Source organism: Pimephales promelas, chromosome 2, assembly GCF_988280905.1.
Source record: "Pimephales promelas chromosome 2, fPimPro1.hap1.1, whole genome shotgun sequence".
NCBI classification, from domain to species: Eukaryota; Metazoa; Chordata; class Actinopteri; order Cypriniformes; family Leuciscidae; genus Pimephales; species Pimephales promelas.
The window spans coordinates 15,120,671-15,181,618 of NC_142770.1; the positions used below are offsets into that span (position 1 = coordinate 15,120,671).

At 37.5% G+C, this 60,948-nt stretch overlaps 1 protein-coding gene and 2 long non-coding RNA genes across 3 annotated transcripts; all 3 read left to right on the forward strand.

Moving 5' to 3' along the window:
• Positions 1–25,642: 25,642 nt before the first annotated feature.
• On the forward strand, positions 25,643–27,257 carry LOC148995818 (uncharacterized). Its single transcript, XR_016145463.1, has 4 exons — positions 25,643–26,041; positions 26,616–26,690; positions 26,826–26,899; positions 26,981–27,257. It is a non-coding gene; the product is annotated as an uncharacterized LOC148995818 (long non-coding RNA).
• A 1,013-nt stretch (positions 27,258–28,270) lies between these two features.
• LOC120477196 (uncharacterized) lies at positions 28,271–29,924 on the forward strand. Its single transcript, XR_016145462.1, has 4 exons — positions 28,271–28,664; positions 29,239–29,313; positions 29,449–29,522; positions 29,604–29,924. It is a non-coding gene; the product is annotated as an uncharacterized LOC120477196 (long non-coding RNA).
• Positions 29,925–51,060: 21,136 nt separating this feature from the next.
• Positions 51,061–58,837, forward strand: b3galt2 (beta-1,3-galactosyltransferase 2). Its single transcript, XM_039668701.2, has 2 exons — positions 51,061–51,696; positions 56,612–58,837. Exon 2 carries the CDS (start codon positions 56,872–56,874, stop codon positions 58,183–58,185), a length of 1,314 nt encoding a protein of 437 aa, XP_039524635.2. The 5' UTR covers positions 51,061–51,696; positions 56,612–56,871; the 3' UTR covers positions 58,186–58,837.
• The last annotated feature ends 2,111 nt before the right edge of the window (positions 58,838–60,948 follow it).

Sequence of the window (60,948 nt, forward strand, 5' to 3'; positions counted from 1 at the left end):
TTGTCGTGTAAATGACACTCAACACTGTTGTCTTGTAAATGACACTCAACACTGTTGTCGTGTAAATGACACTCAACACTGTTGCCGTGTAAATGACACTCACCACTGTTGTCTTGTAAATGACGCTAAACAATGTTGTCGTGTAAATGACACTCAAGAATGTTGTCGTGTAAATGACACTCAACACTGTTGTCGTGTAAATGACACTCAACACTGTTGTCATGTAAATGACACTCAACACTGTTGTCGTGTAAATGACACTCAACACTGTTGTCTTGTAAATGACACTCAACACTGTTGTCTTGTAAATGACACTAAACAATGTTGTCGTGTAAATGACACTCACCACTGTTGTCTTGTAAATGACACTCAACAATGTTGTCATGTAAATGACACTCAAGAATGTTGTCGTGTAAATGACACTCAACACTGTTGTCGTGTAAATTACACTCAACACTGTTGTCTTGTAAATCAGTGTTTCCCAACCCTGTTCCTGGCGGCACACCAACACTGCGTGTTTTCTTTGTCTCCCTAATCAAACACACCCGATTCAACTCATCAGCTCATTAACCCACCTGATTATGAGCTGATGGGTTGAGTCAGGTGTGTTTGATAAGGGTTACAAAGAATACACGCAGTGTTGGTGTGCCGCCAGGAACAGGGTTGGGAAACACTGTTGTAAATGACACTCAACACTGTTGTCTTGTAAATTACACTCAACACTGTTATCTTGTAAATGACACTCAACACTGTTGTCGTGTAAATGACACTCAACAATGTTGTCGTGTAAATGACACTCAACACTGTTGTCTCAAAAATTATTTGTGTTTATCTGAAGAGAAAAAGGCATGTACATTGAGGATGACATGAGGGCGAGGAAATGTTTAGAGAAATGAAATATTTTGGGAAACTATCCCTTTAAATTCTTGGGTAAAAAAGTAGACATATTCAATGCCACTGAATATTTCAGAAATTATTTTATATTTGGCTAAAGCTATGATACACAACACCCTCTCATTACAATTCATAACTTTATTAACATTTTTGGGGGAATTTGTGGCAAATTTAAATGAATTTGTACGATTTTTTTGATGGATTGGGGGAGAAAGCGATGAAAAATCATGTTTGAAAGCACATACAAAATCACCAGCTTGGAAAATAATTACATTTAGTCCTGAGATTATAATGTGACATATATATTTGCAACTGTGCCAACCAACAATAATGCAGGAATGGTTGGCATAGGTTTTGAGGTTGGTTGGCACAATATTAAAAGGCTTTGGTTGCAAGAGAAAAGCAATAAACACAAAAATGTTTTTCATAATCGTATATGCTTTTTTTTAATCCCATCACTTCTTTTTTTTTTCTGCTTCAGTTGCCTTTTAAATCTCTTTATATAGGCTTTTGAGTTTCATGTTAATATGTCCATGCCGTAAATTATGTCAGATTTATCACTGTCCGTGAAATATTACTGGTTTGTGCAAAGTTTTGTAATTAAATCAATAGGATTATTTCTTTTAATTGAACCATTTAATGCAAATGAAAAATTATACATAAATTGACTGTTTAAAACATGAAAATGTTGAGAATCAGCTGCTTGTATTTCTCTTTAGATGGTTGATTTGTATTGCATTGGAACTGCATTTGATGAGAAGCCCTGCAGCATTAAATGATCCGAGCTGACCGAGGGGATCAGATAAATCCTCATGTTCAATAAACGCACGGAAAGCGTCTTTCCCCGAAACGCAATCATCTTAACGGGCACATAAGCGCTGATCCTAATCCGGAATGTTTGCTGTGCCCGCCCCTGAAACGGCCCGGCTGCCAGCTTAATCTGCTATGAAAATCATTGTGACGCCTGACTTCGTGTCTCTTTGCCTGGACCAGGGTCACAGCTCTCCTGCGTGTTTATCTTTTTTTATTGAACACGCTGTTCACTGTCATCCATCTGACAGGCAGTTTGATTCCACCTGTGATCCTAGAATCACACTGTTAGCTAACAATCATTTACTGAATATAAAAAATGACAGTTTTATGTGCATCCTAACATGACAGTAACTCAAATCATGAAAAAAAGAAAAAGAGTTTTTTTCTGTGCACACAATGAAAGTCTATGAGGTCCTAAGTTGCTTTTTTGGACCCCATTGACTTTCATTGTATGGGCAAAAAATGTTTTCAATATTTTATGTTCTGCAGGTTTTGGTGAATTACTCTCAACAAGAACATTTAATGTCCAAATTTTTAATTCAGGTACATAATGATATAAAAAGCCTTAGTGTTTAATTTATGGCACAATAATGACATTTGTGTCTCATGATTTTGACTTGTTCCAATTTTGACTATAGACAAAATTATGATACAAAGTCATGTCAAAATTATGACATGACATAAAAAAAGTCATTATGAGACAAGTTGACAAATTTTTGACTTGTCATAATGCTTTTTTCTCAGTTTCGATTTATGATGCTAAAATTTCGACTTTTTATTTACAAAAGCATTTTTAATATAATGTGGCTGAAATGGGCTTGCATACAGTAGATCTGACATGACCAGTCATGGATGAAATAATGCTCATAAAAAAATCATAATCATACATTTTCTTTCTAAAGATTCATCTCCAGTTCCCATCATGTAATAGGCCTAGCCTAATTGTGAGGAAATTTCTTTTCATCAGAGGCGTACTGTACTGTTTTTGACAGTTAACCCATGTCATCTGAGGATATTTCTGGTCTTTGCAAAATTGCACATGTCAGTTGTCATATTTTTGGAGTTTTGCATATGGAATATGCTCCAGGGCGCTGGTGAGACATTAGTTCACTGGTGAGGTCAAGGAAATCATGATGCATTCCTGTGCTTTTAAATGCATTTCAGAACTGACTACACATACAGGAGCTATTCTTCAACTACAGGCACCCACTTATATGTCCTAGGGATTGAATTGAATTGAACAGATTGAACAGAACAGTCTTTTTGTTATAAAGGTCATTTCAAAAACATTATTTCTCATGCCATTTTTGTTAAAAAAAAAAAAATCATATTTATTTTCTATAAATACATACCTTTATGCTCACCAAGGCTGTAGTTGTTTGATAAAAAAAATATATAGTAAAAACAGTGATATTGTGAAATATTATTACAGTTTGAAAACAACTGTATATGTTGTTGTTATAATAACAACAACATAATAATTACCTTAAACTTGTCACTATTGATTAATTTATCAAAGTATTAATTTCTTTAAAAATATATATTGTTTTAGAATTCATTTTATACATTGTTTTATTCTTGTCCCAATGTAAAAATCATAAAATTATGATTTTTTTTTTTTCCAGGTAAGACATTATGATCATCTAAAAAAAAAAAAAAAAAGTGAATTACTCAAAGTTCAATATTCATTATGTGAAAACTGGTTATATAATTTTCCCTTCAAATTATGAATCTTTCTGTCATGACAAACCAATTATAATGACCTCTTCTTTTATTATTATTATTTAGTGAACTTGGTTAACAGTTTCAGAATCATTAGACGTTTTTAAGATGAAATATGAGACCTGATATGTGAATAAAATAAATAAAATAAAATAAATATTTGAATTGAAAATATATATATGGCTATAGTCGAAGAAACAAATGCTAATCCAAGGATTACTTTCAGTTCTTCAACATGATAAGCGGCTGAAATCAAATCTGCTGTACACAATGTTGATGTGGTATTTGGAACAAACTCTCGCATTTCAAAGGCTCTTGGCTTTGGTGTAACATGAATCAGGGGCCAAATCCCGAGTGGCTGCAGTAAAGGACCTCTAAAATATAAAACTAAGCCATAGCCGGTGAAAAGTGTCCTCATATTTCATCAATTTTAGATTTGTAAAGTCGAAAATTGACGTCCCCCCCAGCACCCGGCAGTCTCAGAACAAGTCTGTGGGCTGTGTGGAGTTTCATCATCCTGACAGAACCTGACACCTCGGCTGTGCACTCGACCACTAGTCTCTTTGCTTCCTCCCTGGGTGAGCAATTACATATGAATACTAGCCCTGGTGTCATTTCTTATGGCTTTCATATCCTTCCCCTCATCACAAGGAATGGCTAGAGTGAGTCAGACCTTCTTCAGTCTAATTAACAAGCTCATTCCTGTCACTCAGGACATTTTCAGGTCATCATATATGTATTAAAAAAAAAAAAAAAAACAGTTGACCCAAAATGGAAAATACTGTCATTTACTCACCCTCATGTTGTTTTAAATCTTCTTTATATAAACATAGAGGTGAATTTTAAATATTTAATATTTATAATATAGCCATATCTATCTGATCATATAAAATCTTAAAAGATGGCTATAATCAAAATGTATTTCTGAATCTGAGATACCATTTTATTGACATCCTCTTAAATTACAGCACTGTCATATTCATGTTTTGAATGTACAGTGACAGAGTTCAGAAGGTTCTTCTTAACAGGAATGACCCAAGATCAGAAAGCCTGGTATCTCTGGCCTCTTCTCTTGCAGCTCTTCATCTTCATTGACTCGACAGAGTGAGTTGAGGGTGACTTTTTTTTTTATCTGCTCAGTGTTTTGTGATTGAACTGAGAAATTGGACTTTGGGTATTTTTGGCACTTTGAGATAACATCAGATAATGTGAAATGGGTTGGTGGGATTCTTATCATGGGAGATTATCCGTTGAAAAGTGCCAAATTCGCTGATGATGCAGACAGTATTCGCTGTAGCCATGAGGACCTCTAAATGCACCCGCGGTCAAACACACACTATATCAAACGTAAGTATAATTATATAAAAATATAATATAATTATATTATATTATTATAATTTAAAAAAATACAAGTAACTGACTTCAAGACCAGAATTAATCATAATTAATTAAAAACTGATTAACTGCCCCATGTCATATTATTTATTAACTTTAGCCATTTTATTATATTTATTATATTATAGTATTGATATAGGCTTTAGAATCCCTTGACTAGGGTTGGGTATCGAGAATCGAGTATCGATTGGAATCGGGACTAACTTTTAGTTTTTCCCGGAATCGTTCAAAAGTTAAAATTTCGATTCCTAGTTTCAATATTCACAGTCCGCCGAGCGGAAGAAGAAACAACACCAACGAAGAAGCGTCTACCGGAAGTGTTGGCATAAACGCGCGAGTCGAACATGAGTACCTTACGTCGGCGGTCCAAAGTGTGGCTTCACTTTTCTAAAAATAACGAAATCTCGGCAAAATGCAAAATTTGTGACAAAAGGAGTATTTGTGACAGAAGGAGTATTTCCTTCCGAAAGGCCGTTGGTTAGCAAGGTTAGCTAAACTTTTTTGACCCTGCCTCTTAGAAGAATCGGAATCGAGAATCGTTAGGAACCGGAATCGAAACAAGGAATCGGAATCGGAATCATTCAAATTCAAACGATACCCAACCCTACCCTTGACCTCACATAGGACAAGTGGTTTGGAGAATGTATTGCATTGCATTACATTATTGCATTATTATCTAAAAAAACAATATGGAAAAAAAAAACATACTTTCCAATGCATGTTTAAATTTCGAAAGTGAATATAATATAATTAGGGCTGTCAAGCGATTAATCGCGATTAATCGTGTTTAATCGCATCCAAAATAAAAGTTTGTGCTTACATAATATATGTGGGTGTACTGTGTATAATTATTTTATATATAAATTAGGGCTGTGCAAAAATTAATTGCGATTAATCGCATCCAAAATAAAAGTCTGTGTTTACATAATATAATTGTGTGTGCTGTATATAATTATTTTGTTTATATAAATACCTATGCATGCATGTATATATTTAAGAATTATTTGCGCTTAAATTCTGTGTATATATATATATATATATAAATAATACATAATCTAAATATTTTATATATGAATAACACATTTTCTTAAATATATACATGCATGTGTGTGTATTTATATATACAAAATAATTATATACAGCACACACAAATATATTATGTAAACAGACTTTTATTTTGGATGCGATTAATCGCGATTAATTTTTGCACAGCCCTAATATAAATATACACACATACTTATATATTTAAGAAATATGTTCATGTATAAATTGTATATAGATTTATAAATAATTTATATGATATGTAAATATAAATATTTTATATAAAATAATATTTTACATGCATGTGTGTGTATTTATATATATAAAACACAGTGCACCCACATATATTATGTAAACACAAACTTTTATCTTTTAACTTTAATTAATAATAATTTTAAAAGTGACTTTCTTGAAGTCTAGAATATAATTAACAGTAATTAATTAAAAACGTATTAACTGCCCCATGTCATATTATTTATTAAACCTATTTATTTATATATTATAATAAATAATGATATGGAAATACTTTCCAAGGCATGTTCACATTCCGAAAGGGAAATTTATTTTAAATGCCATGGTATATGCTTTGGGCAGAAAACCGCATTTCTGCCCAGAGCTAGCTGTAATTTCAGCACATTTTCATTTACTATACTCTGTGAGAGCAAAGTCAGAAACATGGCCTTTGAGCATAAATCCAAGAAACCAAGAGCTAAGCCACAACCTCATTTAAAACCCTCAGATTTTGCATTTGGCGAGCCCTAAATGTCACCCCCTTCTTTATCTCCTGCATCTTATTTTGTGTGTGGGCAGCAACTCGCTCGCTGAGACAGCTGAAATCCATAAACCCCGGAAAATTCAGATTGCTCTCACTGTTTTGTTCCTCCTAGCCAAGCACACTATAGATTGGAAACTTTAAAAGCATCCTTTGGTGGTAAGATGTGACCAAAACCAAATATAATGGCCATTAATATGCCATGCTGGGCCGCGGATGGAAATGTTAGCCGATTTATCCTCATGCTTAAGTGCACTCTGGACTGTTTCAAAAAAAACCTCAATCTATTCCAGGGCTCTTTAAGCCTCGGCCACTCAATTGATTGGTCAGGAGAGAAAGCTGATTGACTTGTCTGAAACATGTTTACTAGATGTGCTCTCAGAGGGGGGTTTTAAATGGACTGAAAAGATGATGAAAAAAATGCTCGGGGTTCAGAGTTTATTTTGGGTAAAATGTGTTTCATTATGTTTGGAACATAAATGAAAGAAGTTTCTCCAGCAGTGACGGTGTGTTCTAATACAGAAGAACCATTGTGATTAGGTTGTGTAGACACAACATTTGCAAACGTAAATGCACATAAAAATGTTTGCCGTGACGCACTGTAGATAAAAAGCCTAACCGTTTTGAAGCTCACAAATGATTGAGACTTAGTCATTCACAAGCCATTCCGACTGACGTTCTGCCTCTTGAAATTGGAAAGTTATCTGCAGAACAATCACACAAAAAAAGCTGGAAGAAAGCCAGTAATATTTAAAGTCACGTTTCATTCACTCCTGTCTCGCGTGCAAGTAAACCTGCGTTGCTCCATCGCCTTAAGGACCTTATCAATCACGCTCGCTGATTTTAGTTCAGATATTATACATTAGCCCCACCGTCATTTCTTTATCATTAGCATATCATGGCCTTAGGTGCAGCAGACTAATTACGGACTAGTAATTGCAACTCAAGTTGTCGTGTCACATTAACTTTACGTTGTTTCAGAAGATCAGTGAATCAGACGCCATAACTTTTGTTTCTCTTGACAAAGTCGTTGGTGTTGATAACTTTTTTTCTTTTTTTCTTTTTTTTTTCGAAGGTTGGGTGGGGCATGTTGTCAACCACAGGCTTGTATCTGGAGAGGAAGTGGATTTCACACATCTTGTATGCGAGTGGCAGCACAGTGCTGCAAATAATCTATGTTGAGGTTAGTGGTGGATGATGTTGGTACAACACAATAGTTGTAAAAAGTAAAGTGTATAAATAACATATTTTATACATTTTAGTTTCGAAGACATTTTTGATGTGCATATCAATGTGAAGCTTATTGATGATCCAAAATGAGCAAAAACATTAACTGAAAACTACCCAAGAGAGGGTTACAACAATAATATAAGATGCATGACAAACATGCAGTGCTTAAATAAACACATGGACTAATCACTAAATAAGACAAATCTGTGAACATGATTTGACATACTGGTACTCTATATACGCTGTAATGAGATCTTATCTTATATGTAATGAATGCTATTGCTTACATTGCATTTCTTTAAACATACAGATTGTTTATCACAACTTGGATATACTGTGGGGCCAACAAGTATTTAGTCAGCCACTGATTGCGCAAGTTCTCCTACTTAGAATAATGAGAGAGGTATGTAATTTTCATCATAGGTACACTTCAACTATGAGAGACAAAATGAGAAAGAAAAATCTAGAAAATCACATTGTAGGATTTTTAAAGAATTTATTTTTGATTGTTTATTTTTATTTATTTATTATTATTATTATTTTTAGAATTTCAGGATTTGAGTCCCTCTCGGTGTAGTGTGTTACTTATGGTAGCCTATGTTACTTTGGTCCCAGGAAAAAATCAAAAAAAAAAAAAAAATCCAGGAAATCACATTGTAGGATTTTTAAAGAATTTATTTTTGATTGTTTATTTTTATTTATTTATTTATTATTATTATTAATTATTTTTTTTTAGAATTTCAGGATTTGAGTCCCTCTCGGTGTAGTGTGTTACTTATGGTAGCCTATGTTACTTTGGTCCTAGGAAAAAAATCCCAAAAAATCCAGGAAATCACATTGTAGGATTTTTAAAGAATTTATTTTTGATTGTTTATTTTTATTTATTTATTATTATCATTTTTTTTTTTTTTAGAATTCCAGGATTTGAGTCCCTCTCGGTGTAGTGTGTTACTTATGGTAGCCTATGTTACTTTGGTCCCAGGAAAAAATCCAAAAAAATCCAGGAAATCACATTGTAGGATTTTTAAAGAATTTATTTGTAAATTATCGTGGAAAATAAGGATTTGGTCACCCACAAACCAGCAAGTTTTCTGGCTCTCACAGACCTGTAACTTCTTCTTTAAGAAGCTCTTCTGTCCTTCACTCGTTACCTGTATTATTGGCACCTGTTTGAACCCGTTATCTGTATAAAAGACACTCAAGCAGTTACACTCCAAACTCAACCATGGCCAGGACCAAAGAGCTGTCGAAGGACACCAGGAAGAAAATTGTAGACTTGCACCAGGTTGGGAAGAGTGAATCTACAATAGGCAAGCAGCTTGGTGTGAAAAAATCAACTGGGAGCAATTGTAAGAAAATGGAAGACATACAAGACCACTGATAATCTCCCTCGATCTGGGGCTCCATGCAAGATCTCATCCTGTGGGGTCAAAATGATCATGAGAATGGTGAGCAAAAATCCCAGAACTACAGGAAAGGACCTGATGAATGACCTGCAGAGAGCTGGGACCAAAGTAACATAGGCTACCATAAGTAACACACTACACCGAGAGGGACTCAAATCCTGAAATAATAAAAATAAATAATCAAAAATAAATTCTTTAAAAATCCTACAATGTGATTTCCTGGATTTTTTTTCGTTTTGTCTCTCATAGTTGAAGTGTACCTACGATTAAAATTACAGACCTCTCTCATCATTCTAAGTAGGAGAACTTGCGCAATCAGTGGCTGACTAAATACTTTTTGGCCCCACTGTAATCTTAAATAAATGTGTACTTTATGCATTTTACTATATAAAATCTATATTTTTATTCATAAATATGTCCTCAATGGTGTACAAATACCTCTGCCAATTATCGGACTTATCCTCGTAAACGAAGAATTTATTATCTTTATATACACGGGAAGGGTAAGTCCACAGAGGCGTCCATGTAGTTCCGCAATCTTGAAAAACTATAATAGCAGAGAGGGGCAAGAAGTACTAGACCAACGCGTTTCCAAGTTTAAAAGGCTGCATTGCAAATCCTCATCGCCAAAAAAGTCCAAAATAAATCGTGAAAGAAAACGTGACCGGAGATTACAAAAAAAGGATAGCTTTTTCCAGGTGGATAGAACTAATGCCGGAGAAATATTTCAGATGAGACCCTGAAGTCCTGCTTTCTTCTCGACAGGTGAGTTAATGTCTTAATTTTCAAGCTTTTTTCATTGTTTGGTTGTGTACTTTATTTATAGACAGATGAACATTTATAGTTAAAAGTTAATGATGATATCTAACAATGCACGTACTTCAGAAAATATAACGAATAAAGGCAGTATACGAAGTGCTATTAGAAGACATCGTATCATAGCTTTTTGGTACATAATGGCTACCGTATGCAACGCGCATTTGAAAAAAGCGAGGCGCTGGAGAGCACAATTCGTTTGAAAGCAAAATAAATTTAACCACTAGATGGGAGAATTTCCTACACATTGTCCCTTTAATAATGTGTGCATAGCCGACAGTAATATACATTCACAAGCTATTTCAAGACATCACATCTGCGCCCCACGACTTGGTAAAACAAAATAACGTGATTGTTGCTATAACTGTATCTACAGTTGACATGCAACAACTTCATAACCATATGTGCTAAATTAATGCTTTACAGTAATTGAAAATGACACCAGGGAGATAAATGGCGTACAGTACATATTACACATCGGGCTTTGTTGCTGGACTATTTATGGGCGAAGCTTCTGACACTGGTAGGTTATGACAGCGAGAGCACAGTAACCAAGGAAACAAGGAAACAGGCCTTCCTTAGCTCAGGTTGCACAAGTGAGGATCGATAAATCACCGTGGCCGGGACAGAGGCTTAAGTCAGGAGAAAGGAGAATAAAGTGCTTTTGTTGGCTTTTCCAGTTTGGTGACCTCGAGATAATCTCCAATTCTTGTGAATTTTCACTTTAAGAGTAGGACAGGATTTATCTGGGCCACCGCCGTCTGCAAACAGTCATATTCTTTCTTTTATTTTTGGAGATTGAGCCAGCTAGCCACTGTCGGAATCAATTTGTATTCAATCCATGCTGTGAGCGCATGGTGTGCAATGATATGCAAAATGTAAAAAAAAGATTACAATAGGCAAATTCAATCCAGGCTATTGTGACGATTCTGGAATGCGGAAGTCCCTCTCAGTATTCTGAGGATGTCGTGGGGAAGTTAGAGCTCCTGCAGTGTGCAGTTGCTTTTATCGCTGTCTTTGGGGATTTTGGCCCCAGTAAGAACCAAAGGCTGAGACCTGCCAAAATGAGCCTGAACTATCCAACGTCAATGCCATTCAGATTAACAACATGTGCTCAGCTAGACTGTTCCTTTAAATTATTGATTACCTATCTGTCCTTCTGTCTATCCACCTGTCTATCCACCTGTCTATCTATCTATCTATCTATCTATCTATCTATCTATCTATCTATCTATCTATCTATCTATCTATCTATCTATCTATCTATCTATCTATCTATCTATCTATCAGTGTTGTAGTACTCGAGACTCGGACTCGGTCTCGAGACCATATTTTAATGGTCTTGGTCTTGTAATGGACTCGTGTGCATTTGGACTCGGAATTGACTCGTACTCGAACATTTTTTTTTTTTAGGTCTCGGACTTATTCCCGAGTCCACTCTAGTTCAATTCAAAATATTTTTCATGATTATTAATGTATGTTAATAAAATATTTCTTTAAATTGATTGACACGCCCAGTGATTGGTGATTTTCTAGTGTGCAACTGCGCATGACAAATTGTAATAAAATTACTTTTAACACCACCTACTATGTGGCCTTTTTACCCTAAACTGATCATATTTTTCAAACTCTAAGTAAATTCAGTAAAAAAAGAAAGGATTTCTTTAAGTAAATAAAAGTAAATTAGATAATCAACCCTCACTGGTCTCGGTCTCGACTCGGACTCAACCGTCTCTGGTCTCGGACTTGACTCGGACTCGACTCTCTATGGACTCGGTCTTGACTCGGACTCGACTCGACTATTATATGCTGCTATAATACCTTAGCCATTTACATAACACCCTCTTTTCAAAAAATATAAAGCGGTGTAAATGTCAGCATCATCTATTAGAGGATTGAGGTCTGTCAGGAAAAACATGAAATACTGAAAGCCATGTAACTGTTATTCCTTTGCTTAATTTTACTTACTGGACTGACCAGGGAAAACACTCTCTTGATGTTTTTAAGAGATGTGTGTAAATGATAAGTTATATATAAGTTATAAGTTATAGTTATAAGTTTATATGACAGCTTGAAATTGTATCACATTGACATTATTATTATGTAATTGCACTGAACTGCCTTGTTAAATTCACATTCTATGTTTTATGTTTGAATTCACGCAGATCACTCATCCTTTTTTTGAGTGCACTTAAAAAACACTCCACGGCACAATTAATTAATGATAAGTTCTAGAATGCCCCTCTATCGTCAGGTAGACTGCAGTTTCTGTGCCTTCAGGGAAATTCATGCATCATTCAGATCACTCTGCCCATCTTTACGCCCAACTGTCCTGGTGTCCTTTGTATCGTGGACCTCCCACCATAACGCACATTCATAGCACACAGTCAATGGGGCATGGAAAACTCATCATTTTGAGACTTTTCTCAGTTCGGCGGTCAGACCGGGGAGGAAGAAGCAGTACCCTGTCAACTACCACCTGTTACGGCCCACATTTCAGATGTTTCCTGAGCCACACAGCACAGAAGGTAGGTGTCATCGGGTTGTGAAAACACCTCACATGCCAGCATCAGAAACGCCACATCAGACTCGGAGAAACGGGTGTGATATAATGAGCAGTCCATATTAATGACCTGGCTCAGTCCTGTTTAATCACAGCCTTGTAGAGGTGCAATCTGTGGAGTTTACAGTGAGCAATAAAGTTCCAAGGGCTCCCGGGACCCCCCAATGGATTTACATTCATGGAGAACTGTACGTGTGAAACTTGCTCTCTCGTTTCCTATTTCTTAATTATTAAATGACCTTGAGCTTTATTTATTAGGCCCAAGGTATACTGTAATTTTCGTCATCCGGAGGGTCCGTTGATGGTGTGTATACAGCGCATGTGTGAGGTGCAGTATATGGGCCAGAAAAATGTGGGAGATGTGGGCCACAACTGGGCCAGATGTCATTTGTTATCTGGGCATCCGCTACTTTTCATCTTCTATCCTTCTAAGCGTATGTCCTGTAAATTACATGACTCGTAATTTCGCTCATATTAAATTTAAGAAGCATGTGTAGACTGATATTTTTCTAATGTCTGGACTAGAGTGCCAGCATTCTATGTAAACAAATACTTCAACCGGAAGTAGAAAACCGTTTAGTCAGTTGAACCCGCTATGAATCATGGGAAATGGAACATAGGAAATAGTTTGTACAAATTCACCACTAATTCGCTAAAACATAAAATAGTTGCGAGATGCCATGAGAGTGTGTTGGACAGATACATTTACATCAAATACCATAGAGTTCACCACCACACACCACCAGAATGGTTGATAATTTTTCATTGTTGCGCTCGACCAGATTCTATCTTGTCTACAAACCACGTTTTGTCACAAAAAAATCACGCGATAAAAGAACCGGAAATGACGCGAAATTGTTGGCTCTTTCATACTAACAGATTGGCTAGCATTCATCGCCCGCTTATCCCCTGCGATTTGCACGCGATAACACCCTGACCTGTCGGCGAGCTCAACAATTTGCAAATCATGGATTTTTGAAAATGACTGTTCATCTAGTGTGGAATATAGCTCTAGGGAAATGAAAACATCCTGCAAAAATTTATATCTGAAAGTGCACCGTATATAAAGTTATTGTCTTTCAAAAGTGAGAGTCGACTCTCTGAGTCTATGAAATGAATTGTTTTTGAAATGAGTCATTAGCTGTTATGATGGTACAGCTGCCATCATGACGTAGAGAGGTCATTGGCCGCTCCCAACAACTGCGCGAGCAGACTTGAAGTGACGTCTAGAACACATTCAAAAACTTCAGCTGAATCGCATCATGTCGAGAAGACGCTGTGTTCTACATTGCAAAGACAGTTCAGCCACTTGTTTCCATTGTCCAGGGACGAGCATGTGAAGAATCAGTGGTCAGAGTTCATATTTGATACCACAACAGTATAGCCCGAACCTTGTGTTCTCATCATTTTAATGACGAATCATTCGCAAGCCGGTTGTTCCTGAAGGAGGGCTCAGTATCCAGTGTTTATGGATCAGGTTCATCCTACTCCGAATCACAATCTGTAAGTAATATTAATAATGTTTGCTGTTATGTTTTCTGTAGCATGCACAATGTAGTTGTGTTGTGTACACTCCGCACAGCTTCTAAGCGGGGTAAACTTAGTTTTGTTTTTGATATTCACCAGACATTCATTGAAAAATGGCAATTACCTCCTAAATGACTTAGTCAAATATGACTTCGCTCTATATAATAAGCACTGCCCCTCAAAAGAGTTTCGCCGGGAAAGCTCGCTCTTGACGGAGACGCGAGTAAGGGACCGTGTGGAAAGTGCACTTTTTCTGACACGTTTGTTCAAACACTATATACAATTTTTAACACTTGACAAGCTATAATCCTGGTTATGGGCCTTCCGTTGCCGACAGTCTCTGCCAACGGTTTACCAATTACAACTGACTGGGTCATTTGACCAATCGCCGCAGATTCGCGTCACTCAAAGGAGGTGTTTGGGAAAATGAATCGTCGAACGAATCATTTGGGAGTCGTTGAGCAAATCAGTTAAAAATAAATGCATATTACTGTATAAGACAAATAAAGTGTTTTTTATCCTTGCATGTACGTTAAACTGTTTTTGGGAACTCCTAAAACAAAAATAGGAACATTTCAAATGCTATGATAGGGGCTCTTTAAATCATGTAGTATGAAATAGGCTTTACTTGTCAGTTAGAAAGACTCTTCCTGTCTACAGTAAGTGTGTGGTGCTTGATGAGAATAAGCTGAAACAAGCTATGTCTGGCCCATAGTCAACCAAAAAGCAACCATCAAGAATGAGCACTAACATTTTCGTCAGCAAATCTAAAAGTCTGGTTATTATTTTTATTTTTATAGAGCACAAACATCTCTCCATGGTGAGGCAAGACACTTTTCCGTCTGCTCCAAAGCTCAGTTTCTCGATCGAACTATAAGATAAATATAAAGGAGTTCATTTCAGTCACTGAAAGCAAGGGTGATGAAATCTGAACGATGAATGGCCGCTTTAACAGAATTATCCTGAGCTGATGTCAGCAATCAACAAAACAGAACCATTACATCACTTTTATGAGTCAGCAGTCACAGAAATCCCTTTCCTCAATTTGATTAATAATGCTTTGGCTAAATTTCCTCAGGGAGCAATTGAACGGAGGAAATTTAGAGGAAAATTAACAACACAAGTCCGTTGCTCTCTGAAAGATGAGAAGCACTGCGCATTTCTTAAGAGGAAAAGGTGCACTGATAAAATGATTTAGGGATGAAATAGCATTATGGAATTTGTTTTCAATTTGTTTGATATTGAATTAATATCTATAGATATTATAAAAGCACCCAAATATGGAAATACAACGAAATCACATTATTGTAGGAGCAGATAAGTTCAGAACAATTACTGTAAAACAATACATGGAAATTCTGGGACATTTGGCATTTTATCCGACATTGCATTAACAGCACTGCATGGCTTTAATCTTGTTCCGTCTGCAGAAATATAATAAGAATGTCTGAATCTTTAGAGTTTCAGCAGCGAAGGAAGTCTTGTATGCCTGTAGAAAGCCATCTGTTAGCATCAAATACTTGTAAAAACCTAATGTTAGCTTTAAAAATGTTTATTATATTCAGAGTAAGCTAACGTTAGCAATAGCATCAAGGAGGTCTAATACCTGGAGAAAGTTATCCATTATCAAGTTATATTATTCCTGAAGAAAGCTACAGTAATTAGTCATCATTGCAAGCTAATGTTAGCATCAATGCATATCTACCTGAAAAAAAGTTGTCTGTTAGTATCAAATGTCTGTAGAAAGACATTGTTAGCATTAAATATGTCTATAATACTCATAGAAAGCTAAAGTTAGCATCAAGCGGATCTATAATACCTAAGAGCAGTTTGTCTTTTATCATCAATGATGACTAAAAAATCTATAAGCAGCTAACATTAGCATCAAGGAGGTCTAGGTGCTGTTAACGTCAATAATGTGAATATTACCTGAAGACAGCTATCCGTTAGCATCGAGGAGGTCTGCAATGCCTTTAATTAGCATTCTCATTCACCTCAATATCAGCTGCTCACATATTTGTTTTGTTTTGGCCTCTACCTGGTAAGTGGACTATGCTAACCAGCCAAACTCTTTCTGCTCTTTCAAATGAATTTGAGTAATTTTCCAGTGATTGTAGAATGAATAGGCTATGCATTCAATTCTCAAACTATAACAGCTCCCATGCGACGGGCAGCAGTCAGGCAGTTCATCCCTGTTCAATTATATATTTATTTGATTATGTGCAATGAAGCACATCTGCAGGGGATTACGTGTCGGAAGCCGCTAAATGAAGGGAGATATTTGCCTCTTAAATTACTCCCGTTGTCTGAGGTCTTATTTTCACATTTAGTGAATCAGAGAACTGAGGACCCATGGCCTTGAGGTTAAGCTTCAGTTTCTTTCTTTCTATCTAAATTTAGTTTGTTTTTTTTGGTGGTGCCACGATGGTGTCTACATTTCTTTTCTACTGACACACACTGATACTTGCAATGACAGAAATATATTGGCACAGTTAGAATAGCAAAATATGTGGGAGAGAATATTGTATTGCAATAGGTAGCATTTTGATGTTAATACTAGTGGTGTCGCAATTAATTGCAATTAATATTTTTTGCGGTTTTACTCAAGATAACTCAAAAGGAGCGGGCAAAGATTAGCATAACCAATGTCCCTCACATGTGCAGATTGATATTTAAACGTTTTAATTTTTTCTTCTTCACAGTAACGTTTAGAGATTTAAATTGAGAAAAACACCAATAACAAAGTGAACTAGGTAGGTTAGCTGATTACCTTAAAAATCCATAGATAATGTAATCAGTTCTTACGGCCGTTAACACTTTCTCTGACAAGCGGATGCGATGAGACCCGTTTTCCGGTTTGGTCATGTGACGCTCGGCATAAAGCCTATTTATTTCTCTATTTATACAAATGAGATCACTTGTAAAAATGATAATATAATGCTTATAATATATGCAGAAGACATGGCACTGGTTGCATTTATAGTCACAGGGCATTTATTTTCAATTTTGTTAATTTTCTCACAACCTGGATAGAAGAGGGTTCTTTACAGCTTAATATTAACAAAACCAAAGAAATGTGTTGTGCTAATAATTCATGCACACTTTCTAAGCCTTTGTTACTTAATGGAGAGGAAGTTGAGCTGGTGGGAACTTTTAATCTTTTAAATCCCTGGTAACAGAGATTGACTCCAAGTTTACATTTGATAAGCATTCAGACAGGGTTTTTAAAAAGGATTACCAACATCTAGGCTTATTGAGGAAATTGAGGGGTTTTAATATTGAAAATGACATTCATATAGTTGTTTATAAATCACTCATTAAATCTCTGCTCACTTTTAATATTGTATCCTGGTTAAATACTCTTTCTGTGGAATGCAGACACAGACTATGGATTATTAACATGGCTGGTGAAATCATTAGTGAGAAGCAAGTACCTCTGTCTAATCTTTACCATGTGGCAGTACAAATGAAAGCCTCTGTCATTGTGACATTCTTCCCATTCTTTCCTGTATAGTTCATTTCAGGACTTCCATTGGGTAAACGGTATAAAGTACCTTTGGTGAAAAAAGCCAATTATAAGAAAACCTATATTCCAACTGCCATTTGGGATTTTACATATAGGATCTTAAGATTCATTTTATAGTTTATATATAGTGGTGCGGGTTTAATATGATTTTTATCTTAAAGGGGTCCTTTAATGCCCTTTTCACAAGATGTAAAATTAGTCTCTGAGTCTATAGTGTGTATGTGAAATTTTAGCTTAAAATACCCCACAGATATTTTTTTAAATGTTAAAATTGTCACTTTTTGAGTGAGAGCAAAAACACTCTATTTTTTTGAGTGTCCCTTTAAATGCAAATGAGCTGCTTCCCTTGGCACAGAGGGCAGAACTTCAAGAGCAAGGCCGTGTGTCCACCAAAGCGGTTTTCCACGCGCCCTAGCGTATGTTATCAATTGTTTTCAATAGGAGCGCAATGAGCGCAACGAAGCGCTGAGTGTTTTTTTTTTCACGCTGAAGCACCAAGCGCCCAGCGTTTTTTATTGGTCGCCGAGAGTTGAAAAATGTTCAACTTTGGATAAAACGCAGCGCTCATCACTGTCACTTTTTACCTGTCCAATCACAGTGGAGGAGGGGCGGGACTAAACCAGACTGACCAACTGTCACAACATTCTTCCTGAACAATGACATCAACCAACAGAGCTAACCGAACAAAATGGATGGAAAATATTTTTTTTAGCATGAAACAAATTATCTGCGAAATCAGATACAAGTAAACTGTGCTGCGGATATTCTGTATCATAGCAACGAAACGTCTCAATGGAAAAAAACAAATGCTCTCAAGCGCGTTTGTAATGTCATTGTTGATATCAAGAATTCCTGGAAATTATTAAAAGTTAAAACGGCGTGCCATAAACGGGGTCCAACTAGTGGCGAGGTGTGGAACAAAGCGCAAAAACTGTGCCAACCGACACTCAACAACCTTCAGCTTAGTGTGTCAGGGTCTTTAAGAATCACAAATGGCTTTTCTGGTAAGGAAAGGAGAACAGGAAAGTAAAAGTCGCTTAAAAGTGATGTCGCTTGTTATATACAGTGGGCACAAATTTAGAAGTCTACCATTTGTAATTCCATCACAAGAGACTTGGATGTAACTATCAGGTGTAAACAGAGTCATGGACCGCATTCAGGTGACTCAAGTTCAAGTCTGGCTCGTGTTCCTTCCTGATGCTGTTCCCTGCTGAATGAATGGCCAGAAATACGATTTCTTTTTTTTTAAGGAAGACATTGAGAAAGTGAGAAGGAGGATGTTCACACCTCCTGCTGAGAGCCTTGTTGTGTGCCAATACTATGAAGGAAGCACACTGAGATCTCTCAGCGGGGACTTCGCACACACACTTTCTGTTTGCCTTGTAACTCTGCACATTAGAGAAATAGGCCCATACTTTTACCGAGACAGTATCCAGCTTAAGGTACTTATTACTCAGATGAATCACTGCAAAGAAGACTTTCCAGGAAGCTAATATCTAGTCATTAACATACGTCTGCAAATGAAAAAGATTTTAAAGCCGACTGCAGTGTCTCCATCCTTGACGGTGGATGTGGCTTCATATTGCAGAGGGGCCAGTGAAGCATGAATTAGCTGAAATGAGGGACCTTGCTAAGGCACATTAGCTACTACCCCATTGCAATGAGGAGCATTTTGTTATCTTTGGTAGGCCCATTTTCCAGCAAGCACTCAAGCAAACACATTTCCTATTTGTTCATGACTACTTGACAATCCATTTATCAGACTTTTTTTCATTGGGGTCATTCAGTCGGTTAATGTCACATTCATTGAAATGTTAGAAATAATGTTTTACTGTAGAGATGCACAATATATCGGTACCATATTGGTTATCTGCTCTGATTGTTTATTTATAAGTATATCAGTTGATATTGAATATTTATTTTTGCATGCACTTTTCCATATTTTTACAAATTTTTACATATTTTTTTTTCATACTGTACATTATAAAGTACATTTACTAGTAGAATTTAAATGCTTTACTTTTTAGATGTTTTATGTTTCATTTTAGACAAATACTTAGAAAATATACTATCTCATCATTTAACATTTAATTTTATAGTATATTAATATAGAAGATAGATAGACAGACAGACAGACAGATGATAGATAGATAGATAGATAGATAGATAGATAGATAGATAGATAGATAGATAGATAGATAGATAGATAGATAGATAGATAGATAGATAGATAGATAGATAGATAGATAGATAGATAGATAGATAGACAGACAGTCTGAATTGATTATAATGAACAAAACAATATATGTAAATTCACCGTTAGATATTGCTAAAAGTTGTAAATGATGATTATCAATTGTTGACTGTTTACGACTGCCAGATTATAAAGCATATTTAGTACATTAATGTAGGATTTCTATAATGTAGTCATAGGTGTGGATTTACAGTCACAAATGTGACTCAAACAATCTGCTTTTAGACCTGCAATAATATGTTTTATAAACGTTGTTGCGTTGTACACAATAGTGATTTAAATGGGTTCTCTAAAGCGGATGCTGTCGCATGAGACCAAGTGAGATTATAGTGCAATAAACAAAATGAAGATGGAAAAAAATTCACAACAGACTGCCAGACTCACACTGTGACATGGCAGCAGTCGCCTGCAGCTAAATGGAAGAACTTCATTTGCCCTTAACACTGTGGGGAGGAATTAAGACAGAAAGAAAATCAATCTCGACTCTTGTCCTCTGGTAAGGACCCGAATACTCTTAACGGATATCTTGATTGTGTGACTGAATTGTGCGAGAATTACACAGAAATGGCGAGGGTTTGTTTCAAAGCAGATTTGATTATGACAGTTTGTGGATCATTTAATCTTAGCAGTGAACACAGGTTTTGAGGTTTGCTCAAATACAATGAAATATAACCTCATAAGGGACATTTTAAGTTAAATTAACCCATTGGTGTTGAGACTACATGAATACTCTTGGTTGCATTGACAAAAACGTTTTAGTAAAGGGCCTTTGAATGTTTAACATTCATATCATTTAATACAGTTTATTTTTATGGTTACCATGGTTATTGTTATGTTGGGTTTTTTTGTGGTTACCATTAGGCTACCATTAGGAGTAGGCTACTTGTTTTTAAGCTAGATGCTCTCAATATCTAGATATCACATGTAAAAACCTGGATGGAAAAGCCAACATGGGCATAAATCCTAAAAAAAAGTACAAATACACTATGATGGATACACATTTCCTGAAAAAAAATCCCTTGATGTCTAAAAAAAACTCACCTGACTTTGCCTCAATAGTGGATATGATTGGATAACAGTTGTAGTAATTTTATTTATATTGATAACAATGGAGGACAGCTTCGGTTTCAGTAGCAAAGCGTCATATACAATGTTCTAAAATCGGCTCAAAATATCAAACATGTTTTAAACATGTACTGGATGGAAGTTATAGTCGTAAGCAAAAAAAATAAAAATCCATCTGTTCCCATCATACACTACGGGATTTTCTTTTAAATTTGTCAACTCCGACTGACCAAAATCAGTACTTTGGCATTAGCATGTTGCTAAGCTAATGCAGCACTGCAGTTGAATGTCTAAAAATACCAATATTGGACTTTATAAAAAAGTCCATTCTGAATTTTAAGCATATTTGTAGACATTTTGCCCGCATTCTCCACCATCATGATGCTGTAACGGACTGCCTTCTCCTCAAACAAGCTGTGTCATAAAAGAAGGTAGCTTATAGGGCAACACAATTATTTTTGCCACAGACCCCTGTGATGCATTGCAATGCTTCCCATGTAGGTTTAGGAAATGGGATCAGGAAATATCATGAGCTTGTATAACCCCAAAAATGCATCAAGGCTCAGTGATTATGATGTTCTTTGACTTTCCAAAGCCACATTTCACTCAAATACTTTCATGTAAATAAATGTGCTATAGCTGAATACTGCAGCCATCACCAAACACTCAGGCAATTAGAGTCAAAGTATACATTTTGATGCTTTAAATATGGATTAAATGTCAGAGTGCTGCACACAAGACAACTTCACAGGAAGCCTTTTAAGATTACAGCCTTTCAGTGATAAGAGACTCATTACTGGAAAAGGAGAGGAGTTATTCTATCTTTCAAAAGTGAGAATGCGCATGCTGTTATTTAAGTCCCGTTTATGATCAAATATTTTGCCGCATTAATTGAAATGTATGTTTTTACTTCCCTGTAGCAAGAGCTATGTAATATGAAATATATAGTTCTGCATCCGGATTGTTTTTAGATCTGAATTCTTCAATACCTTAAAAGGAAAATGTTCACTGTTTCATTGTCCTTTTTTTGTTTTCTCAGTCTGACTCAATTTTGTTACAGCCACCATCCTCCTACAAGAAGCTTGTACAGTCTCTCTGAACAGTAACAGCACAGAGGATTAGCAAATTATGTAGAACGTTGCTTCCAGCCAGGACATTTGTCAGCCATCTGCTCTGCTTCTGAGCTGCTGTCTACATTTTACTGTCCATCCAAAAACAAGATCCAAAAACATACTGTAAATCAGTGTGAACATTTAAAATCTTGTTTTTATTAACATGCCGTATACATGTGTCTGCATTTGCCCTCCGTCACTGTCAGCCGGTGTGGTTCAATGCTTGATATAACAACCTGACAAGCGAGCGTGTCACCATGCAATGTATTTGTTCATTTTGTTGTGCTACATTACACATTACAAAATCGATGTTTGTTTTTTTCTTTCCATTTGCACTACTTATAGTCCATTGTTTTTCTATGTAAACATGTGCTTGATGGATGTGTTTGACTGTTGAGCCTGTGTCTTGCTCTACTTTCTACCCCGAGTTCCGGGGGATAAGATAGCATTTGAAGGTTTGGGGTGCGTCTTAAAGATGAACTGAACTGAAAAATATCGACGTTGAAAACGTGTTGTTTATGACAATTAAAAGTAAATTACACTAAACATTTTTTAAAAATATATTTTAATAAAGCTTTTTTAAGCAACGCAAAATTGCGCTTGTTAGCGCTGGCAGTTCCGATGACGTCACTGGCATGGTAGGACCCGCGGAACGCCATAGACAACAGCTGTAGGTCCTGTATACACAGACGAAAATGAGTACTTTTAACGGCATGGATTACGCATTTGAGCCCGTGAGGGACAGGCCGGTAGTGTCTGACTACCACCACATGGAGGACGATCAGTTTCAGGCTTCACTTGCAGTACAGGATCGTTTGGGGGAAAGTGACTGTGGGCGCGAGCGCTGTGGAGCATAGACACTGCACGGAGACGATCTGTTGCAGAGAGGTCAACATGGACATTTATTGATCGGCGAAAAATGCATCACCATGCACCGTTCATTTCGGATGCTGTTCGGTGAGAGAAACGTGTTGAAGGAGGCTATGCTGTCTCTAATGGATGTCCGAGCTGAGACGCGAGCGCCCCATAAGTAACTTAGCAGGGTATTTTACGAATAGGTGACGGCTGGGCTAACTTGTTAGACTTTTCTCTGATTGTTTAGATTAACAGCGTACTGGCAGTTCACTCTATGGGCGAGGGTGCATTTAGGAAGGAGAATCCCATCCTTTACAGTGAACTATACATCAGGGATCTTTTCCCCCTCACCCGAATATCAAGGATTCGAGTAACGTTAACGTGATGCATTGAACTTGTAACTTGTGTAAATAAAACATTTCGTGCATTGTCAGACGTTTCATGTACTCATTGACGAAAGTACACATCTCTAAATAGTGTGTCGCTAAAAAATCTGTTTCCTCAGCCATGTCAGCGAGCCTCGGACTGTTTACAAGCTACGGCTATTCTGCTGGTGCGGGTAGAGAACGGAGTGGCTTACCATGCCAGTGACGTAGTCGAACGTTGAAATCCAACATGGCGGCGCCCGTGTAACAAAAACAACACTTTCAATGTACCATTTTATCCCTTTTAACAAATTCTGCCATTTTAAAAATTGTACCAATGAGAATAAATAAAATACATCTGTTATATCACCTTTTCTCAAATTTCAGTTCAGTTCATCTTTAAGGTAAAAATTGTGTCCGGGGGATGTGGGTCATCCTAATGACAAAAAAAAATCGTGTTCTGGGATGTAACATAGACAGTATAAGAAGTGGACAGAGCCATCTCATTGGAACTCACTTGAGACAAGTGAAGCCCATTTTTAGCGATTTTTTTTTTAGGACTTCCGTTCCTGACACGCAGACTCAAACCGACTCAAACAGAGTTTGACGACGTAGAAGTGACGTCAGCAACCCGTCTGTCTTCTAGTGGCTGTGGCATGAGAAATCTGAATTATTCCCTTCCGAAACTCACAGAGAGGTGGAGAGTGTGAGTAGGAGCTGTCCATGCCCTAGGAGCAGGATAAACTTTTGCTAGGTATTCTGATTAATTATTTCGTCATTTTGCCTCCACGTTTCCCCGATTGCTCGCGAGCTTCTTCTCCTGTCCATACGGTAATCTCTCTACTGTGCGACAGACAGTCACGTGGTTATGACGCAATCGTTAGCCAACTTTTACAAAAAAAACTGCTTCTACGGGGCCATAACATAAGCTACAAGGTAATTTGGCATTTTAAAATAAATGCCAAATGCCAATAAAATGCATTTAATAGGCATTTTATACATTGTCATGTTTCTTTAGAAATAAATAAAGGACAAATGGAGTCTTCAAATGCCTCAGATCTAAAGTTATTTGCTGTCAAAATGAATGGGAGTCAATGGAAAAGCTAACTCAAGTGAAGTTCTGCTAAGATGGCAGCACCCGGCCAGCTTCAACTTCCGGTCGATGGATTACCCCCTTGGGATGTAAAACTTCCTTCCTGAGTGGTAATAAAACACGTTTTTCTTCTTGTGGGTTGAAGAAAAAGCGTTCCAGGGATGTGGGGTGTCCTAATGTAATAATTCGTATTCTGGGGTGGTGTGGCATCCTGAGGTGAAAATCGTGTTCCAGGGTATAAAAGTCGATTCCTGTAGGGTTAAAAAAAAAACGCGTTCCAGGGTGTAAATGTCGATTCCTGTGGGGTAAAAAAAAAAATCACATTCCAGGGTACTCTATTGGTACCTCGTACTCCATTCAAGCAACCTGCAGCAATAGTGTAAAACTAGCCCAATTCCGTGTACTTGGCAACACTGATGGCAGTATAATTATATATTGCAACGATAGTGCCACTTCCTTAAAGATTTTGATTTGTCATCTGATTCATTTGATTTTTTTTTTATCTCTTTAGTGTTGTGCTTATCTTAAAACTTTCTTCACTTGTCACTTCATGTAACTGTTAATTCACAGCATTTCTCATTAGCATGTCTTATCTCTCTGTTCTATATTGTAAGGCACCCATTTTGTTACATTTTGTACTGGCATCACATCTGTAGCATTTCTTCCGGAATGGTAGTCGTTTTCAGCTCGTCTTAATGGATAGGTTACCATGGAACTTATTAGGAAACCCTCTGTTGTTCCCATTAAGGTTGGTGAAATGGAATTAAATCCCCGTTAATGCACATCCGAGGATTTAAAGAGCCCCTCTCTCGCTCCTTTTCCATGCATCATGTAGTAGAAGCCACTCAAAGGCAAAACTGTGTCGTGCTTATGATCTGTTCATCTTCAGATCCTCAAGGGGGTCCTGCGGTGAACAGCCCGTGCACTTAAACAAATGCGGTTTGTTAATTCACAGCTGTCAGTTAGTATGCTGGGCTCTGGCACATTTTCTTCATTCCATATATAATTTCAGAGATTTGCCCAAAGATAAATGAGCAATACATGTTGTTCTTTGGCAAGCTTGATGTACAGGCGATTGTAATGGCATGTTACTGTAAGCTTTGCTTGACAGCAGTTTTTGACATCGTGTTTATTTAAAGGGTGTAGGAGGACGTCAACCCATATGGCCCACAAAGACTTTCAGAAACTGAAGTCACTGGCTGCGTCCGAAACCGCATACTTCCCTACTATATAGTATGGAAAAAGCAGTAGGCGAGCGAATAAGTATGTCCAAATCCTTAGTATCCATAAAAGAGTAGGCGAGAATTACCAGAGTGACGTACTAATTATCGCGAGATTCGGGCATACGTATACTTATAGTACGTCCGAATATTCCTACTTTCGTACTATATAGTAGGGGGAAACAGTATTTGAAAGGAGTAGTATGTCCGAAACCTCAGTACTCATAAAAGAGTAGGCGAGAAGTTCCCGGATGATCTCCTGCTTTCGCCCCGATTTTTGAGTGTTCATCCGATGGATACTCTTCTATCCCAGGAGGCCACGGGAGAGCATACGTCATTATCAACATCGGAGATCAGCAGGGGTTTTCAAATGTGAGTAAACACGGTTTCTTGTGTTTAAATCGTATGTGTTAAACTACTATAGAGTAAACGTTTTAACTGTTGAAGGTCTAAAGGACTTAGACAGTATAGTATAGTTGTGATTTTGCTGTAAACACATGTTTTATTAGTTAGTTAAACAGGGGAGCTCCAGTAAGTAGGCTACACGTAAGTTTCTAAAATCGATTTACATAACCATATAACGTTACATCTTAAATACGCTTATTTAAAATGTCTATTTACATCTGAAATGAAAATATTGTTTAAGTATTGCAGATGAGCACATCCCAACATGAAAAATACATCTGAGTGATGTAACGTTATGTGTGCTATTAATATGAAGGATAATTCACTGTTGTCAACAACACTACTTACATTAGACAAATGTACTGTAAATAAGGTAAATAAACAAATCTATAAAGTAACTAAATATGTTATATTTAATTTGTCCCTTAGTGTTGATATATTGAGGAACATTTAAGTTGGATTAAAAGTGAGTTAACACATCAACCTCAGCATGTAAATTCAGTGTTGAACTCGTAATGTGAATCTTGTCTGTATGTTACAGGGACAGAAGAACACGCGTGTGTTTATCTGCTGGAGAGAGGCTCATGATGCTGAATGCTGTCATGAAAGGCTCTGAGTGAGTATACTACAGAAATGGATAACAAAATCTATTCAATCTTAAATTGTAGTTTATTTGAATTATTGTACAAATTTCAAGTAGAGAAATTACAACACTTTTCTGATTCTTGATTTCTGTGCATTTGCTGCATAGCTTTTGTGGTGGAGCAGGACCTGCAAGGAAAGATGATGGCAGCATTTGTTTTAGGGATTTTACTCAAATATAAAGTAAGGTTATTTTTAATACATAAATCAAATGACATTGTGTTAAAATTACTGCTTTTGTATAATGTTTGTGCATTTTTGTAGGATCTGAAATGTCTGCAGACTGGTGTGAGCACTGAGGATGAGGAGCCTAGAGCTGCATCCTGGAAGTGGTGCCATGGATGAGTCCCTCCATCTCTCCACCTGCCCTTACAAGACCCTCTATCTCTCCACCTGCCCTTATTGCCTCAGATTGTGAAGCGCAGCGCAGCAACAAGCTCCGGGACGAAGGCACAGTCCCCTCTGGTGAATTCATCAGAATAAAGCCGCAGAATGGGAACCGCTGTGTTGAGACGGCATTAGGATGTGGTGTTCAGCCCTGCAAATACATGTTTGTAGTTTGAATAAAGCTTTGTTTCATGTGTTGTTGACTTGTATAATGCATTTGTTTATTGTGATGGTTACTTTTATTTGTTCTTTTACTCATTTATTCATTTTTATTATTGTTGTCAGTATATAAAATTGAATTATTTAATTAATGTATCCATTAATTCATCGATTGGCTGATAATTGAGATGTTTCACTGCATTTATGAATATAAATTTATTCATGCATAACTGTCATATGACAAAACAAATTACATTTTGCTTGTTATATTAAATTATATTTTTAGTATATAAAAAAGTTATATAATTAAGTATTGGTCAGCATTTAATATTATTATTTTGTTTAAGTTTTGGGGTGGGCTAACAATGCAATTCATTCTGAGGTAATATTAATTTTTAAGGAGTGATACTTACATTTTTCGAGTATAAAATCAACAGTTTTCTCCAAAAGAGATCTTCGAGCAGCTGCCCGTCTCCTTTGTGCAGACATTACAAACGCAGAGGAAAACTGTTCTAGGTTGTGCTGTCGAGTCACTGATGTTATGAAGTGTTAGTACACCTGTCACTCATAATTTAAACTTATAAACGTATTACATACAAGATCATGGAAAGATACCATAATAGTCATAATGACAAAACAGAAAACATAAAGATCATTGGTTTGTTTACATCATAATACAGGAAAAAGGAACAATAACAAGGCTAAATATCTTTAAATAGTTCTTCATAATACATGAAAAATGTTGTTGTTATAGGTCTGAGGGATGAAACGAGGCAAATTCATCAAGAAAAGGAGGAAAACTTAAAGGAGAAAGGTTTTGGGTATAAAATAAAGAAATTAACAACATATATTCAAGAGGTGACGATTTGGGGGTTTCTTAATAAAAAAAATATCAGCTGTTTCTTCAACAATACCACAACAAAATGAGAAAGTTTCATCAATGTCAAGATATTTATAGATAGAAGAATTAAACGTGTCGCTGTTCATTTCTTTGCGCTTGTGATACTGGCTGCGTCCGAAACCGCATACTTCCCTACTATATAGTATGGAAAAAGCAGTAGGCGAGCGAATAAGTATGTCCAAATCCTTAGTATCCATAAAAGAGTAGGCGAGAATTACCAGAGTGACGTACTAATTATCGCGAGATTCGGGCATACGTATACTTATAGTACGTCCGAATATTCCTACTTTCGTACTATATAGTAGGGGGAAACAGTATTTGAAAGGAGTAGTATGTCCGAAACCTCAGTACTCATAAAAGAGTAGGCGAGAAGTTCCCGGATGATCTCCTGCTTTCGCCCCGATTTTTGAGTGTTCATCCGATGGATACTCTTCTATCCCAGGAGGCCACGGGAGAGCATACGTCATTATCAACATCGGAGATCAGCAGGGGTTTTCAAATGTGAGTAAACACGGTTTCTTGTGTTTAAATCGTATGTGTTAAACTACTATAGAGTAAACGTTTTAACTGTTGAAGGTCTAAAGGACTTAGACAGTATAGTATAGTTGTGATTTTGCTGTAAACACATGTTTTATTAGTTAGTTAAACAGGGGAGCTCCAGTAAGTAGGCTACACGTAAGTTTCTAAAATCGATTTACATAACCATATAACGTTACATCTTAAATACGCTTATTTAAAATGTCTATTTACATCTGAAATGAAAATATTGTTTAAGTATTGCAGATGAGCACATCCCAACATGAAAAATACATCTGAGTGATGTAACGTTATGTGTGCTATTAATATGAAGGATAATTCACTGTTGTCAACAACACTACTTACATTAGACAAATGTACTGTAAATAAGGTAAATAAACAAATCTATAAAGTAACTAAATATGTTATATTTAATTTGTCCCTTAGTGTTGATATATTGAGGAACATTTAAGTTGGATTAAAAGTGAGTTAACACATCAACCTCAGCATGTAAATTCAGTGTTGAACTCGTAATGTGAATCTTGTCTGTATGTTACAGGGACAGAAGAACACGCGTGTGTTTATCTGCTGGAGAGAGGCTCATGATGCTGAATGCTGTCATGAAAGGCTCTGAGTGAGTATACTACAGAAATGGATAACAAAATCTATTCAATCTTAAATTGTAGTTTATTTGAATTATTGTACAAATTTCAAGTAGAGAAATTACAACACTTTTCTGATTCCTGATTTCTGTGCATTTGCTGCATAGCTTTTGTGGTGGAGCAGGACCTGCAAGGAAAGATGATGGCAGCATTTGTTTTAGGGATTTTACTCAAATATAAAGTAAGGTTATTTTTAATACATAAATCAAATGACATTGTGTTAAAATTACTGCTTTTGTATAATGTTTGTGCATTTTTGTAGGATCTGAAATGTCTGCAGACTGGTGTGAGCACTGAGGATGAGGAGCCTAGAGCTGCATCCTGGAAGTGGTGCCATGGATGAGTCCCTCCATCTCTCCACCTGCCCTTACAAGACCCTCTATCTCTCCACCTGCCCTTATTGCCTCAGATTGTGAAGCGCAGCGCAGCAACAAGCTCCGGGACGAAGGCACAGTCCCCTCTGGTGAATTCATCAGAATAAAGCCGCAGAATGGGAACCGCTGTGTTGAGACGGCATTAGGATGTGGTGTTCAGCCCTGTAAATACATGTTTGTAGTTTGAATAAAGCTTTGTTTCATGTGTTGTTGACTTGTATAATGCATTTGTTTATTGTGATGGTTACTTTTATTTGTTCTTTTACTCATTTATTCATTTTTATTATTGTTGTCAGTATATAAAATTGAATTATTTAATTAATGTATCCATTAATTCATCGATTGACTGATAATTGAGATGTTTCACTGCATTTATGAATATAAATTTATTCATGCATAACTGTCATATGACAAAACAAATTACATTTTGCTTGTTATATTAAATTATATTTTTAGTATATAAAAAAGTTATATAATTAAGTATTGGTCAGCATTTAATATTATTATTTTGTTTAAGTTTTGGGGTGGGCTAACAATGCAATTCATTCTGAGGTAATATTAATTTTTAAGGAGTGATACTTAAATTTTTCGAGTATAAAATCAACAGTTTTCTCCAAAAGAGATCTTCGAGCAGCTGCCCGTCTCCTTTGTGCAGACATTACAAACGCAGAGGAAAACTGTTCTAGGTTGTGCTGTCGAGTCACTGATGTTATGAAGTGTTAGTACACCTGTCACTCATAATTTAAACTTATAAACGTATTACATACAAGATCATGGAAAGATACCATAATAGTCATAATGACAAAACAGAAAACATAAAGATCATTGGTTTGTTTACATCATAATACAGGAAAAAGGAACAATAACAAGGCTAAATATCTTTAAATAGTTCTTCATAATACATGAAAAATGTTGTTGTTATAGGTCTGAGGGATGAAACGAGGCAAATTCATCAAGAAAAGGAGGAAAACTTAAAGGAGAAAGGTTTTGGGTATAAAATAAAGAAATTAACAACATATATTCAAGAGGTGACGATTTGGGGGTTTCTTAATAAAAAAAATATCAGCTGTTTCTTCAACAATACCACAACAAAATGAGAAAGTTTCATCAATGTCAAGATATTTATAGATAGAAGAATTAAACGTGTCGCTGTTCATTTCTTTGCGCTTGTGATATGATGATAACACGTCGTAGTAGGTCACATGATAACGTCAACATGGCAGATGTCCGGTTCTCATTCATACTCAACGAGATTTGGCTATAAAGTACCTACTCTTTTAGCGCTCGTTGAGTAAGTACTTATTGAAATTAAGTACCTACTCATTGAGTATGCGGTTTTGGACGCAGCCATGATGATAACACGTCGTAGTAGGTCACATGATAACGTCAACATGGCAGATGTCCGGTTCTCATTCATACTCAACGAGATTTGGCTATAAAGTACCTACTCTTTTAGCGCTCGTTGAGTAAGTACTTATTGAAATTAAGTACCTACTCATTGAGTATGCGGTTTTGGACGCAGCCAATGAAATGATGCTCTTTTTTTCTGCATCTATTCAGTTATACAAAAATAAATTAATAAAAACTAATGTTTCATGAGCATGTTTTTTTTTTATTTCTAAAATAATTTTTTGGGGAGGCATAAAGTCAAAATGTAAAAGAAAAATTACATTTCGAAATATATTTATTTAAATTAAAAAGAAGTACATGTTTTAGTTGTATTTTAAGTATTTAATTTAATATTTGTGCTTCATTTTATTTCAGGTTTAGTTCAATTAATTAAAATAATCTTTAGTTTTTGTATTTTAAAATATCAGATTTAATATGAAAACGTGTACTTTCTATGAAGGATACTTCAGTTAAAATGTTGTGTGGTTTGACTCAGAATAAATGTTGTGATGTTATTTCCATCAAAGATGAATACATTTTTGGTCAAGATCTTGTATTGTCAATGCAATACAAGATCTGTGCTGGTTCGTTGTTATCATGTTCCTCGTGTTTCCTGCTGGACCTGATTTAGTCTTTGTTTTTGTTTGTTAGTTTTTATATTTATATACTTGATTAAATCCTCTTCCTGCACTTGAGTCCTCGATCCTTTCCACTATCCAGCCGTGACACAGACATTGTCATCCTGGAATTATTATTTTAAGCTCCCACAGTCTGTAACAGTGAACTGGCTCGAAATGCATTGCTCTTATATTTTTATCGGTTGCCATTGTGTTTTTTATGGCAGCGGTGGCATTCTTCTGTTTGAGGAGCCAAATGAGTGAAATTGTTAGAGGCTGATGAAACTGGTTCTTTAAAAGGCAGGATGGAAGAGCATTGGTACTGGTAAACTAGGTGAAAGGGTGGCGGTACAGGAAGAGTGCTGACTGAGAGCATGAATTGGTATTTGCTGGTCTGTGGTAATTCACCCCCGTGGTTTGCCGTTATTTGAGATGGCAGCACTTCATACTCGAATGCGAAATTCCGCTTCGCAAAATGTCTGGTCTGAGAAGAAAAATGAAACATTTCCAGAGTTTTGCAAACAATTTCATAATCAAGGTTACAGACAATGCATCTTTCGGTGAATCGTTCTCAGCGCAACCCAAAATACCTCCAATACTTTGGGAATTCTTACACATTCCTCAGGAGCAAAAATGGGGAAAAATGTGCAAAGCTTGCAAAGATGGTGTTATTTATGGAATTTGAATTGAAACTGGCTGTTTATAAGTTACGTTTAAAGCTGAAGTCCGCAGTTTTTCCTCTTTGTCGCCATCTCTGTTCAATTACTGCAATTGCAGTTATTCGCCGAACTATCAACTTTACATGAGTTGTACCTCGGCACAATATTTTGAGGAGAGTGTGCAGATGTCGGTCACCGTTCCGATGTGGATACTCTCATTCAGAATCACAGATTCTACTTTTTTTGGAAGTATGACCAACATAAAAATTTTAAGGCAAGAAGATAGTTTTGAACACTGGCTGTAATGTACTTGCTAAAAAATTATTTTGGATAATTTTTAACCCAAAAAAGTTACGGACTGGAGCTTTAAAATTAGTTTGCGATGTAAAAACATGAAAACGCAAAAGCAATGTAAAAACATAAGTTGTCATAACTTATTGATCATATCATTTGTACAGTGTGCTTAATAGCAAATATATATATATATATATATATATATATATATATATATATAATGCTGTTTAGTACTGCAGTTAACAACTACCTTACCAACTATTAATAAGCAGTGATTAGGAGTTTATTGAATCAAATGTAATAGTTAATAATAGTTAATCGTGAGAATGGGGCCTTAAACAATGTGTGACCATTTTGGGTATCTTTAAGTTTAGTTTTCTTAAATACTTATTTTTCTCATTTCCCAAAAAGTTTCTCACAACTTCTCCTTTTGTGTTCCATGGAAAAAATAAAAAATAAAGTTATAGCGGTTTACAACAACATGAGGTTGAAAAAATTACAGTATGTCAGAATACATTTTAGGTGAACTATCTCAAACTGTAGTTCATGCTTTACCATTTGAACAGAATGTCTGCAGTTCTCGCTATAATCGAATCCTTCACACATGCCGGCTTTAAGCAAACAGAGTGAAATATGTCTTTCCAGGGAAGGCTAGGATTGCAGTAGCTATTGAGTGATACCTTTTAAGCTACTTAATTCTTGATGAAAATCGATGCTCGTTGGTGTCAGAGCGGAAAATGGATGAAGAGTGAAACCACTGAAACAGAAAAGGCGATGCTAAAATGATCCATCTAGTACTATCTTCATATTAATAGCTTCATACTAACTGAGAACTTTTGACTTAGGAAATTCTAACCTTTTACGAAATGTTCTGTCTCCCGTCAAAATCATTTCATTGAACATTGAGCTTTTAGCAGGTAATTCTAGTTTTCCTTGCCGTTTGTAACAGCGTTTGCAATTAGGCAGTAATGAGAGGCTCAAAAAGGGCATTTAATTTCCCTCCATTAAAATTTCTTTCATTGTGCCCTGACACTAACCCTCTTATAAGAGCGATGTTTTGGAAAAGCGTGCCTTTTTACTTGTCATTTCCACATATAGATCAGAACGGTTATTGAATTCTGTTTGTCATCTCCATTTAAGAATGTGTAGTAAGAAAAAGTATAGCACTTATTGCAAACCCAACACAATATATTAAGAGTTTACCATCATTTGCGATGAATATAAATGCCACAAAAACTCTAGAATCTTTTATGTAGCCTAGTTTTGTGCACAGTTAGCGTCTTAACATCACACCTTAATCACGTGTTCTCGTGTGGTTTTAGCGGTTGCACATGTTTTTGAAAATGTACATATCTAAAACAATGCAAAATAACTGCTAGGCCACATGCATGTTTTTCATTTCTATATATACTGTATATATATATATATATATATATGGGGCATAAAGTCAAAATGTAAAAGCAAAATTACATTTTGAAATATATTATAAAAATAAAAATAATACATATCGGTGTATTATTTTAAATATTTTATTTAATATTTGTTTAATTTTATTTCAGGTTTAGTTCAATTAATGGAAATAGTGTTTAGTTTTAGTTAAAGATAGCAACAATAAAATATATAATAAAATATGACAAGGTTATAAAATATATTATACAATATGACAAGGTTATATGAGTCCAGAATAGATGTTGTGATGAAAAAATGAAAAGCTACACACTCCCATCGGGTTAGACATACAACATATAACATGCTAGAAACATGATAATCCCTCACATAATGATCCAATCATTGTCTCTCTTTTTTTTTTTTTTTTTTGGCCAAGCATTGTGCGTGACCTAATGAAGAAATGAGGAACATGGCAATAGAAGAAAACAGAAGCAAACAAACTAAGTCCTTGAAAACAAAACAAAAAAACACCACAGATTGTGAGACTGGCACATGTTTTAAACTTTTTGTCCTTTATCATGGACACTCGATGATGTCACTGACCCATAAGCTCCCACCGTCAGTAACGGTGAACTTGCATTGCACTGCAGAGAAATGAATTGCTCTTATATTTGCACCGGTTGCCATAGTGGCAGGGGTTGCATGCTTCTGTTTGAGATACATGAGTGACTGTTAGAGGCTGATGAAACAAGCAAACACACTGGTGCATTATCAGGCAGGATGGAAGGGCGCTGGTAAATTGAGTGAGAGGGCGGCGATACAGGAAGGGCGGATGCAACACACACAAGCTTCAAACGTTCAGAGTGCTGACTTTTCACCCACGATACACATGCTGCTGCCATGAATTGGTTAATAAGTGAATTATGTTGTCGTAAGCAATACTTGTTGTATTATATGCCAATGGTGACAGAGTTTGCATGCCTGCAAGTCAAGAAGTGTTAAAGATATATATATATATATATATATATATATATATATATATATATATATATATATACATACATACATACATACATACATACTTACATGATATTTAATATTTTGGCTTTTATCACTTTTGATGATTGCCTTCAGAAATGAAGGTAAAATCGAACATTTTAGCCAGGTTAGGGAAGTTTCCACACTGTAAAAAAATATTGTTGGTTTAACTTAAAAAATGAAGTAACCTGGTTGCCTTAAAACTTTACGTTCATTGAAATTGAAAAATTGAGTTAATACAATGAAGGAGATTGATTTAATAATCAGATACTCAAAATATTATATTATCTGAACCACATAAATTATCTAAGTTGACAGAAGAAAAAACGTTATGATAACAAATCATGATTTGTTTTGTTTTTTACAGTGCACAAAAAAGACCCTTTACTCTTCCTCTCAAAGAATGAAACTTGCTTATTTTGCTCAAGATAAGGATTTATTAAGTCCGCATGTCATGCAAACAAGAAACTATGCTGTCGTTTCCAACCACACAACTTTGAGATGCTGTTTGCGAATCTTCTTTGGAACTGGTTTTGGTAAACACCGACTTGTTAAACTTGTGACCATTGGTTTACTATGCTCTTGCGAAACCCACCTCTGAGCCGTGTGAAACATGGTTGGGTGAAATATATTTCTCAACAATTTCAAATAGGGGAAAAAAATGTTAAGAAAGGGCTGGCCCAACTCTTCATCTCATTTCCAAAGAGTAATTTATTCTTATAGGTTTCTTTTGAGAAGTTCTCTAAGGGCATGTGCCTCTCTCCTTTGATAGCATTACAGTGATCACAGTGTTACTGTACTTCCCCGTGAACGCTTGAATGAGATTGGTCTTCACCGCTGGCGCAGTCAATCTGAACAGACCTCGGATAAAAATGAAAGCCGAAGAGAGGAGCCCTTGCTGGCTGTAAAAGGACCAATTAAGAGAATATGCCTTTAGAAAAACGAAAGGGAGAGCGAGCGGGAGAGAGATGGGCTCTTTTTTCATCTATAATTCATTAATTTGAGGCATGTGGCAGCTTCAGAACATGTACCCTTTCAAGCTCTCACCAAAATAGATCCCTTCGCTTTCTGCATTTCTAGAGGTAAATGTGAGGAGGCAAAGAGGGACTTATCTTTTTTTCCCTCTGTGACTCTCCTTGCTATGCTAACGTCGTATGCTACAAAAAAAAAACATGTCTATAAAGCCACTATTACCCTTTGACATTTTAGTCCATGGTACATATCACAGGGTCTGCAAGTGCGTAACATTTATAGACCTGACATTGACCTTAACTGATGCAAAACAAGGAGCCTTGAGCGTTTCTTGAAGTATTAGCTTGAGTGGTGAAGTGGGTGGATAGAGGCATTCAACCAGTCCAACAGTGAAAAAAGAGTGAGCTGAGAGATGCAGCACAAGTCAGCATAGCAGATACAAGACTTTAGACTCCAGTGGCTGAAACATGATTGATTTTTGTGTATGTGTTCCATGATTGTTTAGATGCCACATGCTTATCCCAGATAGCAAACTGACATTGAATCAATGTGGAAACATGACATCGAAACAACGTTGATCTGACATTGTTTTGCTCGTCGAATTAACGTTGAACCAACGTCAGACGCGGCATTCTTTCAAAACTAACAGAAAATCAACTTGAAATCAACGTTGTTTCAACGTTATGAAAGCAAACCAATTTTCGATTTTCATTTAGCTTTGAAGAATGCCGCGTCTGACGTTGGTTCAACGTTAATTTGATGAGCAAAATCAACATTGTTTCGATGTCATGAGAGACGTCGTTTCCACGTTGATTCAATGAAAGTTTGCTTTCTGGGATGCTACAAAGCACTCATTCACAAATGAGTGCTTTGAAAGTTTTCAACACCAAGGACAATAAATATCTAATTCAGTCCTGAAACCCTACAGAGCATAAACGATAAAACATTGCGCATTTAAAGCATCAGACACAATATAATAAACAGACTGTCATCATTTGTTAATGTTGATGCTAATATAGTTACTGTTCTTGGTGTGAACAGGCTTTTAGTCAAATTTTTATTTAATTTGAACCTATTTGCTTTATTGATGCAAGTTCTTGGTCTCGTATAATTTTTTTGTTTCTTTTCTTTGTTATTCTAAAGAAGAAAAAAAATATTTGTGTAATTTTGTTTTGCGCTAATGTTTCGAAACTGCTCTAAAGCACATGTTGATCCAAAAACAGCTTTTGGTAATCCAATTTATTTATGGGTAATCAGGGTCAAAAAATATGCAAACAATCCAAAACCAAGTTCCAAGAAACACAGCCAAACAACTTAATCCAAAGAATAGGCAAGAGATCAAGACCATGGAACCAGGAATGAATGCTCAGAATTGCAGTTGTAACACAAACAAGACTTTGCAACGAATGAGTGGAAACACAGGGCTTATAAAGGCAGAGCTAAACAAGGAAATACATTGCTCTCACGCATTGGCCATGAGACACATGTCTGGGCGAATCATTCCATTTGCCATTTTACAACATTGGACATTTTCAAAACAAGTGCATCGCCAAGTTCCCCCTCATTATAATATGCAAGACTGTTATCCACTCACAGCAGTGGGCGTTTACTTCTTAAGTCTTCAGTGCGAGACACCCATAAAAACCGAGCGTTATTCAGCTAGGATCAAAACTAGGGTACAAAATAGCAACCCGGTCTCATCCCAAATCGTCATATAACTGACGTTTTGGGACGTCTTTTGACCATACGTCAATATTCGCCTTTTTAGGGCCCCCTTAAACGTCGGTAGATGAGGTTATGGGATCCTAACTCTACCCCATACCTAAACTTAACCCTAAACCTAACCCGTCACCTAACTGACGTTAAAGGTAAAGCGTCAGTTGTATGACGGCCCGGGATCGCCATCTACCGACGTTTAAGGGGGCCCTAAAAAGGCGGATATTGACGTATGGTCAAAATACGTCCCAAAACGTCAGTTGTATGACGATTTGGGATGAGACTGTGTTAAAAATAGCCTATTACTTATTCATTTTGATGTTTTTGAATGCAAAAACCAAGCGAACGTCATAAGTAAAAAGCCAGTTCATGACCCCTTTAATTATTTACAGTTAAAATGAACACATTTATGGCTTGTTATCAATAACTGGATTCTCGAAGCTGTGTAAATGGGCATCAGAGAAAAACGGTCTAGAGACTTACACGATTTACACACAATAACACTCTGACCTGTCGGCGAGCTCAACGATTTGCAAATCGGGCTTAAAAACATAATAGAGTGAACTAGGTGAAACAGAGTATCAATTATCAGTCTTAGGCCCTGTTTACACGAGAACGCTCGCGGGTGAAAACGTAAAAATATTTAATTGGATGTGCCTTTCGTTTACACAGCGACTGCGTTTTTGAGGCTTAAAAGCGCAAATAAGTGAAACCACCCTCCAGAGTGGAAATCTTAAAAACGCTCCACTGCCGCATTCCCGTGTAAACGGTAAAAACGCAAAAGTCTGCTTGACAGTGACGGTTGTACGCAGGCGCGTGGACTTGGGTGTTGTTGTAGTATGCACTCCTAGCCGCCTGAAGTGCATACTACATTGAATTTCACACAATTTTGCGCTCCCACACAAAGCGCTCGTCTAAACGCAGAATAAAAAGTGATGACGCAACGCCACTTTTGCGTTTTCTCTTCAGAGTCGTTTCCGTGTAAACATAGCCTTAGAGACACTGCCGCAGGTTATATCGGGAAACGTCTAATAATGGATTCTTAGACATTCCCTGATAACAGTGGTATACTGTCACTAATACAGATGTGTTAAATGATGTCTTATTAACAAAGTTAGGGAGGAGCACGTTCAGAAAATTAACCTAATTAACACGGGAGGAGCTCCTTCAGTTAATCAACTCAAATAGCATCAGGAGGTATTTATACAGCAGACTTACCTCTGTTCTACGACCGTCTTCCAGCATCCCTCCATCTCCTCACTTTCAACTATCCTATCCTAACATGGTGATTTTGCTTAAAGGAAACCTGGATTATCAGTGTCTTCTCTCGCTCCAATATCACGCTTCCACACTACCCCGTATAACGCACTTTTAAGACAAATCATCAAGAATTCACTGAGTGTTAAACACAGTGTTAATAGTGTTAACATTCTAGAAGAAAAGTGTTCTTTTCACACGGAAATTGCTAAATTTAGAACAACTGCGTGGAAATATTGTGTTATATGAGACATAAAATATTTCTACATAGGCCTAAATGTAAATACAATAAAAATAATGAAATAATCCAAAAACAGACAGATGATGTTTATCATTATACTGATTATTCTTCTCAGTCGATTAATTCACCATGTTTATAAAGTAATGATAACGTGATGATGGGAAGTAATGAAGCATGTGAACCCGAAGTTTCCCTTTTTTTGGATTTGCTAATCCTTGTGGATTTGAGAGGACGTAAAGAAGGTAATTGCAAAATCAATAAACCCAAATTTAGGGCATGGATAGCAAGCTAAATTTAATCCATTTGGAGTTTGCCAGGAAAACACTTAGCGAGACCAAACAGAGCAGCTAGCCGTGTTGCCTGCATGCTTGGTCTGTTAGTTCTTTGTAGATTGCACGTGGCAAGGGTGCAGCAGGGGTCAATGCTGGGAGCAGGTAGTACAACATGCTTTTAACTGGACCTCAGCATGCCCAACAGCTGGGTTTATAGCGCACCACTGGCCTTAGCAATTTACTAAACTGCCCTTTGACTGGAACAGGGCTTAAAGCCAATGTTTATGTGGCGTATATGCACAATTTACACAGCAATGACCAAAATGATATGGGCCAGATAAAACGAGCATATACAATAGGTGTACCCTGGGGACGTGCATCGGAGAGAGAGAGAATCCCACCTGCTGTACGCTCCCGCCAGATGTGGCTATTTAAATGGGTTCTGATCGTGCCAAACGGGAATAACTAATTGTATATTTCAAATGCAAAGCAATTCCACTGAGGGAATTCAGAAGAACTGCGTGAAACACGATTTTGTGTGTCAGTTCCCAGAGGAGGCCAATACATCAGCATGCCAAACACTCCTTAATCCGACTCACATGACAAAGAAATAAAAATGAATCCTAAGATAAATAAATAAAACTTTCTTTGCAGTCTCAAATAACTGCAAGTTCCACGCAATGCAAGTTCCTCTGTCTGAGCCAAGTCACTTATTTCAACTTTGGAAAGCATTAACGAACCTATAAAGAGACTCAGTATGTACTTCAGGCTAATGCTTCTGGATCTGCTTCTAATAGCTCTCGCGTTGCTTTGGGTGTTTGTGACTTTCGATGAGCGACTGTGTAGTCCTAATAACATTCAGGCCCCAAATGAACCTGCCTCGTGAGATGCTTTATGAGCTCCTTATACAGCAGCGCTTTGCAATGCTCCATTAGTGCTTAGTATAAACTGTACACACTGTCACACAATACAGCAATCCCTGGAAGCTGGTATTCTATGTGGAAGCCCATTAAGCTAGAAGAGGAAAACCTAATGGAAATAAAAGCTAATCTCTCTCATGGTTGTGAATGCTTGGTTTGGGTTCAGTTCCACAAAATGCAGCTTGCTCCTCTTTCTCACTTCGCTCCCTGACGATATAGTGTATCTATCTTGAGAAATACATGAGGATGCGATGTGTAGGAGGTATTTTTTTTTTCTTTATTAAGTTAGTGAACTGCTCTGGGTTCAGTCAAAATAGGAGTGTGAAAAGCCTCCTCCCTGCAAACCGCATGGAAAATCGCATGGATTTGAAAAAATAAAAATAAATCAGGCTCTTAATTTCATTTCTACACAATTCCACAGTGATCCTGAACTTCAAAGCCCCTGGAATTTGCCTAATTTTTCACTTTGAGGGCCGCTACAAATCTGCATAAAGATCTACTTTTAGACTCGGGCTGCAGCGGGCATGTCAGAATTTGTGCTTATTGAATAAAATGGTGGAGTACAAGTACAGTATGCATAATATTGATAATACAACCTTTGGTTTGATAACAAACCAAAAATTGTCAGTATCGAGTCAAAAATAGGTTGAAAGTGAAAAGGTTTACTTAAAGGATTACTTAAAGGTGCTATATGTATTTTTTAGCGGCCTCTATCTGTGATGTTTCAGATTGCAACCAATTTTTACAAGAGCGAGCACTTAAGGTACCGACCACACTGAGACTTTCAACACACCGGAACAACCCCCCTCAGCCTGACTGAATGTCAAAAAATATGCTGCGTGACTGGATTTAATAGGGGAAACTGCGAAAATGCGACTAAAACGAACAATTTTATCAATTTAAACTAAATGTTGGACCAGTGGCGGCTGGTGAAAATTATTGTAGGGGGGGCTGAATAAGAGGGGGGTCTGGGGGTCCCCCCCCCCAGAAAATTTTGAATTTAGTAGATGTGATTTCCTGCATTCTAGTGCATTTTAGGCCTTAGGCCATGCCCTTACCTATACCAATAAAATAACTTAAACCAGTCAATACCAATGGTCAAATAATACAATAATAATAATAACAGTTTGACAGTTCATGATAATGAACAAGTTGCATGTTTATTATGCTCTGTGTGCTGACAGAAAAAGTGCAAACGCATAATATTGATAAATTATAATATAGGTAAAAAAAAAAAATAGGTAATACAACAATCTAGTTTAATCAATCCCCAGCTGTAGACTACATATTTTTGACAAATTGACAATTGGATAATGGATAACAATGTGTTGATACTAGAGAAAGAGAGAGAGAAAAGGCTCTGAAAGAGAGGGTGGGACAACGTTCTTGATTGTAACACCCAAGTATGAGAAGAAAGTTGATTTTAACTAGTATGAAACACAGTAATCTAGCTCAGAACTTAAAAACGTCAAAAAACAAAGCAAACACACAGGTATTAATATTCCTATAACTATTTTAATATCAAATGTGTGTGAAACAGTGTTTATGTGTGTGTGAGTGAGTGAGTGACAGAGCGACTAACTTTACATTATTTCCACTCGACGTCACTGGCGCTGCCATTCTTCTCTCATCTGAGGTAAAAAAATGTCCCGTGGTGCGCGTGCACGGTGCACTCCCCTAATCTGATACTGTGGGCGATATTTTCAGCGCCCCCAAACCATAAAATTTGACGGCGCTGATTGGCGAAATATAAACTTTTTTGCATAGCAACCGGGGAACCATTGGCTTAAATTCCAGCACTGTGGGGCTGAGCGAACTGGCGCCCTGAGAAGACAGCCTATTGGCTATACTACTACACCAACATGATAAAAGTAACGAAAGTGAATGCAAATATAATTCTGGTGAGTTCAAAACACTTTTCAAAGTAAAACCATTATTAGCATATAATTAACAAAGATTATTTTTCAAAATGATAAATTATAATATATATTAAAAAAACAGACAGACAGGTCGGAGGGAGGGCGGCGCCCCAGCGCCCTCTATGGGCGAGCCGCCCCTGTGTTGGACTCAATATATTATTCCTTACAACCCACTAAAGATCCAGTGATCCATGGATATTGACATGCAGCCAGGAATCGTGTTGCCTGACATTTATGTTTTCCTGATTTCAACACCAGGGAAATAAAAGCAATATATACCTAAAAGCCCTAAAACTTTATCTTTTTTTGGTCAGTGTTTATTAAAAAACATCCAACAATGCAGAATATGCAATGTAAATATTTAATTGATGAGTTGTTAATATATATAACAATACAAAATATATGGGTATGGTTTTACACCTAAATTCAGCATATTGACACAAAATGATAATTGAGCATCCACCTTTTGCTGACTGGAGTCCAGTTGTTTCTGTGAATTGCAGCGATCCATTTGCTCCTCTTTCTATAGCAGTCTATATAAATATACCTCTGACTTTTTGTCAAATCTAGTTGTACAGTTAATTGCAAAGCTCTTTCCCACTTTACATGTGTTGTGTTTGTTTTTTGCGGCATTCATGCTGAAAACAAAAACAGCCGCTCAGTTTTTTTGCCACTCACTGTGAGTAACTTCAGGCACTCCGGCCGACGGTGACGTCACGCGTATTCCCTCTATAATAGGCTACTTTTATCAGCTTGACGTAGAACTAATGCTCCATGCATAAGGCATTTCACTAACTATTCGTGTATCTTTCATGATCAGCACTGTCAACATATGTGAATGTATGATAACGAAAACAGTTAGTATAGACTGAACAATTTCAGTGTAACAGTAAGATTGTAGTAAGTAACATTACTATACTGAACGTGTATGGAAATGTGTATTATAAATAATATGATAGTAGTGGGATGAGTGACGTTAGACAGTAGATACATAAAATAAAAGTTACATCCTAAAGCACTTACTTTTTGTTATCCTGGAACAGTCTTTTGTATTAATTTCATGTCTCATGTATGTTGTACTTTACCTTGCTATTTCATTACAGTTTACCATTATTTCAGCATATCTGAAAACGTATAATTTATCACAATAAAAATAGCGGAGGTCTCTCCATAATTGATCCATGTTTTCATCCAAGTCGATCGATTCACGTTTGGCCTGACAAGTGGATCATTGTAATGTGTGATTACAACCCCTGTGAAGTTGAGCATCCTGATATTCCTCTTTATATATATATATATATATATATATATATACAGTATATATATGGATAGATGCAAAAGCCTCTAAGTGCCATTTGAAATTTTCTTCTAGAATGATCATTTTTATCAAGCTTGTATATTTAAGTTCAGTGATTTCACTTAAATGTCAATGATAATTACCTATTAATTGTTATTTAAGTGAAATTACTGAACTTAAATATACAAGTTTGATAAAAATCATCATTAAAGAAGAAAATTTCAAATGGCATTTAGAGGCTTTTGCATCTGAACTCTTCATATATACAGTATAGGACAAGTATATATAGTATAGATAATAGATGTATTGCACAAACCATTACATAACTCTATTTTTGCGCAAACCATTGAGTAACATTGTATAGGCCATTTGGTTAGCTCTTGCGATATCAGCTCTTTCCTGTGCTCGACCAGATCAAACCAACAGCTATATGTGATGCGACACTTCCCATGCCTTCCGTGCTACAATTTGCATGTTAAAGTCTGCGCGTCTTCTTTCATCTCTGCTCTTGATGTTGAAAGCACAAATGCTGGGAAAGAGTAAACAAAGGACGAGTGAGGTCCGGTCAGTCACAACGGCTCAGCCCGAGTGGAACATGAAATGCTCAACATGTTGGAAGTCTCTGCTGATGACAAGTGTGTGTCAGATGTCATGATATTTTGTGGGCACTGAAAATGCTTGTGTACGCACGCACGTCTGCCCACAAGATGAGATTTGCATTTGCATTATACGTACTGAAAAAAATGAGGTCAACATTTCCGATGTTTATTCTTCAAGGACATTTGTAAAACAGCGTCACAATTGTTTGGAAGGTTAATTCTCTTCATCTTCATCAGGCAAAGAAAACCACTGATGCAGGAAGGAGATCCAGTCAGATTCATGAGTCAATGTATTTATTAACAGCAGACAATCAAATAATAAATGAAGAGTAAAATTAATTCACCCATAATCGGGATTACAATTTTGCAACGCATTCTCATGCTAGGGCGTCATCTAACTGACGCTTTTGACCATGCGTCTAAATCCGACAGTTAGATGATGCGGGTGGGTTTAGAGTTAGACCACTAGGAGGCGCATCTCATATTGATGCTAAAGGGTGCCATGTGCGTCAATGTTGACGGATGGTCAAATGCGTCAGTTATATGACGCCTTGGTATGAGAACGGGCGAATTTTAATAAGGAAACATTCAATGATCAGTTAAAATTACTTCTAGTTTCTAAGCAAAATAAAAATTAACACACTCTGAGTATAATATTCTTAGCCTAAAGATAATTAAAGTTAGTTGAAAGATCTCTCTTTGAAAAGACAGGTTGCAACTGAGCAAGGTCTGATTCCATAGAGTGCAGAAACCGATCTCCATATAACACAGGTGCTTATCGGAACAGAGCTAAGTTCCTCTTTTCATAGTATATTACATCGAACCTAAGTTAATCAGCTACATTTAAGGCATAAAATTAACACATACATTTCCAATGATATAAATGATTAATGTTAAAACATAAGCTAATGATAAAACATAAGCAAGAGACATCCTTTTTTTTTATTCCGATCAACTTAATCAGTGAATTAACCAATCAACCAATGAAAAAAAATCGTTTAAACTTATTAAACTTCCTGAACAAGCTCAAGGTGTTTTAGTTGCGATGCCTGCGACAGATACGAGTTACACTTTGAACGTATCCAGAATGAAGTCATTTATCAGTGATGCAAGCTGACAACCAGCAATAGAGAAACAGACACATGGCGGGTGCAATAGTTTGACTGAGTCTGGAGAATGACCGACATCAGATTCAAATACCGAATCCTCTGGAGAACACAACCTTCCCGTAGGAAAGACTAGACAATGGCACCAAAGAAAACGTCTTGCGACCAAAGATTAGTTAAAGATATATACAGTATGTTTGCTGCTACGATCTAATACGTCCAGTGAAAAATGCAGCATGAAATGGCGTATTGATCGAAACATGGCGCTAAAACTTAAAACTGCTTAGGCTACTTCAAGCTCCATTAGCAAAATGGGCACCCCAAGTTGCCCTCGTTTCCCAAGCCCTAACAGCGTTCATAAGCCGCGTTTCCACCGCAGGAAGTTTCCCCAGGAACTAGGAACTTTGGGGTGGTACTCGGTGTGTTTACACAACAGGAACCAGGGACTAAATGAAGTTCCGGGTAAAATATCCCCCCCCCCAGAAAGTTCCTGCTGGCGAGATGGTACTTTTTCAGAGTTCAGGAACTTTCGGGGTGGGACTTGTGCGCTGAACAATGCTGATTGGTTCTTACCACGCTATTCTTTCTGTCCGATGGCGCGCGTTCGTCCCATCCATCTCACGGTCAATGTCCGCTGATAAAAAACGTCTACTTTTATATTTTTTATTTATATCTTTTCTGCCGTTTTGTTAATTGCCTCGTTAGTAAACCAATCGCACACAATAGCAGCAAAGCTTGAATCTCCTCTATAGAAAACTCAAAACAAACGTGCAGGCTAGGAAGAGCAGTCGCACGCAGTTTAACATAATCTTCCCGCCTCGGACTGGTACTTTAGTACGCGGTGTAAACGCAGTAAGCAAGCGGTCTGGGGAAGAAAAGTTCCTGGGACAAATAGTTCCTGGTAATTGCGGTGGAAACGCGGCTATATTCTCCTCTTTTTTTCAGTGCACATTAAAACCACAATTGCCAAAGTGTGATGCTGATAACGTTTTATTCTTCTATACTAACTTGCTTCGTAGCCTACGATTCAATCGGTGTCATCATCGTGAATATGTGTCGCTGTTACGTTTAACATTTCCTATGACTCTTAAAAATACAATGATGAGACAAAGCATTATGGCCAGTCACAGGTGAAGTGAATATCATTGATCATCTCCTAACAAGGCCACATATCAAGGTCTGGAAAGATCGTAATCAATGTGTTGGATGCAGGGGTAAAGAGCAGGAATAAAGATCTGAGTGACTTTGACAAAGGCCAGATTGATATGGCAAGGCGAGTGGGTCAGAGTGTCTCTGAAATGACAAGGCTTGTGGGTTGCTCAAGGGTCAGCAGTAGCTAATGAGAATTATCAATAATGGTCCGAGGAGGGACAAACCGCAAACCTCCACAGGGTGTTTTTAACTTGAGCGCCTCATTTTCAGAGCGATATGTATGCGCAAGACTGCTAAAGGATATAGCTACACTAATCCCGATTCATTTTTTTGTCTACAATCTACATTTTGGCCTTCCATCAACACTTTAGTCTCTCAGTATCCTCTCAGTGAGCTTTTATTATGTGTGTGCACCTATATTCTACTATAATGCTAGCCTGGCTAACGCCAGATCACTTATCATTGAGAATGAGACGAGAATGAATAAAATCGCGCTGCGGCAAGGCAGCATAGGGAAACACGAGGCTATAATACATAACCACAAATATTCTGTTTTCTGCATGCAAACGTTAAACATTCTCAGAAATATCTCACCTACGTAAACATTTTCTGACCTTCAAGAGTCTATTAGGAGTCTATTATTTGTTTTTAATGGTTCTGTCTCTCATAAATGTTGTTAATCTAATTTATTTGCTCTATTCCAAAACTTAATGAGCTGACAATAAGGAGGCAGTATTTTAAGCTGGATGTTTCAAATGGAATCACATGGATCTTTCATAAAGGCAATCCCAGAATGCATTGCAATTAGGTGAGAGAAATGTCATGCCAATTATCAATAGAATGTCAGTGTTAATTATAAATTTACTTCTATTTTTTTTTTTTTTCAGCGAGGCCCCCGGTAAATCTGATTTTATTCAATAAAGTTCTGCTAACCCAGAAGCTTGATTCACCAAGGTAACTTCGATAAAAACTTTTATGTTATTTGAAGCCTAAATACAACAGCCAGAAGTAAAATGCTAAACGAACTACACCACAGTCATTCAAAAAACCCATCCGACTTCGAGGCGATGGGACCAGAAGTGCTAAAATGCTAACGCTTCTCTTTTTTTAGCCTTGAGGTTTTGGCCTCCCTGCAGATCTCTATTCCTAAGTAGATAAAAATGTTAACAACATGTAAACCTCAAACTGGAATCAACAATGGGTTCAGAACTGGTCACGCTTATGCCCCATTCCCACTAAAATCTTTACCTATGAGAGCTGTTAAAACTTAGCATTCTTGGGAGTGATGTGTCCATCCGTTGAACCCTATAAAAGCTTTCATTTCTAAAGGCCTTTTGAAGTAGGTTTATTTTAGAAGAGTAGCTTAACTTAGCATGGTGCCAGCTATGCCAAAGGCAAGGGTTCAATTCCAGGGAACACACATGGAAACAGCAATGTACCTTGAATGCCAATTATCTGCCATGGATCAAATAAGATGTGCAGAGATACAAGAGGCAACACACCAGTGGTAGACTTTTAAGCACTTCTGTTTGGAAAGATGCTACATGGCTACCACAATTATTATTCCTTCCAAGTGCCCTGCGTAGAAATTTATGCCATTTGAAACTCACAATGTGAGACGCGTCTTCCATGCAGAATGCTATTTGCGAGCCATATCAGAGGACGAGCGAGTTATTATATTTTGATTACGCATTACAAACGCATGCAACAGTTAATTGTTCACAATAGCACCGAGAACACGCTTTAAGAAAGCCAATTTTCATTTCAATTAGGATCCTGCCTTAAAAAGTAGCTATTTAGGCAGTGAGGCAGCTCATTAGGTTTGGAACAGAGCTGGAGAACTCAACCCATGCGAATGGAAAGAAACCCGAACTAGAACAATACACTGTGTGCCAAGGAATGCTGTACAACTCAAAATAAAAGTTCAATACCTCAGTTTTTGTCTATTGTTTAGACCCTGAGTGCAGCATTTTGGGTATAAGCGATGGGTATAACATAAGAGAGTCATTTTTTGCTAAATATATCAGATTATTAACACGGAGGCTTCTGATCATTGAGTTTGTGGGAAAATCAATCTGTCCAGAATCACCTCTTTCTGACTAATATGCTCATGCTGGTCAGGTACCTGAGCTAATGGCTCCCAAAGCACTTCTGTCAATGAGAAAGCTTCTATTAATTATTCAGTCTCACTAAGGCTCTGAAACCACAGTGATACCTTGTGCGGTATTCACAACAGTCTGCAGCCAGTGCTGACACAGGGCAAGTCAGCTTTTAGTGTATTTCCCCCTTGATTGGATAATTAGAAAACGGTGAAATTAGACACCTTAGAAAATGTGAAATGTGTTGCAGGCTTATAGACAACGGGATGGGATTGGGGCTAGTTGTCACGCAGAGCAGTTGGGCCACGTTGTTCCAATTTTAAACCATTTGTTAATTATTGTTTCTTTTAGTCAAAAACTATTTCATACTTTGATTGAAAAATAAATTGATTTTTTTAAATGGCATTTATGACAGATATTGGGAATATAAATCATCATAGTATGAGCTCTAAAATATAGCCTGTTGTTGGTAAGAAATTGCAATTTGACTTACTGACAGACTTGACAGACTTACTGTGTTGCATCAGAAAATGTGCTAGGTACCTATTGTGTTACAAAACACGTTAGCTGTTATTGAGGCCAGGACACCTGGTTTCATTGTATGGTAATAACACATAAATAAACTACAGCTGTAATCAGGGGCGGCTCGCCCATAGAGGGCGCTGGGGCGCCGCCCTCCCTCCGACCTGTCTGTCTGTTTTTTTAATATATATTATAATTTATCATTTTGAAAAATAATCTTTGTTAATTATATGCTAATAATGGTTTTACTTTGAAAAGTGTTTTGAACTCACCAGAATTATATTTGCATTCACTTTCGTTACTTTTATCATGTTGGTGTAGTATAGCCAATAGGCTGTCTTCTCAGGGCGCCAGTTCGCTCAGCCCCACAGTGCTGGAATTTAAGCCAATGGTTCCCCGGTTGCTATGCAAAAAAGTTTATATTTCGCCAATCAGCGCCGTCAAATTTTATGGTTTGGGGGCGCTGAAAATATCGCCCACAGTATCAGATTAGGGGAGTGCACCGTGCACGCGCACCACGGGACATTTTTTTTTACCTCAGATGAGAGAAGAATGGCAGCGCCAGTGACGTCGAGTGGAAATAATGTAAAGTTAGTCGCTCTGTCACTCACTCACAGAGGTATGCAGCAAAGCATTTGTGAAGCCACAACACACACAACCTTGAGGCGGATAGGCTACAACAGCAAAAGACCCACCGGGTACCACTTCTCCACTACAAATACGAAAAAGAGGCTACAATTTACAAGAGCTCACCAAAATTGGACAGTTGAAGACTGGAAAAATGTTGCTTGGTCTGATGAGTCTCGATTTCTGTTGAGACATTCAGATGGTAGAGTCAGAATTTGGCGTAAACAGAATGACAACATGGATCCATCATGCCTTGTTACCACTGTGCAGGCTGGTGGTGGTGGTGGTGTAATGGTGTGGTTTTTTTGGCACACTTAGTGCTAATTAGGCATTGTTTAAATGCCACGGCCTACCTGAGCATTGTTTCTGACCATGTCCATCCCTTTATGGCCACCATATCCATCCTCTGATGGCTACGTCCAGCAGGATAATGCACCATGTCACAAAGCTCGAATCATTTCAAATTGGTTTCCTGAACATGACAATGAGTTCACTGTACTAAAATGGCCCCCACAGTCACCAGATCTCAACCCAGAGCATCTTTGGGATGTGGTGGAACAGGAGCTTCGTGCCCAGGATGTGCATCCCACAAATCTCCAGCAACTGCAAGATGCTATCCTATCAATATGGGCCAACATTTCTAAAAAATGCTTTCAGCATCTTGTTGAATCAATGCCACGTAGAATTAAGGCAGTTCTGAAGGCGAAAGGGGGTCAAACACAGTATATGTTCCTAATTATCCTTTAGGTGAGTGTATGTAGCCTACAGTATAAGCGCATTGGATCAAATGATGTAGTACTTTTAAAGTGGGATCAAGGATTTTGTAGTAATCACGGACGGCTTGAAAAGTTGTATAAACACAACAGAAATTGTTGGTCAAAAGATGTTGAAATCCTGTGAGAGGAATGACAAACGAAAGTCAGCAGCAGACAAGAAAAAAACACATAAGTTTGAATTTTAAGCACGAAAAAAAAAACGTTGTCACTGGTAGATAGTTAATCATATTTGAAATTTTATGAACAGCAATATAAAATGATTAATCAGAATAAACGGCTAATTTTGAATGGTAGTAATAGTGTAGTTAGGATATCTACCAGCAGGGGCTAACTGTTGACGGCGTGGCCCCTTGGACGGTTAAATTCATTCTTCCACTGAGCAGGAGGATGAATGTGTGGGGGAGTGGGAGTGAGTCCAAATGGATCACGTGGGATTCTCCTCTAAGTAGGCAGTGACGTCGCAGGGTCTCAGTCAGTCAGTCAGCGAGCGGCGTCATTTCAACAGCTGCTTCCCCTCCCTCTATCCCATTCCCACCCCACACATCATTTGGAGAAGAGGACAGGCTTCGCTGTTTTCTACTGCACTTCGTTCGGGCTCGTGTTCCGTTATACCAGGCTCGGAGAGGCCGTTATTCTGTCAGGAAGAAACACCCTGCTCGCGTGCATCCGCTGTTTCCCCCCTCCCCGTTACTCCACCGGACATGTCTCTTCATGACTGCGAACGCGCGACGTAGAATGTGACCGTTGAAGTTATTTTTTGTTTATTTACTTGTCTTTCCTCCGTCCCCGCTGCTGTTTATATTTGTGACGAAATTACATGCATTCGCATTAACGGACGAAGAAGTAGCGGTCTCAGGGACATATACCACAGAAATGCATGGGAGATGAAGCCTAATGTGTACATTGCCAGACAACAATAGCCCCTGAAAGATGGAAGGAGGGGTTGTGCTTCACGAATTTAAGATGGGAAACGAAGGAATTAGCTTAAGTTCTTGTGAGTAACAGTGGAGAGGTGGTTTATCGTCGGGGTTAATTTATATTTTTTGGCTGAAGGGAATGATGGCGCGTGGTGCGGGTCGACAGACGGCGCGCGCATCTTTCTACTTTGTCACAGAGTGAGGTAGGTCTCCAAATATATATATATATCTCAATATAATGTTGATTTTTCTAAGTCTAATTACTCCTTAAGATGAACTAATCTTAATTATAAACACCATAATGCATACTGAGAAAGAAAATGATCAGTTAACATTCTGTAAACAGAATGAATGTTATTAAAGGACATTGCAGAAAACTTGATTCAATGCTTCGGTACTGTCAACACCAGAAGTGACCGACACAAAAATACAAACACACATAGCTCTTGCATGTAATTTGATCGTAGTTTAACCAAGAATATACATAAATGTTGCATTAAAAGTGACTGCTATGGTACCAGCTGGTAAATTAACACAGCTGCTTGGTTAGATGGACTTTTGCAAGCTGACCACCACCACCCATGGCTTGCACTTTTAAGCCTTGGTTATAATAAAAAAAGATCAGTTGGACTTGGCCCCCAGTCTTTCTTCCAGTCGCTCAGGTAATAAAAACCTTGAGAACAAAATGTGAAATGTGAAAAAAAAAAAGCTAAAGTAGGGCCTTTAAATAATAATGCATAAAAAAATATTGCAGTTCATTAAAAGCACTGTAACATTGTTCATTGCAGCGACACTGGCAGATTGTGACAGTAATGTGCGTGATCAACAAACCTATTTGCTCTTGTGGGAAATGAGATTTCACATTAGTCACATAAGCCATATGACAAAAAAACAATTGAAAAAACGTGCTGAAGTATGGAAGGGCCAATATGTATGCTGGCTTGCTCCAAGTATCTTGTACAGATTATTCTGCAATAGTCTGTGTGTTTAATTTGGCCACAGTTCTCTTTTAGCAGAATTTGGGGGGATGGTATTCATCTCAGTCCAAGTTAGATGACACATACTCTGACTTGAGAATAAAATGCTTTGAGCTTCTTCCTCACAATGTTCAATTCATTAAATTCACCTTTCAAAGGAACATTCACAAACTTCTGAATGAGGTTTATAAAGACCCATGGCATTTGAGTAATGGATGCAATTATATTTAAAACGAATATGTCCCAGTAAGGGCCATAGTGAATGGTTTAAGAAAACATTCAAATGTGGTGTCAGATGTGGTATAAATAAACAGCCGTCAAAGATATGAACGGTGACCGTGAAAATGTAGAACTCATGATTTGTTTTCACATGGGACACTCAATGTCAAATTAATCATTTCTCCAGGGAGAATCACTAGTGCATTTGGATATTTATCGAATCTGGTGCGCATTTACATTTCATTTATTGCCCTCCATTTACAAATTATTATTTGTTTAATGTCATTCAGAATGACAGTATTTTAGTTTTACGCTTTAATCTGTTTGCCCAGATTAAGGCAATACATTTAACAACACTAAACATTATTACTTTACAAAAAACATTAATACACAATGCAAATTATTCACAATATTAGACTCACAAAGGGATGTCATTGCAAAAGTGAATAACATTGAATTCCTTATTACATTGAATATGACGTTCACATGGATAGCCAATAGAAAATGTTCAACAATTGCATTGGTTATGAGAAAAAAATGTTCTGAAAAATTCTAGGCAAAACCATGGGAGCTCTGCGTTAAAAAGCTCCTGCATTTATTATTATAGGCTACACTGATTGCCGAGTTATGCTGATCTCCATCATAATAACTTTGTTTGCAGGTGTTTCCTATTAGAAGTCTAATAGTCTCATGTTGCTCTTCTAATTGCTGACCGCTGTGGCCACATCATGCTCTTAATTTACGTAACTGTTTGAAATGGAAATTGAAATGAAAGCAGCTGATTTTAGGAACTCCTCTCTGACGTTAGCCAATACACAACTATTTATTTATTCTCTTGGTCCTCCAAACAAGCATGTGTTCGATTGACAAAAAACAAAAACACATAGGGCCAAGTGAGTGCAGTACGTAGGGTTCTCTAGTGAGGCTCTCATTACAGGATATCAAATGGATGACAAAAGAAACCTTTGGAGCATTTCATTCGCTCTGTTCTGAAGTGTGTTAACCTTTAAAGTAAAGCCAGGCTTAGCCTCTTTCCATCTTACTGTAATTGCCCACGCTGGGTGAGCACATTTGGTTGAAAAGGTTATCATCCTCTGATCCAGTTGTTGCAACAAAACAGGGCACAATCCACATAGACAAACATTTAGGTGGTTGGTAGGTAAGTACAATGATAGCACATGAAACTCTCCACAAATAGGGCAAAAAATAGGGCCTGGAATTTATTTATATTTTTTCAATAATGGTAAATCAGTAAAAAGAGACAAGAAAAATGTTGGTCGTCAACCTTCACACTAAATGTTAATTGAGCTTTGGATTATGGTATATGATGTTTGTGCATTTCTGTTACCCTGTTACAAATTGCACATATGACAGGTTTTTATTTACCTACAAAATCTATGATAAAGTTAATCCAATTCATTTATGAAATATTATTAGAGATGCACCGATACTCACGAATTTCTCAGCTGATCATGATAGTTGATTATTCAGAATGATATTGGCCGATACCGATAATTTGTTGTTGTTTTTTTATGGGAAAAAAAATCTCGCCCAAATAATGCTGCAAACTATACAGAGAACCCTCTCCTTTGGTACACCTATAATATTGTTAACAATTAACAACAGATGTATTATATTAAACTGCTGTTTATTTTCAGATATAATAGTCTAATTACATCCAAATAAAAACTGAAATGTAATTCAGCTCAGGTGCACATATAAGGTAGTCTTCATGGCAAACATATTTAAATATACATTAACAGTAAATCTCCTCTTTAGTGTTTTTTTATATATCTAACTAACAAACTGATCATCAGATACCTTTACTGAGGTAAACTCAACGTTAAGTGACGTTGCGCACAAGCTGTTTTATTGACATCTTTCCGCGAATACTGATTGAGTAATTACATTAGACATGATACTGATTTCTGTAAGTTGTAGTGTTTTTTTCTGTATACCTTCTAATGTTCATTCATGTTTTTTCGAGCTGTAGCTTGTATTAAAGCGGGAGAGATGACTGAGATGCTACATTGATCTGTCACGTCACATTTAAGACCGTCAAAACGGCATTTATTGTTTGAATTTTGGGTAACACTTTACAATAAGGTTCATTTATTAAACATTAGTTAATGTACTAACTAACCATGAGCAATACATTTGTTACAGTATTTATTAATCTTTGTTAACATTGGTTAATACAAATAAAGCTGTTCATTGTTTGTTCATGTTAGTTCACAGCACATTAACTAATGTTGGGGATTAACAAATAAATGCTGAAGAAGTATTGTTCATTCTTGGATAATGTTTACTAATGTAGTGTTACCGAATTTTGTGATAAAAGAATTTTTTTAGAAGTAAAAAAATCTACTTTTATGTAGCTGTTTTAAGCTGTTAATGCGTTATTGTCGTATCTACTTGCCCCAAATTTAACACAAGAAATTTTCTTCACACACAGTATGAGTTGCAGTCAGACACGTTTTTTCCGCACCCTTTTGATTGACAGGATATAATCGGCACCGATAATCGTTTTTTTAGACACTTTTATAAAAAAATTGCTTTTATCGGCCAATATCGATAATTGGCTGATACACCGGTGCATCTCTAAATATAATCATTTACACAGTGGTTGTCAACTTGTTTTCATGGCAAATTTATTTAAACACATGAGATAATCAAGACATTACTAACAGGTTAAGAAAATATAATGAATAGGATAATATAGTCCTGTCACGTCTTGTTTGGGTTCATGTTTCATGTCTTGACATGTCATCCTGCCATGTGTTCCCCGTGTGATTGTGTCACATTGGTACATTGTTTTATTGTGCACAGGTGTCCCTTGTCTTGTTCATTAGTCTTGTGTGTATTTAAGCCCTCATGTTTTCCACTTGTCCATGTCAAGTTAGGCTATTGTATCATTGTAACCTCTGTTGATAAGTTCCTGTTCTTCTTTTGAGTTTCATGACATGCTTATGTTTTGTGTTTGAACATGTTTGAAAAAAACTGCACTCCAGACAACTTGCCTCCAGTGGACTAACTGTTATATACAAAATGCTTCTTTCTGGAGTTAATTTCTCAAGTGAACTAAATGCTGTCAACACTAAATGCCTGAGATAAATGTAATGCTACGTAACTATACATGTAATTATAAATGTAATGTAACCCAAGAGGATAGAAAGAACATTTAAACATTGCTCTGAAATGAGTCTGAACAAAACATGAATTTCGAAATCACAACCTCTGCTTTGCCTTTGTAATAATTTTCTTCTATTTTTGTTCACCATTACTGGGCAGAGGTTCTAGAATCTAATAAACCCCTGTGTGAGAAAGCAATGGTAAAGAGAGGAAATTGCTAGCAGGGAGGCCTATCCCTCTGGTGCAGTGTTGATAAGTTTAAGGTGGAGGGTGAATAAGGGGTGAGGGCTGTTATCACTCGCAGCTTCTGGCTGCGTTTCCTGCAACACTGCTTGCTGGAGCCTGTAAATTCATTTTGACGGATACTTCCCCTCTCTGGCTGTTAGAGTGCAACTGGGTAGGGAGGTGGCTTCGAGGGTCTCTGAGGCAGCAGTGTTCACACTGAATGCCATGTTGTGCAAACCTGCAATTTAAACTCTCACGCAGGGCAGTAAAAGTTAGCTCATGATATGCAGAGACCCCGTTAGCAATCTCCTCCACAGTGTTGCCATGCACATCAAATGTAGGAGTCTGAAAAATCATTAGGTTGTTGCTGTAGAGAGAAGGTTTGTGCTGTCAAAAACCTTGTTTATGAAAATCACACATGAATTATGAAAGAATTCAATTAATGCCACTTGCCAAAATGACTACTACTGTAGCAGTATACCGCTCATAAATGTAATTTAAGATCTTCTGGTATCCATGTGACACCACCCAGTATTATTCATTGGTTTTCTCTTCTCGTTCTTAGATCACAGAGACATCAGTCTAAGTAAGCCGTCGTCCTTCAGAAGGAAACTGGCCCAAAGCATGACCGTCTGCCACTGGAGAGGGTCAGAGAATCGCATCCCTGCAACTCTCATGAACAGTTTGTCATCCCCCTCGTAGGTCCACCTGCGGCCCTGAACACACCCATCTGCCAGCTCAGATAACCCTCAGGCTGTTTGCAACACATGTTTGATGTGATTGGTTGTGACCGCCGCGCTTTGCTAAGCAGCCCCGCTCTACATCATGCAGTGGCGTCGGCGACACTGCTGCCCCATCAAGATGACCTGGAATGTCAAGCGGTCACTCTTCCGCACACATGTAGCAGGCCTTCTCTCGCTGGCCTCAATCTTCGCCCTGTTTCTCATCTACTGCCACCAGGATTTGCTGCAGGGCCGGAGTTGGTTGCGAGACAACCCTTTGGTTTACACCATGCGGGGTTTGCGCCCCCACAAGGAGCGTGCGAAGGGAAACCAAAGCTCACTGCGTAGCCTCTGGAAAGACAATACTTATGTGCTCCCCAAACCGTCTGTTAACTTCAATTCGAGTTCTCACCAGGCGGAGATTACCGCCCGGGGGATAGTAGGACTGGAGATCTCGCCGAGCGGCAACAACTCGAACACCAACAGCAACACCAAGAGCTTGCACAGGGAAATGGGAGTGGGAGGCCGTCTGGCAGCCCAGCCTTATCACTGGCTGCTTAATGAGCCCTACAAGTGCAACGAAAGCACTCCCTTCCTGGTTTTGCTAATTGCTGCGGAGCCAAGGCAGTTGGAGGCGAGGAACGCCATCAGACAGACCTGGGGCAACGAGAGCGTGGCCATGGGTTATGGGTTTGTGCGGCTCTTTCTGCTGGGAAGAATACCCAATGCGTATCCTCAGAGCTCCATTGACGAGGAGAGCTTGCAGTACCGTGACATCATCCAGCAGGACTTCTTGGACACCTATTACAACCTTACCATCAAGACGTTAATGGGCATGAGCTGGGTTGCTCGCTATTGCCCAAACGCCCGTTATGTCATGAAGACGGACAGTGACATGTTCGTCAACACAGAATATCTCATCCAAAAGCTGCTAAAGCCGAACATGGCACCTCGACTGAATTACTTCACAGGCTACCTAATGAGAGGCTATGCTCCCAACCGCAACAAGGACAGTAAGTGGTACATGCCGCCAGAGCTGTATTCCAGCGAGAGGTACCCTATCTTTTGCTCCGGGACAGGCTATGTATTCTCGGGGGACATGGCTGCGAAAATCTACAATGCCTCGTTGAGTATCCGTCGCCTTCATCTCGAGGATGTGTATGTGGGAATCTGCCTGGCAAAACTGCGGATCGACCCAGTGCCACCACCAAACGAGTTTCTCTTCAACCACTGGAGAGTGTCGTACTCCAGCTGCAAATACAGTCACCTGATCACCTCTCACCAGTTCCAGCCCAACGAACTCATGAAATACTGGAATCACTTGCAAAGCAACAAGCACAATCCTTGCCTTAACATGGCGAAGGATAGGAGTGGGCGACCGCGCCATAGGAAGTTGCAGTGGGAAGGTCTTCTGTGATTAGCCAGGGCTCAGGGGTGCAGTAGTGGTACCACAGCATGTGCAAATTTCAGCAGTTTATGAGGTAGGGAACAGCACAGTGTTTTTTGGTATTGTCAATTAAAACTATTTTTTTAATTTCAGAGAGCTGTTATGTATTGTAAACCTGTCTTTTTAAAGGGAAGCCAGAGACATTGATGTGTGCAGTATCTAGCATGCACAACAAAAACAAGACAATGGTGATACCACAATTTTCAGGTGCCAATTAACCAAGACATATTAAGAGATTTCTCTTCAAGCTAACACCTGACTGATGCTACCAAGGGCCAATTTTATTCGGATCCTCGCCGTTTCTGTATACAAAGGAAGAAAAATTGGGAATATCATATGGTGGTGTATCTGTACTGTGACACATTTCTTTGATTCTCAGAGATGTCCATTCTTGACATTATGAGATGATGTTGATTTTTCTATCTACCTAAAACCTGCAAACGGTTTACAGTAACCAAACCAAATTAAAGGCAGTATGTATAAAAGATAATATATGAAATTGAATTGCATCATAGTCAGATATGATTAAAATAATATTTTTCAAAGATTTTCATTGACTAAATATACAGGTCTGCCCTTGATGAGGGTAAGTTAAAACTATTTATTAAATGTATTTCTTAAACGTATTGTCTCGGACGTGTGGTCATTTAAATAATCTATTACTCGGCATGAGCTAAACCCCAATTTTAAAGTCCCCGTGAACCGGAAGTTGCAAACGATTTTTCTCCAGTGCTGTGACGTATTTCCAAGTGAAACGGAATATTGAACAGAGGGCAGGGTTTTACTCTAGCGCTCCTCCTCTCCATCTCTCGCTCATAGCAAACTAACGGTTTGAGGGGAGTGGTTACGCGTTTCCCCACCCAAACTGTGAAACCTACGTAATCAGAAAAAGAAACCGTTCCAGACCGGAAGTAACTTTTCAGATTTTGATTAAAGATTACTAAGGTAAAACATTTTTTTAATATATATTCACTTGCACGGATTAATTGTTCACCACAAGACTAGTAATATGCGCTAATAAAGTAAATAGGTTCAATTTTGATTTCACGGGGACTTTAATATGTGATTTTTTTTTTGGATTAGACACATTTCACAATACAACCAAATTGTTTTAAATAATGCACCAGGAAATGCATAACATGAAGAGTTGAACACATCTTCGGTTACTACCTCAGTGACCCCGATGAAATCTGACATGAGACTTTAAATCTGATCAAATAAACATTACTTCTAATAATTCACTTCTAATTGACTTTTACAGACAGTTGCACCCTTCATTTGCAAAATTAAAAATGTCTTGGTTGTCAACATTTGCATAATTCATGCAAATTTCAAAGCACTATGGAGAAATATCAACATTCAAATCACCATTATGTACCCATTAAATTAAAATGAGGCTTGAAAAATCCTAGAATCAGTCCCCAGATGGAACCGAAGACTAATGCGTTAATGATAAAGTAGATAGTGTTGCTCTGGGTCAAAATGTATAATTAGTGGGGGGGCTTCACAACACATTAGCAAAGAGTAATTCAATTAAATTGACGCTGGCAACATTTGAAGGGTTTATTTATCATTTTCATTACTCATTTGTCAGTCTAATTTTAATTAACCACATATTCGAGTGACTGTGATAAGTGCGAGATGCAGAGTTTGTGCACCAATTACATGTGACTGAAAAGACATTTCCATGTTTCACAATATAAAAATTATTGTGGCTCAAATGAGAAACTTTACAGCTCTACAGTTCTTTTGAAGATAAAAGAGGGAACTTAACTCCGGGCTTTACTTTGCATGCTCTTGAGGTTTCGTGTCACTTCATCTTTATAAATATAATAACAAAAATAAGAAGTGCTCAAGACTAAATATTACTTAAAACAACATTTGTGGAGTCATATGGACTTTGCACAAAGTTCTACTTTAAAATATGACAAGGTAACACTTAAAAAGTGTAAATTGTCCTGAGCATCATGAAATTGCTTTAGACCCTAAAAACATCCAAGAATTACTTTCTTGCTAGACAGAAGTTAATTTGCTCAACAACATACAATTCCATTGCAATGCAATCCATTAAATCCTCATCTGTTGTTAAGCATTTATCTCCCTCAATTAATAGGAATCAAAGTCGTGGCCAAGGGCGAGAGAATATAAGAAACAGAAGAAGCTTTCATTCCGCCGCAGCCTGTGCAATCACAGAGAAAGATTAGTGCACTTCATCCACAACACTTTGTCCCACTGATTTACCAGAGAGAGAGAAAAACCAAGAGAGAGAAAAAAAATAACTGGGGGCGAGTGATGAATGAACAGCAAAGAGGCTGTGACTGATCAGTATTGAAAACCTGTGCTGCTCTAAACGTGTGAAAAGTGAACCTGGGAAAAGAACTCTGATGTCCACCATGATGGAGTGGCTCGCCAAAAGCCCGGACCCAGAGACGCGTTTCCAGAAATATAGCGGGTACCAGAGTATGATGAATGTCCCAACTTCGCTGAAAGGCAATAGCACAGCAGTGAGATTGGAGAAGTGATTCACAATGATTTTGCATGGTCATTTTTAGACATACAGACAATGCAAATTCAGTTCTTTATTCATGAAAATGATGGTGAATTATTCAGAAATAACGATCTTGCTCCATTATCATCGGGTCTAAAAATATTTTTAGCAGATGTTTTGAAGTAACTTCATACAGTACCTGAGCCAAGATCATGTCTTGCTGTCATCCATGCTTTTGCGGTGTC

Coding starts and splice junctions, on each gene's coding strand:
- b3galt2 (XM_039668701.2), top strand. CDS start 56,872: ATGCAGTGGCGTCGGCGACACTGCTGCCCCATCAAGATGACCTGGAAT.